At 43.5% G+C, this 72,089-nt stretch overlaps 2 pseudogenes; one reads left to right on the top strand and one right to left on the bottom strand.

Moving 5' to 3' along the window:
• The first annotated feature begins 17,917 nt into the window (after positions 1-17,917).
• LOC148147691 (uncharacterized) lies at positions 17,918-29,602 on the top strand (annotated as a pseudogene).
• A 371-nt stretch (positions 29,603-29,973) lies between these two features.
• Positions 29,974-59,520, bottom strand: LOC148147690 (uncharacterized; annotated as a pseudogene).
• Positions 59,521-72,089: the final 12,569 nt, after the last annotated feature.

The following is a 72,089-nucleotide window of genomic DNA, read 5'->3' as shown; positions in this document are numbered from 1 at the left end:
CTGGCCCAGTCAGTGATACCATGTCCCATTTGTGAATATAAGGAGATCAGCACACTCTGGGAAGAGAGGCAGAGGGGACATAACTCAGTTTAAACAGTGACTTGGAATGATTTTCAAGAGTATGGGAAAAGGCAGAAAATAAATAAGATTATGCCACATTTTATTTCCATCCCAGCCGATCAACAATCCCTTTGTTTGCTTCTTTTTCTCTCCGTCTCTTTCTCTTTCTCCTTCTGTTCAATCACTTATTCTCCCCTTGAAAACAAACAATTCTGTCACTAAAATAATCACTAAATTACCCAGCTGCTTTCAGTTCTTACGTATGGTCAAAATGTGAACTCTGTTTTTCTCTTGACACAGGCAGGCAAATATCATCTTTCTCCCGAACACCAAATTTTATAAATGTAATGCATCTTCCTTTGTTTGATTTAACTCTTAATTTTTTTTGATTTCACGGGAATGTTAGCATCACTGGGAAGCATTTGATTGACCTTGACTGTGAGGCCATTCCACAAGGCAGAATAGAGTCAAGCACAAATGTTTTGGGTCTGAAGGCACACTTAACCCAAACCAAATTAGTATATTTGATTTCTTTCCCTAACGACTTCAGTGAAACAGCTTAGTTTTTAGACAAAATTCTGAGGGACTTATGGTTGTTATTAGTGAAATTCAATTTTTTTCCATATTCTTGTCATTTCAGTTTAAGATCTGTTATCAGTTGTTGTTAGATATGAATGAGTGTCTTCAGATAATTAGCTTGATGCGCTGAATTACCCTTCCAGTGATATTAATACTCAGGCATAGTGTCCCTGTCATGGAATTACAGGGAAACAAGTTTGTGATCAAAATATTTGCAACTGAAAGCATGACTAGAAGAGACTTGCACACAGTAAAATCTGAATTTTACCAAGGCTTAGATAATTGTTTATTCAGCAACAGTACTGAAATATGGGTGGAGTCTGGTGATATTATGGAGCCGGCAATGGACAGGTTTGATGATGGACACAATACCAAGACACAAATTGGTTCAGGGCAAAAAGGGGCCTCAACATTGTGAGCAGTCTCAGTATCAGATGCTTGTGAGGGAGGGGTCTGAAATTTGTGGATAATGAATGGAGTATTTAATTGAAACTGAAGTTAATAGTTTCTGTCCTTGTCAAATATAGACAACAGAAATAGCAATGGAGTTCAACATGGTTTAGGGAATGAATGAATGGAGAGAGACAAAATGAGACTTACCAGGAGCACCAACAATAGCGAGGATGGGATAGTAACCCGTCTGAATAATCAGCAGTGCACCTTCTATCCGATAAGATAATAAAGACCAGGAAAGGAAGTTAAGACCCAAGGATAAACTCCTGACTATTGTTGTAACGTTCGAGTGTATTGTTCTCTGATTCTGATCCATTGTTTGAACGTTCCAGTCCATTGTTCTCAGATTCTGGTCTCTCCTTTCCCTATCTCTGCAGCTGCCGTTAGTGGTGGATGTGATGCAGTTGCAGAAACAATGGGAGGATGCATTGAACAAAGCCCTTACTAATAGAAGAGGGAAAGCCTCCAGTTACACAATTAGATTCCATGGAGATTGACATTAATCACAGTCACTGAAGTGACATTTCCAGTTAACCCATTTTCAATACAGCACTTCTAGATCACAACAATAATTGAACTGGACTGGATGTTGGCATAATTGGCTATTGGTCTTATCTCCCAATACCAACTGTTCTTGTGAAGTCAATGGAGGGGGAGAATGAAGGACGTTTCCTTTTTGCTCATGATTCTGTCATGTTGTTCATATACAGTGCTACATCCAACAGCCTCCCTCAAAAAAAGCAGTCAAGAGGTTGTTCCTGCGCTGATCACTCGGATCAACCACCAACGAAAAGACTGTCACTGGGCATAATCACCCTGACCATGTCAGAGTACTGTCAAGTATTTGGTGATTGACAGTAAATGAGAAATTACTCAGAGTCCATCTTAAACGTCCCGATATCGATGATGTGTTGCTTTTTTATAACTTGTCATGAAAATGTTGAACTAAGTGGCATTGACATCGCATGATCAATCCTCTGATTGTGTGAAAACAAATAAGATTGTTACCTCAATGTCGTGTCATGCTCCTGATGTCACTAGTGTCACACTCGTACAACAAGGTCTTCCGTTTCTGAGACTTCAGAACAAACCGCGAAAACATAAAATATCTTGGTATTTTAACATATTTGTTTATGGGTTTTGGAAGGCACCAGCAAGGGCAGAGTTTATTAGTTATTCCCAACAGCTCTGGACAAGGTAACAGAGAGCTGCCGCCTAGAACCTCTTCTATCCAAGTGGCGCAGTCGAATGCACAGAGCTGTTTGTAAGGGAATTCCAAGATTTCGAACAAATGATCGTGAAGGAATGATAAATTAGATATAAGCAAGCCTCAAACATACCTGAGGGAGCATAACTTGCAAGGTCGGAATGAGAATGCACAGGATGCATAGAAAGATCCCAAGGCTTGGACATTACAATGTCCGCTAAACACCATGAGATCATGGGAACCTGGGGCTGTGCATACGAATGCCCATTACTGAGTTGGTTTCCCATGGATTTGGGTCTGGTTCATTAATGTCCATTAGGGAAAGAAACTGCCATCTTTATATGGTCTGGCCTCCATGTGACTCCAGACCTACAGCAATATTGTTGCCTCTTAACTGCACTCTGGGCAATTAGGGATAGACATAGAATGCTGCCTACCCAGCGGCACTCTCATCCTGTGAATGAATAAAACAGAATATGGTCAATGTAATAATTGTTCAATGCCAATCGACAATAGACAAGAGGTGCAGGAGTAGGCCATTCAGCCCTTCAAGCCTGCACCGCCATTCAATATAATCATGGCTGATCATTCCTAATCAGTATCCTGTTCCTGCCTTATCTCCATAACCCTTGATTCCACTATCTTTGAGAGCTCTATCCAACTCTTTCTTAAATGAATCCAGAGAGTGGGCCTCCACTGCCCTCTGGGGCAGAGCATTCCACACAGCCACCACTCTCTGGGTGAAGAAGTTTCTCCTGAGCTCTGTCCTAAATGGTCTACCCCGTATTTTTAAGCTGTGTCCTCTGGTTCGGCACTCACCCATCAGTGGAAATATGTTTCCTACTGCCAGAGTGTCCAATCCTTTAATAATCTTATACGTCTCAATCAGATCCCCTCTCAATCTTCGAAACTCAAGGGTATGCAAGCCCAGTCGCTTCAGTCTTTCAGTGTAAGGTAATCCTGCCATTCCAGGAATTGACCTCATGAACTTACGCTGCACTCCCTCAATAGCCAGAATGTCTTTTCTCAAATTTGGAGACCAGAACTGCACACAGTACTCCAGGTGTGGTCTCACCAGGGCCCTGTACAGCTGCAGAAGCACCTCTTTGCTTCTATACTCAATCCCTCTTGTTATGAAGGCCAGCATGCTATTAGCCTTCTTCACTACCTGCTGTACCTGCATGCTTACCTTCATTGACTGGTGTACAAGAACACCCAGATCTCTCTGTACTGCCCCTTTACATAAATTGATTCCAGTGAGGTAGTAGTCTGCTTTCCTGTTCTTGCTACCAAAGTGGATAACCATACATTTATCCACATTAAACTGCATCTGCCATGCATCTGCCCACTCACCTAACTTGTCCAGGTCACCCTGTAATCTCCTAACATCCTCATCACATTTCACCCTGCCACCCAGCTTTGTATCATCAGCAAATTTGCTAATGTTATTGCTGATACCGTCTTCTATATCATTAACATATATTGTAAAAAGCTGTGGTCCCAGCACGGATCTCTGCGGTACCCCACTGGTCACTGCCTGCCATTCCGAAATGGAGCTGTTTATCACTACCCTTTGTTTCCTATTAGCCAACCAATTTTCAATCCAAACTAGTACTTTGCCCCCAATACCATGCGCCTCCTGTGTGGGACTTTATCAAAAGCTTTATGAAAGTCCAGGTACACTACATCTACTGGATTTCCCTCGTCCAACTTCATAGTTACATCCTCAAAAAATTCAAGAAGATTAGTCAAGCATGATTTCCCCTTCATAAATCCATGCTGACTCTGTCCTATCCTGTTACTACTATCCAGATGTGCAGTAATTTCATCCTTTATAATAGACTCCAGCATCTTTCCCACCACTGAGGTCCGACTAACTGGTCTATAATTTCCTGCTTTCTCTTGCCCACCTTTCTTAAAAAGTGGTATAACATTAGCCACCCTCCAATCCTCAGGAACCGACCCCGAATCGATTGAACTCTGGAAAATAATCACCAACGCATCCATGATTTCCCGAGCCACCTCCTTCAGTACCCTGGGATGCAGACCATCAGGCCCCGGAGACTTACCAACCTTCAGACCTAACAGTCTCTCCAACACCAAATCCTGGCAAATATAAATTCCCTTAAGTTCAGGTCCTTCAGCTACTGTTACCTCAGAGAGATTGCTTGTGTCTTCCCCAGTGAGCACAGATCTGAAGTACCCATTTAATTCCTCTGCCATTTCTTTGTTCCTAGTAATATATTGCCCTGTTTCTGTCTTCAAGGGCCCAATGTTTTTCCTAACCATTTTTTTGCCTTGCACATACCTAAAAAAGCTTTTACTATCCTCCTTAATATTCTTGGCCAGTTTACCTCATTTTTCCTGTGCGTATTTCCTTCTTTGTAATCCTCTGTTGCTCTTTAAAAGCTTCCCAGTCCTCAGTTTTCCCACTTATCTTAGCTATGTTATACTTTTTCTCTTTTAACTTTATATGTTTCTTTACTTCCCTCGTCAGCCACGGCCGCCCATGCCTCCTCCTGGGATCTTTCTTCCTGTTAGGAATGAACTGATCCTGCAACTTCTGCATTATACACAGAAATATCCTCCATTGTTCCTCCACGGTCATCCCTGCTAAGGTATTGCACCATTGAACTTTGGCCAGCTCCTCCCTCATAGCTCCATAGTTCCCTTTATTCAACAGAAGTAATGCCACCTCCGACTGTACCCTCTCCCTCAATGCCAACGTTATTCCAGCTGTTTCCCACTATAACTTTAACAACACCGATACCATGGATACAGCTTTTCATTCCTTATAATGCATTCTTCCAGCTATAAGAGTTTTATTTCTCAAAGAAAAATAAACTTCTTCTTTCCATACACTCACTGAACTTGTTGACTGTCTCCATGATCGGGTTTCATGCTCTTGTGACTCAAAGAATATAGAACATAGAATGTTAGAGTGTAGTACAGGCCCTTCGGCCCTCGATGCTGTGCTGATCCATGAAAATAATCTGATGCCCATCTAACCTACACCATTCCATTATTATCAGTGTCTGTCTAATGTCCATTTAATGCCCTTGAGTCTACTCCTGTTGCAGGCAGGCCATTCCAAACCCCTACTACTCTCTGAGTAAAGAAACTGCCCTGATATCTGTCCTAAATTTATCCCCCCCTCAACTTAAAGCTATATCCCCTCTTGTTAGCCTTCACCATCCAAGCAAAAAGGCTCTCACTGTCCATCCTATCTAACCCCCTGATTATCTAATAAATCTCAATTCAATCGCCTCTGAATCTTCTCCGCTGTAACGAAAACAGCCTCAGTTCCCTCAGCGTTTCCTCATAAGACATTTCTTCCATACCAGGCAACAGCCTAGTAAATCCATTCTGAATCCTTTCCAAAGCTTCCACATATATTCCAGGTGTGGCCTTACCAGCGTCTTATCTCGCTGAAGCATGACTTCTTGGTTCTGAAACTGTACTGTACCTTTAAGGGAGCTGAAACTTCTGGCTGTCACAGAGTGTGCTGAAACATTTAAAAATGTAACATTTGGTTGTGTGACAAATAGCTGGAGCTACGTTGCCATTGTACACAATAGATTCAAATTTGACCAATCAGTTTAAATTATGCCCCAGATACCAAAATACATTTGAATTTGTATTTTACCGTTACGAATGACATAAAACCAATGAGCTGGTCTGATGTTTTCGAGTAAATAAAATTGTTTTTTTGCCTTTGGTCTGAGATCAGCAGCTCCTCTCAGAATCAAATGCAGCACCAAGTTGTGAACAAACTGGCTGAATTACAATGAGTTACAGGAGAGAGGGATCGAGAAGGTAGCTCAGGAATGAAAATTGGAGCAGGGACTGGAAACAGCGGCTTCATTCTTCTTGGTGTGGAACTGGAGTTAGTTTATCAGCATGAAGAGACTCGGGCACCAGAATGGACCATGAAACTGTTCTGGGGTTAATTTAGTTTCAGCTGAACAGAAGGAGCAGAAGGAATACTGGGGGGTTTGGGGAAACCGCCTTCACATGAATGGCTCCAGCAGTAAGAAATTTCAGTCAGAAAGTTAGATTGGAGAAGGCTGGCAGAAGATTTGAAAGAAGTTTTCAAGATCATGTACAGCCTACCTACAGTAGATAATGTGATGCCATGCTGACTAGTATGTCATGGTGCCATAGTCTTACCAGACCATAGCGGCTGCTTCCTCATTCAAGAGAGAAGCAACTGGTGATGATTTAATCTGCGGGTCAGCAAACCTCAGGCAAGGGAAGAGGTTGTGAAGGAAAGCCCTTCATGGGAACCTGAAACTGGCAAAGGGTATTAAACCTACTGTTGACATCACACTGCTCTGCAAACCATTGACCCAGACAACTGGGCTCAACCAAATCCCTCCCAATAGTAGAAGCATTGAGAATAAGAGGGTTGATTTCAAATACATTGCAAGAGAAGGAACTGGATGTGAGAAAGAAACTTCACTCAATGAGTAAATAGATCTGGAAGACATTGCATGAAACAGTGGTTTCGGCAGGTTCAATCAAGGGCATTAAATGATTATTTGATGATAAACAATGTAAGAAAATGGCACATGGTCGGAAAGATCATTTAGAGAACCGCATGGACACAACGGGCTGACTGGCCTGTTTTGGTGCTTTTAGAACATAGAACGTAGAAAAGTACAGCAGAGAACACGCCCTTTGGCCCATGATGTTGTGCCGAGGGTTAATCCTAATGTAAAATAAAATAACTTAACCGATGCACCCCACAACTCAGTGCTATTCATGTGCATGTCCAGCAGTGGCTTAAATGTCCCTAATGACTCCGCTTTCACCACCACCACTGGCAACGCATTCCATACATTCACTGTATAAAGAACCTTCCTCTGATGTCCCCTCTATACCTTTCTCCTAATATCATAAAACTATGACCCCTCACCCTGGTCATTCCTGCCCTGGGGAAAAGTCTCTGGTTATTGACTCTATCTATTCCTCTCATTATTTTGTACACCTCGATCAGGTCTTCTCTCTTCCTCCTTCTCTCCAGAGAGAAAAGTCCAAGCTTATTCAACCTTTCTTCATAAGGCTAGCCCTCCAGTCCAGGCAGCATCCTGGTAAACCTTCTTTGCACCCTCTCCAAAGCCTCTGTATCTTTCCTCTCGTAGGGCGACCAGAACTGGACACAATATTCCAAGTGTGGTCTCACCAGGGACTTGTAGAGCTGTAGCCAAACATCGCAGCTCTTAAACACGATCCCCCTTGTTAATGAAAGGCAAAACACCATATGTGTTCATCACAATCCTATCCACTTCGATGGCAAATTTGAAGGATCTATGTACTTACACACCAAGATCCCTCTGTTCCTCCACACTGCCAAGAATCCTGTCTTTAATCCTAGATTCAGCATTTGGGTTCGACCTTCCAAAATGCATCACTTCGCATTTATCCAGGTTGAACTCCATCTGCCATTTCTCAGCCTAACTCTGCATCCAGTCTGTCATGCTGCAGACTGCAATAGCCCTCGATACTATCAATGGCAATTCCAACCTTTGTGTCATCTGCAAATTTACTCACCCACCCCTCAAACTCCTCATCCAAGTCATTTATAAAAACTACAAAGAGCAGAAGCCCAAGAATAGAGCCCTGCGGGATCCTCCAGGCAGAATATTTTCCACCTACAATCACTCTCTGCCTTCTATCGGCCAGCTAATTCTGAATCCAGATAACCAAATCTCCCTGTATCCCATACTTCCTGACTTTATGAATGAGCCTACCATGGGAAACCTTATTAAATGCCTTGCTGAAGTCATATACACCACATCCACTGCTCGATTTTTGTTGTCACCTCCTCAAATAACTCAAAAAGATTTGTGAGGCATAACCTGCCCCTCACAAAACCATGCTGACTGCCTTTCATCACATTATGTTTTGCCAAATCTATCTCTCAGAATTCGTTCCAAACCTTTGTTGACCACAGACTAAGACTGACTGAAACAGGCCATTCGGCCCAACAAGTCCACATCGACCCACCCAGAACTATTCAGCTATTGTATATTTACCCCTCACTAATAACCAATCCAATGGGCAATTTAAGCCAATTCACCTCGGTTGCACATTTTTGGATTGAAAGTTCCAGAATCAAACCAGTTCACTTCATGGTCCACATCAGCACAGTCCTCTCCCTGGTGTGACAGGTTCTGCTGAAGCAGGCGACACAGCTCTGTGACCTCCTCATTGTCTAAATATACTGGCTTCACACATTGCACCTGGAATAGGTACAACATTGGAAAATATTGCTGGAAATCCCAGAGAGGAGATTGTAGTGCCCTGCTCCCCACTGTTTACAGAGCTTCCCTTCTATGCAGTCTCTGCTCCATTTGTTAGTCGTGTTGAAGACCCTGATATACTGTGAATGCCCTGCCCACACCTTGTACAAAGTGGGTTCACCAGACCCTCAGCTCTCCCTGAATGAATGCAGCAGCTGATACACAAACCTGAGGAAACCATTTACAGAACCTTCACTGATGTATACATGGCACACCCACTCTGTGTAGAAAATGCCTTCATTCTCAGATTCTTGTCAGTTGCTGATGAACTGTTACATCTCTGCACAGTCCCAGTGACCCGAAATATTAGCAGTTCCACTTGCCATAGAGTTAGTTGACAATCGCACCATTTTCTGTCCCCCAGTCACGATGACAGCAACACCACTAATGCATGGGGAGGTGATTAGAGAAGACGGGGAGGCGATGGTCCAGCCTGTGGTCTATTAATCCAGGGACCCAGGTAATAACCGAGACCCCAGGTTTGATCCCACCATGGCAGATAAAGGAATTTGAATTCAATCAAATATCTGGAATTATGACTCAAATGAAACTATGAAACCATCGTTTGTTGTCAGGAAAACCCACCTGGCTCCCTAATGTCCTTCAGGGAAGGAAATTTACCACCTTCACCTGGTCTGGTCTACATGTGACTCCAGACGCTCAGCAACAGGGTTGTCTCTCAGCTGCCCTTTGAAATGGCCAAGTCAGCCACTCAACTGGATCAATCACTACAAAGTCTCAGAGAAATGAAACTGAATGGGCCTAAGCACCCACAGTTGGTCAAGAAGGCAGCTCAGCAGCATCTTCTAGAACATAGAACATAGAAGAATACAGCGCAGTACAGGCCCTTCGGCCCTCGATGTTGCGCCGATCCAAGCCCACCTAACCTACACTAGCCCACTATCCTCCATATGCCTATCCAATGCCCGCTTAAATGCCCATAATGAGGGAGAGTCCACCACTGCTACTGGAAGGGCATTCCATGAACTCACGACTCGCTGAGTAAAGAACCTACCCCTAACATCTGTCCTATACCTACCCCCCCTTAATTTAAAGCTATGCCCCCTTGTAATAGCTGACTCCATACGAGGAAAAAGATTCTCACTGTCAACCCTATCTAAACCCCTAATCATCTTATACACCTCTATCAAGTCACCCCTAAACCTTCTTTTCTCCAATGAAAACAACCCCAAGTGCCTCAGCCTTTCCTCATACGATCTTTCTACCATACCAGGCAACATCCTGGTAAACCTCCTCTGCACCCGTTCCAGTGCCTCCACATCCTTCCTATAGTATGGCGACCAAAACTGCACACAATACTCCAGATGCGGCCGCACCAGAGTCTTATACAACTGCAACATGACCTCAGTACTCCGGAACTCAATTCCTCTACCAATAAAAGCCAGTACGCCATATGCCTTCTTCACCGCACTATTTACCTGGGTGGCAACTTTCAAAGATTTGTGTACATGGACACCAAGATCCCTCTGCTCATCCACACTACCAAGTATCCGACCGTTAGCCCAGTACCCCATCTTTTTATTACTCTTACCAAAGTGAATCACCTCACACCTAGCTACATTGAACTCCATTTGCCACCTTTCTGCCCAGTTCTGCAGCTTATCTATATCCCGCTGTAACCTGACACATCCTTCCTCACTGTCTACAACTCCTCCGACTTTCGTATCTCAAGGGCAATTGGCAGGGGAAATAAATGCTGTCCCATTAGTGAATATAAGGAGATGAGCACACTCTGGGAAGAGAGGCAGAGGGGATATAACTCAGTTTAAACAGCGACTTGGAATGATTTTCAAGAGTATGGGAAAAGGCAGAAAATAAATGAGATTCATGGTGCATTTTATTTCCATCCCAGCCGATCAACAACCCCTTTGTTTGCTTCAGTTTCTCTATCTCTCCCTCTCTCTTTCTCCTTCTGTTCAACTCACTCCTTCTCCTCTTCATAACAGGAGAAAGTGAGGTCTGCAGATGCTGGAGATCAAAGTTGAAACTTTATTGCTGGAACAGCACAGCAGGTCAGGCAGCATCCAGGGAACAGGAGATTCGACGTTTCGGGCACAGGCCCTTCCTGAAGAAGGGCCTGTGCCCGAAACGTCGAATCTCCTGTTCCCTGGATGCTGCCTGACCTGCTGTGCTGTTCCAGCAATAAAGTTTCAACCCTCTTCATAACAAACAATTCTGTCACTAAAATAATCACAATATTTCCCAGCTGCTTTCAGTTCTCACGTATGGTCAGTGGACTCGAAATGTGAACTCTGTTTTTCTCTCGACACAGGCGGGCAAACATCTTCATTTTCCCCAACACTTTTTTTTTGTTTCAAAACGGCAGCATATTCCTTTGTTTGATTTAACCTTTAATGTTTTTGATTCCATGGGAATGTCAGGATCAATGGTATGGACAGCGTTTGATGATCAACACTGATTGACCTTGACCTGAGAGGCCATTCCACAAGGCAGAATAGAGCTGAGCACATTACACAGCAGCACAGAAGCAGACCCTTCAGTCCAACCAGTCCATGCTGAACATAATCCCAAACTAAACTTTTCCTACCTCCCTGCTCCTTGTTCAAAACCCTCCTAATCTTCCCTATTCATGTACTTATCCAAATCTCTTTGGAATATTGTAATTGTACCCACATCCACCACTTCCTCAGGGAATTCATTCCACATGTGAACCACCTTCTGTGTAAAAGCTTTGCCCCTCATGTCTTTAACATCTCTCTCCTCTCACCAGAAAAAGGTGCCCTCAGTCTTGAAACCCCCCATCATAGAGAAAAGACAACGATCTATACCTCTCATCATTTTATAAACTTCTATCAGGTTGCCTCTCCACCTCCTGCACTCCTGTGAAAAAGGTCCCAGACTATCTTCTACTATTTGGCCCCAGATTATAAGTTTAATGACATGTCTTGGATCTGAAGTCACACTTAACCCAAACCAGATAAGAATGTTAGATTTCTTTCCCAAACAACATCAGTGAAACAGCTCGGATTTCAGACAAAATCGTGAGGGTCTTATGGTTGTTATTAGTGAAACTCACTTTTTCTCCAATTCTTGTCATTTGAACTTACAGTCTGTTTTCAGTTGTGATAGGATATGAAACAGTGTCTTTAGCATATTAGCTTGTGTCTCTGAATTATCCTTCCAGTGACATTAATACTCTGACATGGTGTTTCTGTCATGGAATTACTTTCGATCCAAGAACAAGTTTGCAATTGAAATATTTACAACTGAAAGTGTGACCAGGAGAAAGTTTGAACTGTAAAGTCTGAATTTTGTCAAGGCTTAGATAATTGTTTATTCATCAACAGTACTGAAATGTAGGTGGAATCTGGTGGTATTATGGAGCCGGCAATGGACAGGTTTGATGATGGACACAATACCGAGGCATAAATCGGTTCAGGGCAAAAAGGGGTCTCGACATTGTGAGCAGTCTCGTTATCAGATGCTTGTGAGGCAGGGGTCTGAAATTTGTGTATAATGAATGGAGTGTTTAATTGAAACTGAAGTTCATAGTTTCTGTCCTTGTCAAACATAGACAACAGAAATAGCAATGGAGTTCAACATGGTTTAGGGAATGAATGAATGGAGATAGACATAAAGAGACTTACCAGGAACACCAACAATAGCGAGGATGGGATAGTAACCTGCCTTAATAATCAGCAGTGCACCTTCTATCCGAAAAGATAATAAAGACCAGGAAGCCCTTACTAATAGGAGAGGGAAAGCCTCCAGTTACACAATTAGATTCCATGGAGATCGACGTTAATCACAGTCACTGAATAAACATTTCTAGTTAACCCCTTTTCAATACAACACTTTCAGTACACATTGATAACGGGACTGGATTTGATATCACTGGCTATTGTTCTTATCTCCCATTGCCAATTGTTCTAGTGAAGTCAGTGGGGAGGGAGAATGATGGATGTTTCTTTTTCGCAGGCTGGATGATCCTGTTGTGTTTTCCCTGCACAATGCTGCATCCAACAGAGCTCCTCAAAAAAAGCAGTCAAGACGTTGTTACTGTGCTGATCACTCGATCAACCGCCAACCACCAGATTATCACCATAATTACTCTGACCATTTGCAGGAAGTATGGATTTGCCTGAATGTTCCTTTCACAGACCTAATAAGGCAACTTTGTAACTTCAGCACAAAGTGCTCTTTTGCATTTTTTTAAAATAGCAAATATCTTATTGCAGTTTATTTGGTTTAAATCAGCAATATTTACATTCTTTGACTTTAGACCAAAATGTGATATGTACAACAGTTTATTAAAACATTGCTTATTAAGGGATCAGGGACAGAATGAATTTGACATTGCCATGGCGATAGAGGGGATTGGGGGCTTTGGCTGTGGAGATTGGAGAGGAGTACAATGATATCCTCCAGTCACCAGTATTCAAACATCACGCTTTCAAACAGGTGGAATGAAATATAATGCAGAGCAAGGAGACAGATTACATTTGGGAGATGGAATGTCAATCGATAATCTGAAAAGAACAGGAGAATTATAAATGTGATTCAGGCAATATATTTTACAGACACACTTTTTCACCGCAGGGTTACAGGTTGAAAAGATTGTTCATATCTGCACAGGATATTCAGAATTAAAACAGGCAGAGACAACAAAATGTGCAGGGGTACAGGGAAATTACATGATAATAACAGGAGATATATAACTCAGTCCCTGGGTCAGTGCAGAGATGGTGGGCTTTGCTGTAATTAGTCTCTGATATGTATTAAAATCTTTTGGAGTCTGAGGAGACAAACTTGTTCAATTAAGGCCACAGAGTGTGGCATCATCAATAATCTATTCCTGTTGTTTCGTGAAATGCACTTTCCGCAAAATGCCTTTTCAAATAAAACCGATTTCCTGAGATTTGCATCTTTGGATGGATATGAGCAAAAAGAGGTTGTTTGGAACATGAAGAAGAAACAAACTCCAGTGTAACACAAGTGTCACTGGCACAACAGTAATGGACCATATTGGGCAAATATAACCAAGTTCAACCTCGAGACCCATCAGAAAAAGCAATGGAAGCCTGAAATACAAACAGAAAACGGTAGAGACATGCAGCAGATGAGATTACATCTGAATAGAGAAACAGAGTAAACATATTGACTCTGACATAAAGCTGTTGTGAGTAAGTTTTATTGGCCTCAAAATGTTAATTCTGTTTCTGTCTTTTCACCTGCTGAGTTTCTCTCCAGCAGTTTAATTTTTGTTTCTTCTTTCTGAACTCTGACACATTGTCTGATGTGAACAGGAACAGCAAAGCTACCATGTCAGAGGACTCTCAAGTATTTGGTGATGGACAGTAAATGAGAAATTACTCAGTTGCCATATTAAATGTAACATATCAATGATGTGTTGCATTTTTATAACTTGCGATGAAAATGTTTATCTCAATGGCATTGACATCACACGATCAATCCTCTGACTGTTTGAAAACAAAGGGAATTGTTACCTCAATTCTGGACATTGCCAGTGCAGAATTTTCTCCAATTCACATTGATCATAGTCTTGCTCAAGGTCCTTGATGTCACACTCAGTCAACTCAGATGAGGAGGAGGCATGATGGACACTTGACAGTGCTCAAGGATGCCCTCATAAGAACAGGGTACAATGCTCAACTCATCGACTGCCAGTTCTGTTGTGCCATAGTGAGAAAACGTAGTGACCTCCTCAGGAGACAGCTACAGTCTGCAACAGACAGTGTACACTTCATTGTCCAGTCCTTCCCGGGAGCCAAATGACTACGGCACGTTTTTTGCAGCCTGCAACACATTATCGATGAGGATGAGCACCTCGTCAACACCTTTCCTGTGCCTCCACTGGGAAAATAAACGCCCCTCATCAAACATTCCAGTACATTCCAGGTGTGCACATGTTTAAATACAATGTACATCTCTCTCTACACTAGGCCCTTTCAAATCCCCAGGCTGTGTTCAACATGGAATTAGATATTCATTACATCACGCCACATACTGTCTCCTGATTCCTGTTGAAGGGCTTATGCCCGAAACTTTGATTCTCCTGTCCCTTGGATGCTGCCTGACCTGCTGTGTTTTTCCAGCAGCACACTCTCGACTCTGATCTCCAGTATCTGCAGTCCTCACTTTGTCCTCATACTGTCTCCATCAGACACCTTGGAATAGGTTTGGCACGGGGTAGATAGAAATTAAATCCGACTCTACTCTTTTAAAATAAAAGTACAGCTGCCTCATCATTGTCATTAAATAGTCCAACGACAGAGACAACAACGGCTTCGACTCAATGTGGGGTTCCCTCTACTGCTTTGAACCGAAAGAAGAATTAAAATAAAAGTCTCTCCTTATTGGGTCCATCGAAAATATCCCCACGACAGGGACATACAGTCATGGAGTCAGAGAGTCCTACAGGCTCTTTGGCCCAAAACTGGTCCATGCCGATCAAAATGTCAACCTCTGCTAACACCATTTCCCTGCGCTTAACCCATATCCTTCTTAACCTTTCCAATCCATATATTTGTCCAAATGCCTTTTTAATGATGTTAATGTACCTGCCTCAACAATCTCCGCCAGCAGCTCATTCCAGATGCGTACCACCCTTTGTGTAAAATTGTTGCCCCTCAGGTCCCCTTTATTCTTTCCCCTCTCATCTGAAACTGGTGTCCTTGTGTCGTTGAGTCCCCTGGAAAAACACTGAGTGTATTCACCCTATCCATGCGTCTCATCCACTTATATGCTTCTATAAATTCCCCGCTCCGTCTCCTGTGCTGTAAAGGAAACTATCCTAGCTTGTCCTACCCCTCTCCCTATAACTCAAACTGTTGAGTCCTGGCTATATCCTTGTAACTTCTTCTACACTCGTTCTTGTTTAATCATATCTTCCTGTCGGAAGGTGACCAAAACTGAATACAATACTCCAAGTGCGACCTCACCAAAATCCTGTACAACTGCAACATAACCTCCTAACTTCTGTACTCAGTGCCCTGACTGATGAAGGCCAGTGAGCCAAATGCCTTCTTCACTGCCCTGTCTACTGTGACTCCACTTTCTGAACACCTCATCTCCAAAGTCTGTCTATTCCACTGCAATCCCTAAGGTGCTACCATTCACCATGAAACTCCTAACTTGATTTGACTTTCCAAAATGCAAGACTTCACACTTATCTATATTAAACTCTATTTGTCATTTCTCAGCCCACTTCCCCAGCAGATCAAGGTCCTGCTGTAATTTCTGATAACCTTTCCCACTGTCCAGAATGCCATCTGTTTTAGTATCATCTGAAATCTGAATCATGTCTCGTACATTCTCATTCAAATCATTGATACAGATAATAAACAGCAATGGGTCCAGCACGACCCTTCAGGCAGTCCACGAGTCACAGGCCTCCGAGTCCTCCAGGCATCGTTCCACTATTATCTTCTGCTTCCTCCCATCAATCCATGATAGTGTTAGATACAGAATAGAGCTCCTGCCACTCTTTTAAGCAGAAAGTTATCTCCCTCTGCGATGTTTTCATCAAACACTTCCATGACAGCTGCAGCTTTTTGTTCAATACAGAATAAAGGTTTTCTGCATTGTCCCAGGATCGGTACAGCACAGTATTATTTACCAAATAAAGGTCACTTTGATTTAAAAAAGGAGAGAACTGCACGTGCTCAAAATTGGGAATTGCTGGAAAATCTCAGCAGGTCTGGCAGCATCTGAGGAGGGAAAACAGAGTTCATGTTTCAATTTCGGTGACGCTTCTACAGAGTCCTTCGTCAACTCCACTTTCCCTCCACAGATACTGAAAGATCACTCTGGGCTGTTCCCATCAAACACTCCAGGATAGACACCACACAAGGTTATGAATAGAGTAAAGATCTTCCTATGCTGGCATTTGACAAACATATGGACCATGTTCAGTGTGGGGTTCAATAATGAATATACCTCTGCCCACACTGTTTCCATCAAATTCTCCCAGGACAGGAACAGTATAGGTTAGACATGAAGTAAACATTCTCCGTCACCAGTCCTTATCATTTACCCAGGCCATATTGAGCATGGTAGATTTTTATTAAATCAAGCCCAGAACTGTCCTCATCCAGTAATCTCTGGATAGCTACAGTACACTGTTAGGTATAAATTCTGCACTCCCACATCAAATACTGAAGGACAGTACAGCATGGGATTAGATACAGAGTAAAGGTCATTCTGCACAGTCCCCATCAAACACTTCTGAACAGGTGAAACATGGATTTAGACAGATAGTGGAGCAAACCCAACCCTCACTCTTTTCAAATAAGCAGGCCGTGTTCAACCTCTTCTTTTTTAACCTGAAAGTAAAATTGCTTTCCCACTTTTAAATCATCAGCACTCTCTCCCATCAAACCCTCCCAGGACAGATCCAGCATAGCGTTTGATATAAAGTAAAGCTTCCTACACATTATCACCATCAAATATGCCCAGGACAGATACCATAAGGTTTGGGTCAAGAGTGTGGTGCTGGAAAAGCACAGCAGGTCAAGCAGCATCTGAGAAGCAGGAGAGTCAATGTTTTGGTCATAACGCCCGAAATCCTTGTGCACAAAACATTGATTCTCCTGGTTCCTGATGAAGGCATTATGCCCAAAACATCGATTCTCGTGCTCCTCAGATGCTGCCTGAGCTGCTGTGCTTTTCCAGCACCACACTCTCGACTCTGATCTCCAGCATCTGCAGTCTTCATTTTCTCCACAATAAGGATTGGGTACAATTTAAGTCTCTATCTGCACTGTCACCCATCAAGTAGTCAGAGGACTCACCCACACCCTGTTCACATCAAAAACTCAGGAGAGTCTGATACAATGTTAGACGTGGAATAATATCTCCCATAACACTGTCCTGATCAAACAATCTCAGGACAGTTTCAACACGGAGTTAGATAGAAATTAAAGCTTTATCTCTGCTGTCCCTATCAAACATTCAGAGGACAGGAACAGCACTTCGATACAAGCTCGAATCTAATCGAGGGGATGAGGGGTGGCTTTTCAATAGAATTACAGGTAGAACATAGAAAATAACAGCGAATACAGGCCCTCGCTGTTGCGCCGACCTGTGAAAGTAATCTGATGCCCATCTAACCTATACCATTCCATTATTATCCATATGCATGTCCAATGGGTCTGGGTCCCTGTCCAGGTGGTGGTGAAAGTGGGGTTTTGCCTGCTCCTGTTGAGGATGTGAAGGTTCAGTATCCTGCCCTCTGCTGTGGACTGACTTGCTGTGGGGTGAGGAGTAAGGAGTTGGCGCACCGGCTCCAGCCAGCATTCCATCCGGATGGATGGCTGCTTTTGAGGCAGATCAATCCGATGGGTGCGCCCTGTCCGAGAATGTCTGTGAGGAGAAGGGCCGGGGGTTCATGGGGAAGATTGTATGAGGTTCCAGTCATCCAGAGGCAGGATGATCAGGGGGAGTATAAAGATGGTGATGGCTGTGGCGGTTAGCTGGAGCTTTCCTTGGGGTGTGGAGCTGTCGTTTGCTGTGCTTCCTGGTTGTTGTCTTTTGGGGGCTGAGCTCACTTGCAGCAGGTCCCGTGTGTCCAATCAGGTTTTCCCTTCAGTTGGACAGCTGTCGGGTTGTCAGAGGCACCAAGTATGGGCCTTTCCACCGAGGAGAGAGAGAATCTTTTCCCAGTGATTTGATCATTACATAGTCCCCAGGTTGGAACGGATGAGGTGGCTCCTGGTGGGGTGTGGGCACCGCTGCCTTTATCAAATCATGGTGAAGGTTAATGACCCTACTGAGGGCTTGGCCCTAATCCAGCAGAGCCTCCTGTGTCAGGGGTAGTGCTGTATCTAGAACATAGAACATAGAACATAGAAGAATACAGCGCAGTACAGGCCCTTTGGCCCTCGATGTTGCGCCGATCCAAGCCCACCTAACCTACACTAGCCCACTATCCTCCATATGCCTATCCAATGCCCGCTTAAATGCCCATAAAGAGGGAGAGTCCACCACTGCTACTGGCAGGGCATTCCATGAACTCACGACTCCCTGAGTAAAGAACCTACCCCTAACATCTGTCCTATACCTACCACCCCTTAATTTAAAGCTATGCCCCCTCGTAATAGCTGACTCCATACGTGGAAAAAGGTTCTTATGGTTAACGCTATCTAAACCCCTAATCATCTTGTACACCTCTATCAAGTCACCACTAAACCTTCTTTTCTCCAATGAAAACAGCCCCAAGTGCCTCAGCCTTTCCTCATACGATCTTCCTACCATACCAGGCAACATCCTGGTAAACCTCCTCTGCACCCGTTCCAGTGCCTCCACATCCTTCCTATAGTATGGCGACCAAAACTGCACACAATACTCCAGATGCGGCCGCACCAGAGTCTTATACAACTTCAACATGATCTCAGGACTCCGAAACTCAATTCCTCTACCAATAAAAGCCAGTACGCCATATGCCTTCTTCACCGCACTATTTACCTGGGTGGCAACTTTCAAAGATCTGTGGAGAGGTTTGGGGGGCCTGGTCACTAAGGGCATGGGTCCAAAACTGAGATGGAGGGGAAATTTGGGGATGATATTTGGGGACTACAGAATTGATGGGAACGCTACATTTGACGAGACAATATTTGGCAGATGGTGGGCAAAATATTTGTGCGAGGGAATGCTACATCTGAGGGTGATATTCTTCTGGGATGACTCAAGATTTTGGAAAGGGGCAAATTACTGTGAGGGTGGGGCAAAGTTGTGGGGTAAAGACAAGGGCAAATGTGGGAAATAGTGAAATATGTTGAGGGAATATCTGCCAGGGCAAAAAAGAAAAGGCGAGGGTGTGAAATGGGGGGTGTATGGGATCTCAAAATTGGATGACACAAAGTTCGAGAGGTAACATTTGGCAGGGAGTCACATTCAGCAATTTTGGATCGAGAAAAACATTTGGGGGAGGGACAGGAAAAATGCAGAGAGAGGGAGAGGCAGAAAGGTGGAGATAGGGGATAGAAAAAATGCAGACAGAGAGGGAGGGGGCACACATCTGGAGGGAATTGACAGACAGAGGGAGAATGAAATAAAGAGTTGAGAGTGTGGCAGACAGAGATGCAGGAGGGGAAGACAGAAAGACCAAAAGAGAGAAAGGAGGAGAGACTTTGAGAGAAAGATACAGGGACACAAAGTGAGAAACAAAGAGACATAAAGTGACAATGTGGGAAAGTGATGGGAAATCGGCCAAGAGGCAGGAGTTCAGGAAAGACACAGTCTGAAAAGGTGATACTCACCATTACTCTCTCTCTCTTGCTGATTTCTCACACTCACTTGCTTCCATGAGGGATAGACACTGCTCCTGGAGTTCACTTCAGATAGGGCCTGTTTCGGGGATGGGTTGGTAAAGGTTCAAAAGTGGAACTGAGCTTCCAGCAGTACCCGCAATCCCTCTCTTTCTCTCTCTCACACACACCAACTGGCCTGAGACCTGAAATCCACACAGAAACACAGCTGCAGTTTGTTGGACACATTCACCCCCTCCCTGACAACAGCTGAGGGACACCACAGCACTGTCTCACTCTCTCAATGGTTCAACACAGGCAAATGTCATTTACTGCACACTACAGTCTGTTTGTGTATAGGTTTCTGTGCGCCTGTATGGATGTGTGAGTCTGTGTGTCTGTGTGTACATGTTTCATGTGTGCATTTATGTGTGTCGTTTTGTGTGTTTCTGTGTATCTGTTTGTATGTCTGTGTCAGAGCATCTGGATGTGACAATGCTGTCACTTTAACAAGCTTATTTTGTTCTTCGTTCTTTTTTAATCTATAAGACATAAAAGCAAAAATTAGGCCATTCATCCCATCGAGCCTGCTCCACTATTCAATCATGGCTGCTACGTTTCTCATCCCTATTCTCCCTGTCACACTTGATCCCCTTGACAGTTAAGAAATTATCTCTCTCCGTCTTAAATATATTCAAAGTCCTGGCCCCCACAGCCTTCTGAGGCAGTGAATTCCATAGATGCATCACTATTTGGCTGAAGACATTTCTCCTGGACTCCATTTAAAAAGGTCTTCTCTTTACTCTACTGAAGTTCCCTCGGTCCGAGTCTTTCCTACCAATGGAAGCATCATCCCAACATCCATTCTGTCCAGGACATTCAGTATTCCAGGTTTCAATTAGATTTCCCCTCATTCTTCTGAACCCCATCGAGTGCAGACCCAGAGTCCTGAAACATTCCTCATATGTTAAGCTTTTCATTCCTAGGGCCATTCTCGTGAATGTTCTCTGAACAGACTCCAGGGCCAATACATCCAGGAGTGTCAGAAATAAGAGTGATGAGCTGACAGCGTGGATCAGTACTTGGGACTATGATGTTGTGGCCATAACGGAGATGTAGGTTTCACAGGGGCAGGAATGGTTGCTAAATGTTCCAAGGTTTTGAATGTTTAAAAAGAACAAGGAGGGTGGAAAAAGAGGAGGGGGTCCAGCATTGCTAATCAGAGAGTGCATCACAGCTACAGAAAGGAAGGCTGTTGAGGAAGTATTGTCTACAGAGTCAGTATGAACAGCAAGGGAGCAGTCACCTCTGTAGCAGTTTCCTACAGACACCCTAATAGCAGTAGAGAGATCAAAGAACTCATCGGCTGGCAGATGTCACAGAGTTGTTGTTGTTGTTATGGGTGACTTCAACTTTCCCAATATCGAATGGAACCTCCTTAGTTCAGATGTTTTGGATGGAGCTGTTATTGTCAGGTGTGTTCAGGAGGGTTCCCTTACTCAGTATGTAGGCAGGCCGACGAGGGGAGAGGCCATTTTGGATTTAGTACTCGGCAATGAGCCAGGACAGATGTCAGATTTCGTGGTGGGAGAACACTTTGGTGACAGTGATCACAGCTGCCTCACATTTACCGTAGCCTTGGAGAGGAAAAGGAGCAGTTACCAAGAGAAGATATTTAATTGGGGAAAAGGAATTTATGGTTCTATCAGACAGGAGTTGGGAAGTACAGATTGGGAGCAATTGTTCCACAGAAAGGGTATAACAGACATGTGGAGACTATTTAAGGAGCAGTTGTTGCAAGTGATGCACAAATTTGTCCACTGACACAGGCAAGAAGGGGTAAGATTAAGGAATCTTGGATGACGAGAACAGGGGAGCTTCTTGTCAAAAGGAAGAAGGCAGCTTCTGTGAGGTGCAGGAAGCAAAGATCTAGCACAACTTTAGAGGATTACAGCTCACTAGAAAGGAGCTCAGAAATGATCTGAGGAGAGCCAGGAGGGGGCATAAAAAAAGCTTGGCAAGAAGGATTAGGGAGAACCCAAAGGCATTTTACTCATATGTGAGGAATAAGAATGTAGGATCAGTCAGGGATAGTGTCGGGAACTTGTGTGTGGAATCTGAGGAGATAGAGGAAACCCTAAATGAGATTTTTGCTTCAGTTTTCACTAAGGAAAGGGACCTTGTTGTGAATGAGAACTTTGAGGAGCTGGGAAACAGGCTGGAACAGATCAAGATTGATGAAGTTGATGTCTTTGGTGATGGCCACCACACTGAGCTCTGTCCCTCCCCTCTCTTGATGTTTTTGGGATATTAATCATGTCTTCCACAATAACGACTGACACAGAATAATTATTTAATTTTTCAGCCATTTCCTTTTCCCTGCCACAATCTTTCTGCGTCATTTGCCAGTGGCCCAATGTCCACGTCTTCCTCTCTTTTACCCTTTATCTGTCGAAAGAAACTCTTACGGTATTGCGTGATATGTCTGGCTAGCTTACCGTCATTTTTCATCGTGACCCTCCTTTTTTCTTTTGTCGTTGCTCTCCATTGGTCTTTGCATGTACTTAATACTTTGGTTTCCCACTGACCTTCCCCAAATTATCTGCTTTCTCATCAAGTCTGCTTCATACCACATCACTAAATCCAGCTATGCCTGTTCCCTACTGGGCTCCACCACAAGTTGGTCCAAAAAGCCATCTCATAGATATTCCATAAATTCACTTTCTTGCGAACTGTTCCCAACCTGATTTTCCCAGTCCACCTGCATATTGAAATCCTCAATGATCACTGTAACTTTGCATTTCCTACAAATCTTTTGCATCTTCGGTTGTATCTTGCGCCCCATCTCCTGACGACTGTTTGGAGGCCTGTACATGAGTCCAACTATGATTTTGTTAATACCTGTGCAGTTCCTCAATTGCACGACATGGATAAGAGAGGTTGTAAAGGCAGAGGTGCCAAAGGGGCTAGAAAGAGCCGAGGTTAACAATGGCAGGGGATTGGCCAGTTCTCTCAGTACAGGGTTTTTCTTTCCAGTTTGGTTTAGCTGTGGCAGTCACAAGATGCTGGAGTCCAGAAAAGCTTCCAAGCATCAGCAGATGAATCCTAACTTGCTGTCGCTCTCGAATTTCTTTGGATGTTGTTCCCTCCTGCCTGCAAGAATCTGTTTCAGTTTACCTATTTTGCTAAAGTGTGTGTTCTGGGATGTCTGGATTGGAACAGTCCCTTCGTTAATTTGCTGTATCTGGATAGTTAAGTTTTCTAGTAATGACGTTATTCTAAATTTGATTTTCTTTTGTTATTCTGTTGTGTTTTCATAAATTCTGTTTTGCTGAAAGCTGAGTGTTCAGACCAGCTGCATCACACCTGGAGTCTTGATTTCCTATCTGCCTTTAAAATAAGAAAAGGTTAGGGCTTAAGCTACCTTCTCAATATACTTTGAGGTAGTCTGGCCTGGTCCATAACAATATGTGTCTGTGTGTTTGAGTGTGTGAGTGCTTTTGTATGTGTATGATTCTGTGTGTTTGTCTGTGTCTGTGTAAAGGTCTGTTTGCACATCCGCACCTCAGTCTGTCTCTGTTGCTGTCTTTGTATGTGTATGAATCTATGTTGGTCTGTATGTTTGAGTGTATAGATGTGCCTCTTTGTGTCTCTTTGTATGTGATTCTCTCCCTGTAACTGTCTGTGTGTCTATCTCAATTGAACTATCTCTGCAAATTTGTAGCTATGAGTGTGTGAGCCAGTATATGTGGATGTGTGTATTACCGTCTATCGGTGTGTGTGTGTATCTGTTTGCGTGTGTGTGTGTGCATCTGTGTGTGTGTGCATGTGTATGTGTATCTGTTTGTGTATATCTGTGTGTGCGCGCGTGCGTGTGTGTCTGTGTGTGTATCTGTGTGTGGGCGCGTACGTCTGTGTCTTCTGTGTGTGTGCGTGTGTATCTGTGTGCGTGTTTGTGTGTATGTATCTATGTACGTGTGTGTGTGCCTGTGTGTGCATGCATGTATGTGTGTGTGCGTATGTATGTGTGTGTCTGTGTGTGTGCATGTATGTGTGTGAGTGTGTGTGTAAGTGTGTGTGTGTGTGTGTCTGTGTGTGTCTGAGTGTGTGTCTGTGTGTGTATGTCTGTGTGTGTCTGTGTCTGTGTGTCTGTCTGTGTGTGTGTCTGTGTGTGTTTCTGTGTGTGTGTCTGTGTCTGTGTGTCTGTGTGTGTCTGTGTGTGTCTGTGTGAGTGTGTATGTGTCTCTGCGTGTCTGTGTGCGTATGTATGTGTCTGTGTGCGTGTGTGTCAGTGTCTGTGTGCGTGTGTATGTGTCTGTGTGCGTGTGTGTCTGTGTGCGTGTGTGTCTGTATCTCTGTGTGTTTCTGTGTCTGTGTGTGTGTCTGTGTGCGTGTGTGTCTGTGTCTGTGTGTGTGTGTCTGTGTCTGTGTGTCTGTGTGCACGTTTATGTGCCTGTGTGTGTCTGTGTCTGTGTGTGTCTGTGTGCGTGTGTTTCTCTGTCTGTGTGTGTCTGTGTGAGTGTGTATGTGTCTGTGTGTCTGTGTCTGTGTCTGTGTGTGTGTCTGTGTCTGAGTGTGTCTGTGTGAGTGTGTATGTGTCTGTGTTTGGCTGTGTCTGTGTGCGTGTGTCTGTGTGCATGTATATGTGTCTGTGTCTGTTTGTGTGTGTCTGTGTGTGTCTGTGTGTGTGTGTCTGTGTCTGTGTGCGTGTGTCTGTGTGTGTGTCTGTGTGTCTGTGTCTGTGTGCATGTGTCTGTGTGTGTGTCTGTGTGTGTGTGTGTCTGTGTGCGTGTGTGTGTGCGTGTGTGCGGGAGTCAGGCCTCCATTTTGCCAGAGCGCCGAGGAGAGAAGGAGGAGTGAAGCAAGGGCTGCCGGGAAGGTATGGGCTTAATTTATATTTGGGCAGTGGCTAAACATGTGTCGTATCTCCCTCCTGCACCCCCCTCCTCTAACCAGAAGAAAAAGACCCACTCAGGTAAGGCTTTTATTTCTTATCTTTCTTTTCCATTTATTTAAGTGCATTGTTGGGTTTTAGTTAGTTCATATAAAGCTAAGCTTACAATGGCAGGGGACCTCAGACCCGTGGCATGTGCCACTTGTTTGATGTGGGAGCCTAGGATCGTGTCTGACGTTCCTGACTCTTACACTTGCAGGAAGTGTGTCCAGCTGCAGCTCTTGTTTGACCGCATGACGGCTCTGGAGCTGTGGATGGACTCACTGTGGAGCATCCGCGATGCTGAGGAGATCGTGGATAGCACGTTTAAGTGAACTGATCACACCGCAGGTTAGGATTGCTGAGGGAGACAGTGAATGGGTGACCAAAAGACAGAAAAAGAGTAGGAAGGCAGTGCAGGTGTCCCCTGCGGTCATCTCCCTCCAAAACAGGTATACCGTTTTGGATATTTTTGGGGGAGATGGCTCACCGGGGGAGGGCAGCAGTTGCCAGGATCATAGCACTGTGGTGGGCACTGCTGTTTAGAAAGGCAGGAAAAGGACTCATAGGACTATAGCCATAGAGGATTCTATTGTGAGGGGAGTAGATAGGCGGGTCTGTGGTTGAAAACGGGACTCCCGGATGGTATGTTGCCTCCCAGGTGCTCGGGTCAGGGATGTCACTGATCGGCTGCAGAGCATTCTAAAAGGGGAGGGTGAACAGCCAGTTGTCTTGGTGCATACAGGCACCAACGATATAAGTAGGAAATTAGATGAGGTCCTGAAAGAAGAATTCAGGGAGCTAGGAGAGAAGTTAAAGAGGAGGACCTTAAAAGTAGTGAACTCGGGAATACTACCAGTGCCACGTGCTAGCCAGTGTAGCAATGAAAAAATAGGCAGGATGAACACGTGGCTTGAGAGATGGTGTAGGAGGGAGGGGTTCAGATTTGTTGGACCTTGGGACTGGTTCTGGGGAAGGTGGGACTATTACAAAAGGGATGGTCTACATCTGAACCAGACCGGAACCAATGTCCTTGGGGGAGTTTTTGCTACCGCTGTTGGCGAGGTTTCAAACTAATGTGGCAGGGGCTGGGAACCAGAAGAGAAAACAAGTAGGCAGAGACTGTAAGAATTATGAAGATAGCATTAATAAAGGGAAGAATAGGCAGAGAGCAGGTGAGAGCAAAAGAACTGGTGGCCTGAAATGCATCTACTTTAATGCAAGGAGTATAGTGTTTAAGGCAGATGAACTTAGGACTTGGTTTGGTGCCTGGGAGTATGACATTATTGCAATCACAGAGACTTGGTTGAAGGAAGGGTATGATGATTGGCAACTAAGTATTCCAGCATATAGACACTTCAGACAGGACAGGGAGGGAAGTAAAAGAGGGGGTGGAGTTGGTTTGCTGATCAGGGATGATATTACGGCTGTGCTAAAGGCTGTACTATGGCGGTCTTGGATACTGAGGCATTATGGGTGGAGCTGAGAAATAAGAAGGGTGCAGTTACATTGTTGGGGCTGTATTACAGACCTCCCAACAGTGAGCGTGAGGTAGAAGAACAAATAGGTAAACAGATTATGGAAAGATGTAGAGGCAACTGGGTGGTGGTGATGGGAGATTTTAATTTTCCCAACATTGACTGGGATACGCTTAGCGTCAGAGGTCTGGATAGGGTAGAATTTGTACAAAGCGTCCAGGAGAGTTTTCTAGTGGAGTTTGTCAATAGTCCGACGAGGGAAGGGACCATATTGGACCTGGTACTGGGGAACGAGCCAGGACAGGTGGTAGAAGTTGCGGTGGGGGATTTCTTTGGGAACAGTGATCACAATTCTGTAAGTTTTAGAATCCTCGTAGATAAAAAAGAGAGCGGTCCTAAGGGAAGAGTACTAAATTGGGCCAAGGCCAATTATATCAAAATTAGGCAGGAGCTGGGAAATGTGGATTTGACACAGCTATTTGAAGGGAAGTCCGCATTTGAGATGTGGGAGGCTTTCAAAGATAGGTTAAGGATAGCGCAGGATGGGCATGTCCCGTTGAAGGCAAGGGATAGGAAAGGCAAGATTCGTGAACAGTGGATGACAGGAGAAATCGTACGACTAGCCAAGAGGAAAAGGGAAGCGTACATAAGGTCGAGGCTGCTAAGAACAGAACGGGCCCTGGAGGAATATTGGAAGAGTAGGACCAGTCTTAATTGAGGAATCAAACAGGCTAAAAGAGGTCATGAAATAGTTTTAGCAAGCAGAATTAAGAAAAACCCCAAAGCATTTTATTCTTATATAAGAAGCAAGCAGGTAACTAGGGAAAGGATCAGTCCACAGAAAGATATTGAAAGAAGGCTATGTGCCGAACCTGAGAGAATGGGTGAGATTCTGAATGATTACTTTGCATCAGTGTTCACTGAGGAGAGGAACATGATGAATCTTGAGATTCGAGACAGACGTTTGAGTAGTCTGGATCACGTTGGCATCAGTAGGGAAGATGTGTTGGGTGTGTTAGAGGTTATTAAGGTGGACAAATTCCCAGGACTGGATGGGATCTATCCCAGGTTACTGAGGGAGGCGAGAGAGGAAATAGCTGGGGCCCTGACAAATATCTTTGTGGCATCCTTAAGTACAGGTGATGTGCCAGAGGACTGGAAGTTTGCTCATGTTGTCCCCCTGTATAAGAAGGGTAGTAGGGATGTTCCGGGTAACTACAGACCAGTGAGCCTGACATCGGTGGTGAAGAAGGTACTGAGGGATATGATCTATTTATATTCAGAAAAGAATGGGCTTATCAGTGATAGGCAACATGGTTTTGTGCGGGGTAGATCATGCCTAACCAACTTAATAGAGTTCTTCGAAGATGTGACCAAGTTGTTAGATGAAGGAAGGGCTGTTGATGTCATATACATGGACTTTAGTAAGGTGTTTGATAAGGTTCCCCATTGTAGACTAATGGAGAAAATGAAGTCACATGGTATGCAGGGTGTTCTCGCTAGGTGGATAATGAACTGGTTGAGCAACAGCAGACAGAGAGTAGTAGTTGAAGGGAGTTTCTCGAAGTGGAGAAAGGTGACCAGTGGTGTTCCACAGGGGTCAGTATTGGGGCCACTGTTGTTTGTAATATACATAAATGATCTGGAAGAGGGCACTGTTGGTATGATCAGCAAATTTGCAGATGACACAAAGATTGGTGGAGTAGCAGAAAGCATAAGGGACTGTCAGAGAATACAGGAGGATATAGATAAACTGGAGATTTGGGCGGAAAAGTGGCAGATGGCTTTCAATCTAGACAAATGTGAGGTGATGCAAGTCTAATTCTAGAGCGAATTATACAATGAATGGAAGAGCCTTGGGAAAAGTTGACGGGCAGAGAGATCTGGGACTGCAGGTCCATTGTTCCCTGAAAGTTACTGCACAGGTGGATAGAGTGGTCAAGAAGGCACATAGACTTGGTTTCACTGGATGGGGCATTGAGTATAAGAGCTGGCAAGTTATGTTAAAATTGTACAAGACATTGGTTCGGCTGCATTTAGAATACTGTGTACAGTTCTAAACACATTACCAAAAGGATGTGGACGCTTTGGAGAGGGTTCAGAGAAGGTTTACGAGGATGTTGCCTGGTATGGAAGGCGTTAGCTATGAAGAGAGGGTGAGTAGGTTAGGTTTATTGTCATTAGAAAAAAGGAGATTGGAGGGGACCTCATTGAGGTTTACAAAATCATGAAGGGTATAGACAGGGTAGATAGAGACAAGCTTTTTCCCAGGGTAAAGGGGATTCAATAACGAGAGGTCATGCTTTCAAAGTGAGAGGTGAAAAGTTTAAGGGGGATACTTCACACAGACGTTGGTGGGCATTTGGAAAGCGTTGCCAGCAGAGGTGGTAGAGGCAGGCACGGTGGATTCATTTAAGATGTTTCTTTGTTCTTTGTGTGTGTGTATTTGTACTGAACTGTCTCTGCTGATCTATCTTTGCTCTGTTGCTGTGTGCACATCAGCTGCTGTAGATGAGTGTATGTATTAGTTTGCGTCTCTCTGTCTCAGTGTGTCTCTAAGTCTGTGTCACTGTGCAGTGGGATCTCTGTTGTTCTCGGGGTGAATCCATTGAAATGGTGTATACCCACCTCTCCCCTTTCTGTCTGTCTGTCTGTCTTGTGTGTAAAGTGATACAATTGTCATATATATTGGTGTGTATCTCTAAATGTGTGTCTCTATATGTTTGTGCCTGTGGATCTGTCTCTCGGTGCAATGGGATTGGAGCCACCTTAGAATAAATGAATGAATGAAAAAGTGATAAATCAAAGACTGAGTCTCTTTTGCTCCCCTCCCCCTCCCCGCCCAAACAGATTGTGTTTAATGCGATACAATGCTGGTCTCGACGTGCTACTACATGAGTGGATGATCTTTTCTGTGGTGAGAGCATCACAGCTTGTGAATCTCTCATGTTGCACAGTTGTGTTATTCTTCAAACAATTTCTTTGGTGACACAGCAGTTTTGGCTGACCGATGTTGCATCTGAGATATGAGCAACAGGAAACAAAAATGGGAGGACGAGAGAAAGAGGGAAACATTGTGAGAATGAGAGCTGAATATGAAGAGAGAGATGAAATCTGCTGAGGCCAGGTCAGAGTCAGTGATCCTGAGGTGAAAGTAAAGGTCGGAGTGACTTAAACCCAACTCCTGAGCTGGGCTCTGGTTCCCTCTCCTTCCCTAACAACCAGGACTTGGGGCTGAGTCTGTCTCTCTCCAGCTCAGCTGCTTCAACATAAACAACAAAATAGTTTGTTCTGCAGCTTGGTATTTCTAAATGAATAATTTCATTTTTACAGATTGAAGTGAGAGATACATTCAGTGAAATGGTGCCTTTTTTCACCGATCACCAAGTTGAGAAACATTGACATGTGTCCCTGTTCAATAAGGTTGGAAAAGCCAGCACTGCCCTCAGTCTGTTACCATAGCGCAAGGCTGTTTTGTTGCTGAAACATTGAACTGAAATGAAAAAATCCTGGATGGATTGATTAATGAGTAAATTTGATCGATTGATGAATTTGGGTAAAGGGATATTTCAGCACATTTTTCAGCTGCTGTCTGAACTTAGTCTGGGTCACAGCGTAAATCGCGGTGTTTGTGCAGCAACTGAGGAGCTGCAGCATGAAGCCCAATTCACACACAAAGCGATGCAGATACACAGGGGTATATGCCAAATTAAACATCCGATTCGATATCGAATACAGCATTAATGTTGACCATAACAGGATGAAATTGGCTGAGATCATAAACAATAAAATGATAGATGTTTTTCGATTTTGCATTTCTGTATCATGGTGAATATCCCCATTGGTGTGAATCTGGAGTCTCCTGCGGGCACTGCTGGTCACTAAAATGTGTCTGACGGTGAAAACATTGAGCAGCAGAATCAGAAGGAATGGGAGAGCTGGTGTTAGAATGTGGTGGAGGAACTTGATTGTGACCCAGACACGAGAAGATAGAACACCGTTCATTGTGTAACAAAACCAGGGGGAGTTCGCCAACCGATAAAGACCCGTGAGCATGAAATACCAGAAAATGTTCTTTAAACAGCTCAGCACTGTCACTGCTCCCAGAACCACAGCCGCCGTTTTCTCACTGCAATATTTATTTTTCAGCTTCTGGCAACAAATGGCCACAAACCGATCAAAGGTGAAAGTGACGGTGAACCAGACAGAACAGTCAGTGGCTGCATACGGCAGGATGACGTTGATATTGCACACGGGGACGGAGTACAGGAAATAAAACCGATCCCAATAAACAATGGGAATGTGTCTCAATATCATATCGAGGATAATAACCAGTAGATCCGTCATTGCCATTGCCCCCAGGTAACGTCTGACACATGGAGACAATCCACAATCTTTATAAAGCAGGACGAAGATCGTCATGATGTTAACTGTGAGGAAGGAAAACCAACAATTTAGATATGAACCTGAAGGACATTTTACAATTCATTGAGACCAGAGTGAGATTTTCAAAATGAAACATTCAGAGATTTATTGATGTATTTGTAGCTGGAATAACACATGGTAAATTCTGAATTACTGACAGAAATGTGATTTAATACAGATGAAACCCTCCCTCCCTAAACACACAGACATGCATCTAAAAGAACCGATGGTTTCTAGAACATTCCCACACACTCAATCACTCAAAAGCAGACAGGTCACTGCTTTACAGTTCCAAAGACAGAGTAAACATTGCCGTCCTGAATGATTCTGTCCCAGTTCCTTGAAGACAAACGGACATTAGAAACTTTGATCTTTTAGTCTAAATTGTGGTTGATCGATTATCTGAGTTGAAGAAATGTAATGGAAGGGAAAGCCCTTTAACTGCCTGAGGGACTTCGAAACAGTGTTTCCTTCTCCATGGAACAGGATCTTTGCCCTCAGGATTTTATGTTCTTTCAATTAAATGTCATCCAGCTGTTCACAAATAATGTCAGTTTTAGAATGATTTGGAGAATGTTGCTTATAGAATGATCAAGAGAATGTTGGATATAGATTGTTCAGGGGAATGTCAGTTTCAGAATGTTCCGGGGAATGTAGGCTGTAGACTTTTCCTGGAAATGTTGGTAAAATAATGTTCTGAAGAATGTTGGTTATAGAATGTTCCAGGGAAGGTGGGTCAGAGAATGTTCTGGAGAATGCTGTTTCTAGAATGTTCCAGAGAATGTTGGTTATAGAATGTGTTAAGAGAATGTCAATAATAGAATATTCTGGGAATGTTGGTGATGGAATGTTCAGAGAATGTGACTTGTAGAATGTTCCGGAGAATGCCATTTATAGAATGTTCCGGAGAATGTCAGTTATAGAACGTGTTGGAGAATGTCAGTAATAGACTGTTCCGGAGGAATGTTGGTTACAGAATGTTCAGGAGAATATCCGTTTGAGAATATGATAGTGTCATAAAAAGCCACATCACGAAGGCCCCTTCTTAGTGATGCCCCTTCTGTCCATTAGGTTTGGTGAAATCCACTCAGCGTCAGGGTGAAAATCTCTCTCCAAACTCAACTCAACTGGCACTTTGTGTACAGAAACAATAAGATTAAGCCAAAAACGTGAAGATTTGATGTAAGATTCCCTGGTTACAATCGTACAGATATCAACTTTTACTTGGAGATCTACTCCACCTCTTTTTATGTTTTACATTACGTCCCCAAATATAAAAGGTCCTGGATGTACAGTTCCAAATATCAGACACCCTGGAGTAAGGACTCTCTGATGTCATTAAATTGTATCCATTTACCTCAATGTTTGCATTGAGTTCCTCAATCATTTTTAAAGATACAATGTGTAATCAGATGGCATGTCTTTCATTCAGCTTTTTAAGCCATTATTCCCTGCTCCATTGTCACCTTTATTGCTCATTTTGATTGATCAGGAAACAGTCTGACATTGTCATTACACACAGAATCAAACCTGATGGGTAATGTTTCACGAAGCCCCATCACTAATCCTGGGTATATCCCGTCCCAAAGGCTGGACAGACCCACCAATGGTGATGGAACCATGCTGTAAGGTCAAGAAAGGAGTTACCTTGTAATTCCCCAACATTGATTCCAGAACCCAAGAATTCTCATGGTGACGGGTCAATGATGTTCAAGGAAAGTGCCTGATGATGGACATCTACTGCCTCCACAACAGCCGGCACACACTCCTGGTGGAGGGAAAGGCTCAGCCTCATATTGAAGATACCATCCACTGAGATAATCAGTCTTTATCAGTTTAACAGAAAATAATGACTGCACAGACACCTGCTGGGTCCTCATCTATTTGCAAATTATATCAACGGTTTAGATAAATGGAACAAATGCATTCACACTAAATTCAGCAATGATGCTGAGATATGAAGGAAACAAATTTATCAAGAGGAGGTGCAGGATCTGTAAATGGATAAGCAGTAAATAACCATTTGGCAGATGGAATGTAGCGTGGCTAACTGTGAACCTGTGAATTTTTCAGAAAGGATACATAAATGGAGGGAGATTGCAGGACCTAGTTCCAACATCGGAAGTGTTGCTCCATCTCCCTGATGGTCTGATCCCTGATTATCCCAGTGGTCCCATTGCTTTCAGTTTAGATGGGATATTTTGATGTGGTTGGTTGGCGGTGGGGGTGGTGAGGGGCAGGGTGTGTTGAACCGTGTCCAAAGGGGGTGGCCTCATCTGAGACGCCATCCTTTCTTTCGATGTTGGGACCTGAAGATGATGGGAATGGCTGACTGCTTCTGAATGAAGAGGCTGTGGCTGCTGCCAGGACAGTGGGTATTCACCAACATGATGTACTGTGCATGGTCACACTGCATCATTAATGGAGTGAGAGGTCCTTCAGTTCCTCTAACTCTCCCCATTGACATGGGGACCCTGCAGAGCCATGTACACCATCGGGAATCCCACTATACTGGGGAAACAAGGGTAGCCCTGGCAGCTTTCTGCTGAGGGAGGAAACATTGTATTCACCTCATCCGCCATATATATCCTCCGTCACCGAATGGCGGGAGATCCATACTGGGAGATGATGGATATGTCCCCCACGTCTGCCTGGAAAGTTCCGGATCCTAGAAGCTGAATGAAGCTGTGACCCTAATAGCCACTGGCAGCACCACGCCCCTGGTGTGAAGCTGCAGGTCGTGTTGAAGGAGGTTACACTGCTCAGTGACCAGCTCCTTGTTCAATCAGGGTCCCCTCACACGCTGCTCCTGGGTTAAGTGTCGCTTGGGAAGCTGTTCTTGGAAAACCCGGAGTGGATACGGCAGATCCCTTTCCCCACCCACACTCACTCCGTGGTTTCAGAGCTGCCCCTCTCTCCAGCCCCTGCTCCATTTGTTGTTCATGTTACAGACTCAGATGCTGTAACTACAGTCCCCAGACTCCATCCAGAGTTGGGTCACCAAATCCTCAGGTCTCCCTGAATGTCTGAGGCAGCTCACAGCACAACCTCCAGCAAACCATCCCCAGCAAACCATCCGCAGCACCTCCACGAACGTTTCAATAACAGGAGTTAGTCAGAAGCCCCTCAGCTGCAAGTCAGACACCTGCCCCTTTACAATAATACTCTAGGGGTTTGTACCACAAGGGGGTAGGCTCTGGTGGATAGAGGGGGTATGGGAATTCAGATAGGCAAAAGGGAGCTGCTGCACAGTCTGATCCCACAGATTTCACTGTCTCCCTCCCTCTCAGCCTCCATATTCCCAGCTGCCTGTCCATCCCACAGCTTTCTATAAATTCCCCTCTCTCCAATATCCTTCACTTCTACCCCAGCCCACTCTTTCACCCTCTCCCCAGGTTTTTCAGGAACTGATCTGCCATTCAGTGTTTCTGATCTTTGGCCTTTCCCGCCAACCTCTCTCTGCCCTCTGTGATCTTGCTGTTGCTCCCTGAGGGTCATTTGAGCCACATCCCCCTCATTCTCTGTCCCTCTCCATCGCTCATGCTCAATGATATTTCTGTTTACCTTTCTCCCTACAGACTTCTTTCTCTCCTTGGGTTTCCATAAATTCCCCACAGGATGGAAGCAGGCCATTCAGCCCATTGATTCCACACCAACCCTCTGAAGGACTGCCTCCCCAAACCCTTCCCATCTCTGTAACCCTACATTTCCCATGGCTCATCCACTTAACCTGTTCATCCTTGAACTGTGGGAGGAACAAAAGCACCCAGAGGAAACCCAGGCAAACACAAGGAGAATGTACCAACTCCCACACAGACTGGATTCGAAACTGGGTGTTTCTCTCTCTCTCTCTCTCTCTCTCTTTCTCCCTCTATCTCCCTCTTTTCTTCTGTCTCTGTATCTCTGGGTTTATTTTACTCTCTTTCTCCTTCTCACTCTCTACATTTTCCCCTATTCTCAATGAGATTTCTCACTCCCGCTTCCTGTCTGTCCTTTTTGCTTTGTCTCTCTGAGTAGTACGGTGGCACAGTGGTTAGCACTGCTGCCTCACAGTGCCAGAGACATGGGTTCAGTTCTCTGCCTCAGGCAACTGTCTGTGTGGAGTTTGCACATTCTCGCTGTGTCTGTGTGGGTTTCCTCTGGGTGCTCCGGTTTCCTCCCACAGTCCAAAAATGTGCAGGTTAGGTGAATTTGCCATGATAAATTGCCCATAGTGTTAGGTGTAGGGAAATGGGTCTGGATGGGTTGCTCTTCGGAGGGGTCGGTGTGGACTTGTTGGCCCAAAGGCCCTGTTTCCACACTGTAAGTAATCTAATCTCTTTCTCCGTGTGTCTCTCTCACTCACTATTTCTCTCTCTGTATTACTCCATTTTCACCTTTTCTGTCCCAGTTTCTTTCTCTCCTGTCTGTCCTTGTATCTCTCTCTCTCTGGGGTCTTTCTGCCCCCCTCAATTCGTCCCTATATTTCTCTTCCTCTGCCTCTGCATCTCTGTCTCTGTCCTGCACAGTTTCTCTCCCGAGGATCTTTCTCTGTCTCTCCCAAGATTTCTCTCTCTCTCTCAATCTGTCTACCCTTCTGACTCTCCAGATGGAGCTTTCCCTCTGTTTACCTATGTCTCCCTGTTCCCCATCTCTCTCCCTGGGGTTTCACTCTCCATTTGCCTGTGGCTGTCTATCCCTGTCCTATCCCCGGGGGCAAATTTCGGGTGGAACGGTGGCGGGATTGAATACTTATTGGAGTGGGATTCTCCCTCTGTTTCCTTCTCTCTCCCTGTCGGTCCACCTCTCCCTATAGCTTTTCTCACCTCTATGCCTCTTTTCTCGTCTTGAATTATTTCTGTCTCCCTCCTTCCCTCTGTCCGTCCCTCTTCTTCACTCTTTCCTTCCAACTGTCTCTGTCAGGCACAAAACTTTGTTGGGGGTTAAATAGTTTAGCGGACACAGGGAGTGCAGACTATAAAATTGGGATGGGGGGCAAAATATTTGACAATATTAAGGGGGAACAGAAATGGAGGGAACACAATATTTGATGACAATATTTGTCAGGTTGTAGGCAACATATTTTTGCGGGGGAGTGCAATATGTGATGGAGAGCAATATTCTTTTGGTGTGACTCAACATTCGGGGATGGGGCAAATAGCTGTGTGGGTGGGGTGAAATTGTGGGGTAAAGACAGGGCAAAAGTGGGAAGTAGTGAAACATGTTGAGGGAATATCGGGGGGGGTCAGAAAGTGGAAGAAGGGGAGGGTGTGAAATGGGGGTACATGGGGTCTCAAAATTGGATGACACAAAATTCAAGAGGCCACATTTGTCAGGGAGTCACATTCGGCAATTTGTTTTGGGAGAAAAAAGTTTGGAGGGAGTGCAGGAAAACTGCAGAGAGACAGAGGGGAGGAAAGGTGGAGGGAGGGGACAGACAGAGGGAGAATGAAATAAAGAGTTGGGTATGTGAGAGATAGAGACGCAGGAGGGAAAGAGAGAAAGACCAAAAGAGAGAAAAGTAGAGAGACTTTGAGAGAAAGATACAAGGACACAAAGTGAGAAACAAAGAGACATAAAGTGACAATGTAAGAAAGAGACGGGAAATCAGTCAGTGACAGGCAGGAGTTCAGGAAAGACACAGTCTGAAAAGGTGATACCATTACTGAGTCCCAGCTCTCCCGCTTGCTCGTTTCCCACACTCCCTCGCTCCCATGAGGACTAGACTCTCTGTGTGGAGTTTGCACATTCTCCCCGTGTCTGCGTGGGTTTCCTCCGGGTGCTCCGGTTTCCTCTGACAATCCAAAAATGTACAGGTTAGGTGAATTGGCCATGCTAAATTGCCCGTAGTGTTAGGTGAAGGGGTAAATGTAGGAGTATGGGTCTGGGTGGTATACTCTTCGGCGGGTCGGTGTGGACTTGTTGGGCTGAAGGGCTTGTTTCCACACTGGAAGTAATCTAATCTAATCTAGACACTTCTCCTGGGGGTCACTTCAGACAGGGTCTGTTTCAGGGACGGGTTGGTAAAGTTTCAAAACTGGAACTGAGCTTCCAGCAGTACCCACACTCATTCTCTCTCACACACACACACACAAACTGGCCTCAGATCTGAAATCCACACAGAGACAAAGCTGCAGTTTCAAACCAGCTACAAAATGCTTTTATTCAGACAAGGGAACAGTCTTCTACAGGCAAGGAACACAGATTTATCCCACAGGGTAACCTCGTATTTCCACACAGACAAACACAACATGTGAGTGGGATGAACTTAACCAGTAAAGTTAGTGAGTTTCTGAACATCAAACTATTTCACACAAGGACATGAAGCGACTATATGGATCTGTTGTACCAGTGGATGTTTGTTCATTTTACAAATGATCATGAATTTATTAAACACATTCACCTCCTCCCTGACAACAACTGGGGGACATCACAGCACTGTCTCACTTCCTCATTGAGATATTTTTTTACAATTCTGACACTGTGTGAACAGGCCCTTCAGCCCAACATGTCCACACTGACCCTCCGAAGAGTAACCCATCCAGACCCATTTCCCCATCCTATATTTACCCCTGACTAATGCACCTAACATACACATTCCTGAACACTGAGGGCAATTTAGCACAACCAATTCACCTAACTTGCACAACTTTAGACTGCGGATAGAAATCGGAGCATGTCGACAGAGGGAGAATGTGCAAACTCACACAGTCGTCCGAGGCTGGGATCGAACCCTGGTTCCTGGCATTTGAGGCAGCAGTGCGAACCACTGAGCCACCTCTGATTGACTCAAACTGTGTTCAAGATGGTTAATCTCAGGGAAGTGTCATTTACTGCTGACTTTGCCTATTTTACCATACACTTCCAAGTATTCAGAAATCTCATCCTTCACAATGGATTCCAGGATCTTACCCAGGACCGAGGTTAGGGTAATCAGACTGTAATTTTCTGTTTTGTGCATTACTTCCATTTAAAACAAGTATGTGTGCATGTTTCTGTGTATCTATATGTATGTGAGTCAGTGTGTCTGTGTGTGTGCATGTTTCTGTGTGTGTTCATGTGTGTCAGTGTGCATGTTTCTGTGTATCTGTATGTATGTCTGTGCCAGTGCGCCTGGATGTGACAATGCTGTCACTTTAACCAGGTTATTTTGTTCTTTTTTTAAGACTATAAGACACAAAAACAGAAATTAGGCCAGTAAGTCCATCAAGCCTGCTCTGCCATTCAATTAAGCTTTTCATTTCTGGGGCCATTCTCTTGAACTGTCTCTGAACACACTCCAGGGCCTTCCTAAGATATGGGGCCCAAAACTGCACACAATTCTCCAAATGTTGTCTGACCAGAACCTTCTAGAGCCTCAGAAGTGCATGAATTCATATTTCTCACATTGTACTTCACCTGCCACTTCTTTGCTCACTTTTCTAACCTGTCCAAATCCTTCTGCAGACTCCCTACCTTTTCACTGTTACCTGTCCCTCGACCTATCTTTGTATCATCTGCAAACTTAGCCAGAATGCCCTCAGTTCCTTCATCTCGTTAATGTATAAAGTGAAATGTTGAGCTCCCAACACTGAGCCTTGCAGAACACCACTCGTCACTGGCTGCTATCATGAGAAGGACCCTTTTACCCCCACTCTCTGCTTTTGACCAAGCAGCCAATATTCTATCCATGCTAGCACCTTGTGTCTAACACTATGGGTCCCTCATTTACTTCGCAGCTTCCTGTCAGTCACCTTGTCAAAGGTCTTCTTGAAGTCCAGATAGATAACACCCATTGGCTCTCCTTGGTCTAACATGCTTGTTATTTAGAGTCATAGCTAATAGAGATATACAACACAGAAACAGACCCTTCGGTCCAACTTGTCCATGCTGATCGTTGATGCTAAGTCTTTCTAATCTCTCAAGTATTTCTAGCTAATTTGTCAAGCATGACCTCCCCTTGATGAAACCATGCTGACTTTGCCTATTTTATCGTACACTTCCAAATATTCAGAGATCACATCCTTCACAATGGATTCCAGGATCTTACCCATGACTGAGGTTAGGGTAATCGGACTATAATTTTCTGTTTTGTGTGTTAGTCGCTTATTAAACAAGTGTCCCGTTAGCGAATTTCCAGTTCTCTGGGAACCTCTTTGACTCGAGCAATTTCTGAAAGATCGCCACTCATGCTTCTACTCTCTCTTCAGCTAACTGCCTGAGAACTCTGGGGTGTAGTCCATCTGGTCCAGGTGATGTATCCACCTTCTGGCCATTTGGTTTTTCCAGAACCTCCTGTTTTGGCGATGGCCATCATACTCAGCTCTTCCCGAGACTCTCTTGAATATATTTGATATTACTTGTACTTTCCACCATGAAGTCAGACACAGAATAATTTTTCAATTCCTCAGCCATTTTCTTTTCCCCACAACTATATTTCCAGCGTCATTTTCCAGCAGCCCAACTTTTGCCTCTCTTTTGGCACTTTATGTATCTGAAGAAACTCTTGCAGTATTCCTTGATATGTCTGGCTAGCTTACCCTCATATTTCATTGTGACACTCCTTATATATTTTGTTGTTCCCCTCTATTGGTCTTTGCAAGTTCCCAATCCTTTGGTCTCCCACTGCCCTTTGCTAAATTATCTGCTTTTTCTTTTACATTCATGCTATCTCTGCCTTCCCTCGTCAGCCATGGTTGCCTCATCCTCCCTGTACCATGCTTCTTTTCCCTTGGGATGAATCTCTGCTGTGTCTCCTGAGTTACTCCCAGAACCTCCTGCCATTGCTGTTCCACTGTCTTTCCTGGTACACTCCTCTCCCAGTCAATTCTACCCACCTCCTCTCTCATGCCTCTGTAGTTGCCTTTATTCAGCTGTAATACCATTACCTTTGATTTTGTCTTCTCCCTCTCAAATTGAAGAGTAATATCAGTCATATTATGATCACTGTCTGCTGAGGATTCCTTTACCTTAAGCTCCCTAATCAAGTCTGCCTCTTGCCTGGAAGCATTGTGTTACCGTTTATCTTTTTTTTTTGCCAAGGGGTATGCTGTAGAACATAGAACATTACAGCGCAGTACAGCCCTCAATGTTTCGCCCATGAATGAAGCCCATCTGAAGCCCATCTAACCTACACTATTCCATTTTCATCCATTTGTCTATCCAATGACCAATAAAATGTCCTTAAAGTTGACGACTCTACAACTGTTGTAGGTAGTGCATTCCATGTCCCTACTACTCTCGTGAGTGAAAAAGCTACCTCTGACATCTGTCCTATATCCATCACCTTTCAATTTAAAGTATGTCCCCTTGTGCGAGCCATCACCATTCGAGGAAAATGTTCACACTGTCCACCCTATGTAACCCTTTAATTATTTTATATGTCTCAATTAAGTCACCTCTCAACCTTCTTCTCTCTAATGAAAACAGCCTCAGGTCCATCAGCCTTTCCTGGTAACACCCTCCCTCCATACTAGGCAACATCTTCGTGAGTCTCCTCTGAACCGTTTCCAAAGCTTCCACATCCTTCCTATAATGCGACGACCTGAATATTATACAAGTGCGGCTGCACCAGAGTTGTGTACAGCGGCAGCATGATGTCATGGTTCTGAAACTCAGTCCCTCTACTAATAAAAGCTAACACACCAAATGCCTTCTTAACAACCCTATCAACCTGGGTGACAACTTTCAGGGATCTATGTGCATGGACACCAAGATCTCTCTGCTCATCGACACTACCAAGAATTTTACCATGAGCCCAGTGCTCTGTATTCCTGTTGCTCCTTCCACAGTTAATCACCTCACACTTTTCCGCATTAACTCCATTTGCCAACTCTCAGCCCAGCTCTGTAGCTTACCTGTACCCCTTTGTAACCTACAACATCCTTCGGCACTATCCACAACTCTACCGACCTTAGTGTCATCTACAAATTTACTAACCCATCTTTTGACGACCTCATCCAGATCATTAATAAAAATGACAAACAGCAGTGGACCCAAAACAGATCCCTGCAGTACACCACTAGTAACTGCCCGGTGCGCCACTTCTGCCCCCAGAGCTGCAGTCACCGCAGCAACTTCTGCCCCCAGTGATGTCACTCACCTGCTCAAGGACCACACCATACGCTACACCACTCCCACGTCGTTCTCCGCCCCACGTCGATCTCCGCTCCCACATCGATCCCCGCCCCACGTAGATCTCCGTCCCCACGTTAATCTCCGCCCCCACGTTTATCTCCGCCCCAACGACCAACTCCACCTGCACAACTAACTCGCCCCCATGACTAACTCCACTCCCATGCCTAACTCTGCCCCCACTCGCAGCTCCAGCCCCACACCAGGTCCTAGCTCCCAGCCCTACCATATTTTCACCATCCCTCCAGACCTCCCCCTCTCTGAGGATGAATGATCAATCCTCAGCAGAGGCCTCACCTTCATCCCCCGACGCTCCCGGATCAATGAGTTCGACACGCAGCTAAGACATCGAGCATTTCTTCCACCGCCTTCGCCTCCGCGCCTACTTCTTTAACCAGGACTCTCGCCCACCCTCTGACAACCCCTTCTCCCGCCTCCAACCCACCCCATCCACCTGGACACCCCGTGCTGGCCTCTTATCCACCCTCGATCTCTTCATATCCAACAGCCGCTGCGACATTGACCGCCTCAACCTGTCCACACCTCTCACCCACTCCAACCTCTCACCCTCACAATGCGCAGCCCTCCACTCCCTCCACTCCAACCCCAACCTCACCATCAAACCGGCAGACAAGGGAGGCGCAGTGTTAGTTTGGTGCACCGATCTTTACACCGCTGAAGCTAGACGCCAACTCGCGGACACCTCCTCCTACTGCCCCCTTGACCATGACTCCAACTCCCACCACCAAACCATCATCTCCTAGACCATCCATAACCTCATCACAACAGGAGTTCTCCCATCCACTGCCTCCAACCTCATAGTCCCACAATCCCGCACCGCCCATTTCTACTTTCTGCCCAAAATCCACAAACCTGACTGCCCCGGACGACCCATTGTCTCAGCCTGATCCTGCCCCACCGAACTCATCTCTGCATAACTCGACACGGTCCTGTCCCCCTTAGTCCGATAACTCCCCGCCAACGTTCGGGACACCACCCACGCCCTCCACCTCCTCCATGATTTTCGTTACCCCAGCCCCCAACGAATTATCTTCACGATGGACATCCAGTCCCTATACACTTCCATCCGCCATCACACAGGCCTCCAAGCCCTCTGCTTCTTCCTCTCCCGCCAACTCAACCAGTGCCCTTCCACTGACACCCTGCTTCAACTGACTGAACTGGTCCTCACTCTTGACAACTTCTCCTTCCAATCCTCCCAATTCCTCAAAACCAAAGGAGTAGCCATGGGCAGCCGCATGGGCCCCAGCTATGCCTGCCTCTTCATCGGATATGTGGAACAGTCCATCTTCCACAGCTACACTGGCACCAACCCCCACCTTTTCCTCTGCTACATCGATTATTGTATTGGCGCTACCTCATGCTCCCACAAGGAGGTTGAACAGTTCATCCACTTTACTAACACCTTCCACCCCGACCTCAAATTTACCTAGACCATCTCAGACTCCTCCCTCGACCTCTCCATTTCTATCTCGGGCGATCGACTCAACACAGACATTTACTACAAACTGACCGACTCCCACAGCTATCTAGATTACACCTCCTCCCACCCTGCCCCCTGTAAAAACACTATCCCATATTCCCAATTCCTTCGCCTCCGCCGCATCTGGTCCCAGGAGGACCAATTCCACTACCGAACAGCCTAAATGGCCTCCTTCTTCACAGACCGCAATTTCCCCTCCCGACGTGGTCGACGATGCTCTCCACCGCATCTCCTCCACTTCCCGCACCTCTGCCCTTGAACCCCGCCCCTCCAATCGCCACTAAGACAGAACCATCACCCTTCCACCCCACCAACCTCCAGATATATCATATCAGCCTCTGTCATTTCCGCCACCTCCAAACAGACCCCACCACCCCTCCCCATCCCTATCAGCATTCTGGAGAGACCACTCCCCCCACGACTCCCTCGTCAGGTCCACACCCCCACCAACCCAACCTCCACTCCCAGCACCTTCCTCTACAACCGCAAGAAGTGCAAAACCTGCGCCCACACCTCCCCCCTCACTTCCCTCCAAGGCCCCAATGGATCTTTCCATATCTGTTGCAAATTCACCTGCACCTCCACATACCATTTACTGTATCTGCTGCACCCGATGTAATCTCCTTTACATTGGGGAGACAGGGCGCCTACTTGCCGAACGTTTCAGGGAACACCTCTGGGACACCCGCACCAACCAACCCAACCGCCCCGTGGCTGAACACTTTATCTCCCCCTCCCACTCCGCCAAGGACATGCAGGTCCTTGGCCTCCTCCATCGCCAGACCCTGGTCACACGACGCCTGGAGGAAGAGCGCCTCATCTTCCGCCTAGGAACCCTCCAACCACACGGGATGAATGTAGATTTCTCCAGCTTCCTCATTTCCCCTCCCGCCCACCTTATCTCAGTCCCAACCCCCGGATTCAGCACCGCCCTCTTGACCTGCAATCTTCTTCCTGACCTCTCCACCCCCACCCCCTCTCCGGCCTATCACCCTCACCCAATGTTTTGTTTCGACCTTGATTTTTTTTTTAAAAAAGAAAAGTGCAATATTTCTTGCTCCCTGTAATCTCAAATACAGACAGATAGACAGGACAGTAGGCAGGGGTCAGAGATGGGCAGGTACTGGTATAGTATTGTAACGTTAGTAGTATTAACTGTTCAAGGAGGTGGGAAAAAAGCACTTCACTTCACTATGCCAAAATTATGCTGAACAAAAGGGACTTGCCGACTGTTGGGTCTGTGCAGAGGTCCCACACCATGGCCAATCTGGGCTCCCCACCTCGGTAATACCGCTCACCAAAAGAGAAGTGTACGATGTACAACAATTTGACTCGGATCAAATGATACAAAGTGGAGATCTGACAGGGGTCAGATAGTTCCCTAGACCAGCCCCGAAAACCCAGGGTGCTATTGATGGCCTTAGAGTTTCCCCACCGAAAGGAGCAGTAAATACCACCTGTTTCTGTAATCAGAATGACGCCGCACCCTTCCGATTAGGAAAATCATCTTGTGTCTACACCAGCCAAACCACTGCCACGACCGTTCCCCTTATATTAAACGGAAAATATTGAAATATGCGGCCTGAAGGCCTATCCATTTATTCCCGGGGAAAAATACATTAGTGTAACATAATGTATAGGAATGCATGCATGTTATGATGTTAATGAAACACTGCCTCAAAGTCAGAAAGGCTGGAGTGAATGCTGTTACCTCACTTATATAGTTCCTCACCTCCGATTAGAAAAACATGAGCACAACCTGAGAAAGGAGGGGAGAATAAGACGTGTTAAGACGCACCCGGAGGGTCCCGTCTTTGCGTGTTCTTTTGGAAGGAGAGACTCACACTGGCAACTATGATTAGACGCAGACAGCAGTTTATTCACAGAATCCTAACTGATACAACGAATCTACAGGCATGCATTCGTTGGAGAAGGCGTTCTGCCTTCCCGTTCAAAGTTGACACAATTATACTTCGCGCTGCCTGGAGTCCCCGGTCAGTTCGCCTTCCCCATTGGTCCATTCATCTGCACGCGCTGGGGATCCGTCCTCATATTGGCCGCATCGAAGTGCCTGTCCAGCTCCTGCTGTGCTTGACAATGGCTCAGCCATCCCTGGGAGCGGTTCCGATCCCGTATTCAATAGTCCATTGTGTCAAGGAATTACTATGCGTCTGACAGGCTAGCCATTTTCAATAGTTTTAGTTTAACTAAATTGTCAATTACACTTATCAACTTTAGACTTAAATAGAGCCATTCACACTCACTAGTTACAGGTTCCGATAGAGCAATTCACACTTGTCTAACAGTTACAGATTCCGATCAGTTTCTTTATTAATCCCGAGTTTCGATGGGGCAATTGATACTGGCTGGTATTTACAGGCTCCAAGATTTAATTAACATTATGCATATCCCTTACAAGCTCCAGCAGTCATGCAATCGCCTGCAGCAGCTCACTTGGCTGTTGTTAACCATTTCAGGGCTGGAAGTGTCACCCTCCCTAGCCCTACATTAAACACCGCAGTGAAATCTCCCCAACAGACGTAAGGCCCGAGAGGTCTCTGAAGGAGACCGTCTGTTGTGGACACTATTCCCAAACTACGGCGCTGCAAGGGCAGGGGTAGAAATACAGAAACTGGCGGCTGCCCTTGAGAAGTTAATTAATGAAACCGGGAGAAACTTAGTCCCAAATATTGGCCATAACCACCGAAATGATTGCCACAAGACTAACAGCTTTACAGAATCGAATGGCTTTAGACTATCTCTTGGCTGAAAAAAAGGGAACTGTGCTCTGATTGGTAAGTAATGTTGCACCTTCATCCCAGACACCTCTTCCACAGTGGAAGATAAGGAAGAAATAGTAAAGAAAAAGATAAATAATATAAGAGAAATTGGGCATGAACTTCGAAAAGATGAGGGATGGGGATGGGGCGACTGGGGACTGACTGATTGGGGAAAGTGGCTAGTTAATTTAGGCATTTATGTATTACTGATAATAGTAGGTCTAATGATAGGATTTAACATGTTAAAGTGGATAATGAGTAAGTTGGTAATGTCTTTAGGAGGACAACAATCAATGTTGGTCATGACAAGTATGCGCACAAGAAAGAGAGAGTAGCAGATTACTCCTAGAATTTGAAAAAAGGCAGACTTAGGAGGGCAAAAATGGCAAGATTGTGAACCTCTAAACTTTAGTGTGAAAAGAGGGCAGAAAATAAAATTGGCAAAACAACAAATGGTAAAAGAAAAGCAATAGGGGAGTTGTAAGAAATGGGGAAGTGTGTTGTTTTCGCAAAAAGGTAGTGACAATAAGCTGAAGTATAGTGCTGATAAATCAAGTGTAAAGGGCAGCTGCAGACAATGATTAAATCAGCAAGCACTAGGAAAATGTATAATTGGGTACTAACTTTAGTGCATAATTATCCTAGTAAATAATCTATTTTATCATGATAGTTTAAATAATTTAGTCTCAGCAAAACAGCTGAGATAGCTGAAACACATAAAGTAGGCAAGGAAAGACACATTGTTAAAATGTATATTCAGGAATGGAATGTACCTATGAACAATGGAAGATGTTACAAGCAAAAAGATAAAGTGAAAGGAACATCAAGATCCAAGTTTAGCAAAATCTTCCTTATGTCAGCACTTACAGAGGGAAGGGTTGCCAACTTGGAGAAGGGGGAAATAATAAGAGCAGATCGCAAGTTAGTCAGAGAATAAAGTTGATTGGGTAATGTAGGAGTCAAAAGAGGTGACCTCACGCAGCTCAAAGGTATAACTGTGTACTAGTTTGAATGTTCATTGCTCATCTGCTTCTGCACTTGATGCTCTTTCTTGCAAGATCGTAGAATAAATTGTCTTGTTTCTAGTTTTGGTGGTCTCGTCTAAATTTTATTAAATTTGTTTCTAACATCCAGCATGCTCCATCTGCAGCCCTATCTCCGCAGTCCTCGAAATTCATGACTCATTTGGTGCAGCAACTTACCACACTTCAATGCATGAGTTTTTCAAGTAATTCCTCTTTAATAATTCAAATTTCCTGCACTTCTTCATCTTCACTGATCATCCTTTCACTGTGGAGACAGAAACAACATATTCACCTCATGGGACAGAGATAGCCTATGTCACCTCATGAATACCTCAGAAATGGCACTATGGCACCTGAGGGATATGACACCTATTCTTTTAGAGTTAGAATCCCTACACTGTGGAAATAGGCCCTTCGGCCCAACAAGTCCACACTGACCGTCCAAAGAGTAACCCACCCAGAACCTTCAGCTATCGTGTATTTACCTCTCACTAATAACCAATCCAATGGGCAATTTAGCAAGGCCAATTCACCTATGTTGCACATTTTTGGATTGAAAGTTCCAGAATCAAACCAGTTCACTTCATGGTCCGTATCAGCACAATCCTCTCCCTGGTGTGAAACCACAAGCGACAAGCTCTGTGACCTCTTCATTGTCTAATCAAACTAGCTTCACACATTGCAACTGGAATAGGTACAATATTGGAAAACATTCCTGGAAATCCCAGAGAGGAGATTGTAGTGCCTTGCTCCCCACTGTTTACAGAGCTTTCCTTCCATGCAGTCTCTGCTCCATTTGTTAGCCGTGTTGAAGACACCAATACACTGTGAATGCCCTGCCCACACCTTGTTCAGAGTGGGGTCACCAGACCCTCAGCTCTCCCTGAATGAAAGCAGTAGCTGATACACAAACCTGAGGAAACCATTTACAGAACCTTCACTGATGCTCCAGTGACTGTATACATGGCACACCCACTCTGTGTTGAAAATGCCTTCGTTCTCAGATTCTTGTCAGTTGCTGATGAACTGTTACATCGCTAGGTAAAAACAATGACTGCAGATGCTGGAAACCAGACTCTAGATTAGAGTGGTGCTCGAAAAGCACAACAATTCAGGCAGCTACCGAGGAGCAGTAAAATCGACGTTTCGGGCAAAAGCCCTTCATCAGGAATACAGGCAGAGTGCGTGAAGGGTGGAGAGATAAATGAGAGGAGGGTGGGAGTGGGGAGAAAGTAGCATAGAGTACAATAGGTGAGTGAGGAGGGGATGAAGATGATAGGTCGGGGGCGGTTGGAGGGAGGAATGGTTAGGTGGAAAAGAAGATAGGCACGTAGGACAAGTCATGGGGACAGTGCTGAGCTGGAAGTCTGGAACTGGGGTGAGGTGGGGGAAGGGGAAATGAGGAAACTGTTGAAGTCCACATTGATGCCCTGGGGTTGAAGTGTTCCGAGGCGGAAGATGAGGAATGTCCTGATCACTGGTAAGGACAGCATTTGATGACCAACACTGATTGACCTTGACCTGAGAGGCCATTCCACAAGGCAGAATAGAGTCAAGCACATTGCATAGCAGCACAGAAGCAGACCTTTCAGTCCAACTAGTCCATGCTGAACATAATCCCAAACTAAACTTTTCCTACCTCCTTGCTCCTTGCCCAAAACATAAGAATGTTAGATTTCTTTCCCAAACAACATCAGTGAAACAGCTCGGATTTCAGACAAAATCATGGGGGTCTTATGGTTGCTATTAGTGAAACCCTCTTTTTCTCCAATTCTTGTCATTTGAATTTAAGGTCTGTTTTCAGTTGTGATTGGATATGAAACAGTGTCTTTCGCATATTAGCTTGTGTCTCTGAATTATCCTTCCAGTGACATTAATACTCTGACATGGTGTTTCTGTCATGGAATTACTTTCGAGCCAAGAACAAGTTTGCAATTGAAATATTTACAACTGAAAGTGTGACCAGGAGAAAGTTTGAACTGTAAAGTCTGAATTTTGTCAAGGCTTAGATAATTGTTTATTCAGCAACAGTACTGAAATGTAGGTGGAATCTGGTGGTATTATGGAGCTGGCAATGGACAGGTTTGATGATGGACACAATACCGAGGCATAAATCGGTCCAGGATAAAAAGGGGCCTCAACATTGTGAGCAGTCTCGGTATCAGATGCTTGTGAGGGAGGGGTCTGAAATTTGTGGATAATGAATGGAGTGTTTAATTGAAACTGAAGGTAATAGTTTCTGTCTTTGTCAAATATAGACAACAGAAATAGCAATGGAGTTCAACATGGTTTAGGGAATGAATGAATGGAGATAGACATAAAGAGACTTACCAGGAGCACCAACAATAGCGAGGATGGGATAGTAACCCGCCTGAATAATCAGCAGTACACATTCTATCCGATAAGATAATAAAGACCAGGAAAGAAAATTAAGAGTCTGTCCATTGTTCGAACATTCCAGTCCATTGTCCTCAGATTCTGATCTCTCCTTTCCCTGTCTCTGCAGCTGCCGTTCGTGGTGGATGTGATGCAGTTGCAGAAACAAGGGGATGATGCATTGAAAGAAGCCCTTACTAATAGGAGAGGGAAAGCCTCTAGTGACACAATTAGATTCCATGGAGATTGACATTAATCACAGTCACTGAACAAACATTTATAGTTAACCCCTTTTCAATACAACACTTTCAGTAGACATTGATAACTGGACTGGACTGGATGTTGATATCACTGGCTATTGTTCTTATCTCCCATTGCCAATTGTTCTAGTGAAGTCAGTGAGGGGGGAGAATGATGGACGTTTCGTTTTCGCAGGCTGGATGAATCTGTTTTGTTTTCCATGCACAATGCTGCATTCAACAGCCCTCCTCAAACAAAGCAGTCAAGGGGTTGTTACTGTGCTGATCACTCGATCAACCGCCAACCAACAGATTGTCACCATAATTACCCTGGCTATGCACCTGGGCGTTCCTTTCACTGATGTAAAGAGGCAACTTTGTAACTTCACCACAAAATGCTCTTCAGCACTTTTTTTAAAATAGCAAATATCTTATTGCATTTTATTTGCCTTAAATCAGCAATATTTACATTCTTTGATTTTAGATCAAAGCTAAATGTGACATATTTAATAATTTTGTTTATTAAAGCATTGCTTATTAAGGCATCAGGGACAGAATGGGGCTTTGGCTGTGGAGATTGGAGGGGAGTGCAATAATATCCTCCAGTCACCAGTATTCAAACATCCCTCTTTCTGACAGATGGAATGAAATATAATGCAGAGCAAGGAGGCAGATTACATTTGGGAGATATAATGTCAATCGATAATATGAACAGGAGAATTGTAAATTTGATTCAGGCAATTGATTTTACAGACACATTTTTTCATCGCAGGTTGATAAGATTGTTCACATCTGCACAGGATATTCAGTAGTAAAACAGGCAGAGATAACAAAATGTGCAGGGGTACAGGGAGATTACATGATAATAACAGAAGATATGTAACTCAGTCTGTGTCGGTGCAGAGATGGTGGGCTGAATGACCATTGTGCTTTGCTGTAATTAGTTTTGATACGTCTTAAAAGCTTTCAGAGTCTGAGGAGACAAACTTGTTCAATGAAGGCCATAGAGTGCGGCATCATCAATAATCTATTCCTGTTGATTCATGAAGTGCAGCTTTCGCAAAATGCCTTTTCAAATAAAACCGATTTCCTGAGATTTGCATATTTGGATGGATATGAGCAAAAAGTGTTTTTTTGGAACATGAAGAAGAAACAGACTCCAGTGTAACACAAGTGTCACTGGCACGACAGCTCAAGGAGTGGACCATATTGGGCAAATATAACCAAGTTCAACCTCGAGACCCATCAGAAAAAGCAATGGAAACCTGAAATACAAACAGAAAACGGTAGAGACATGCAGCAGATGAGCTTACATCTGAATAGAGAAACAGAGTAAACATATTGACTCTGACATAAAGCTGTTGTGAGTAAGTTATATTGGCCTCAAAACATTAATTCTGTTTCTGTCTTTTCACCTGCTGAGTTTCTCTCCAGCAGTTTAATTTTTGTTTCTTCTTTCTGAACTGTGACAAATTGTCTGATGTGAACAGGAACAGCAAAGCTACCATGTCAGAGGACTCTCAAGTATTTGGTGATGGACAGTAAATGAGAACTTACTCAGTTTCCATCTTCAACGTTCCTATATCGATGATATGTTGCATTTTTATAACTTGCGATGTAAATGTTGATCTCAGTGGCATTGACGTCACACGATCAATCCTCTGACTTTGAAAATGAAGGGAATTGTTACGTCAATGTCATGCTGTGCTCCTGATGTTACTGGTGTCGCACTCATACAGCAAGGTCTTCCCTTTCTGAGACTTCAGAACAAACTGTGAAACCATAAAATATCTTGGTATTTTAACATATTTGTTCATGGGTTTTGGAAGGCACTATCAAGGGCTATTCCCAACAGCTCTGGAGAAGGTAACAGGGCTGCCTTCTTGAACCTATCAATTCAAGTGGTGCAGTCAGAAACACAGGGCTTTTGTAAGAGGATTCCAAGATTTTTAACAAATGATAGTGAAGGAGCAGTAAATTAGTCCCTAGTTAAGTGACTTGGAAGACAGCTTGCAGAGATTGGATTTCCCATTTAGAATTGAGGACATTGCCAGTGCAGAATTGTCTCCGGTTCCCATTGATCACAGTTTTGCTCAGGGTCCGAGATGTCACACTGAGTCAACTCAGATGAGGAGGAGCATGATGGACATTGGGTGATGAGGAATGGCCATGAGGTGGCTCAAAAGTTGTGCAGTTGGTTAAATCGGCTCAGCAATTGATCTGGCAACGTAACATGAAAAGCAGAGGTAATAAAGACAAAACTAAAAGGAGAAGAAAACCGGAATGGTGGCGGGCAGCATGTTGAAAATAAAGGGAGGAGAAGGGATGAGGACGAGATATTTCCACCAAATTGGGGATTGGATTAACTGCAAATGGTGCTTTGGAATCTGTTGAAGTTTTTAAAAATGAATGTGCTCGAGCAAAACCATTACAGAAACAGAATGAGAACTCACAAGTGACTGGTAAACAAACAGAACCGTGCGATTACAGTTGTTAAAATGTTTTAGTTACTTGTTGCATTTCCATCCTGAATTATGTAATATATATAATTAATAACTAATATTTATAATAAATCAATTGTGTTAGCCTGAATCAATATTAATTGGCAGGATTCCTTCACACATTCTCAGTGACCTGTAATATTGGTTCATAGCTAATTTAAAACATGACTGCATTAATTCATTGTTAATTAAATAATGAAAAGCTACACAATCATTTGTTAGAAATCTTGGAATCCCCTTCCAAACAGCTCTTTGTGTATGACAATGCCATTTGGATTGAAGAGGTTCAAGTCGGGCAGCTCTCTGTTACCTTGTCCAAAGCTGTTGGGGATGCCAAATAAACTCTGCCCTTGCTGGTGCCTTCCAAAATCCATGAATGAATATGTTAAAGTACCAAGATATTTTATGTTTTCACGGTTTGTTCTAGAGTCTCAGTACGGGAAGACCTTGCTGTATGAGTGCGACCCCAGTGACATCAGGAACATGACAAGACATTGAGGTAACAATCCCATTTGTTTTCAAACAATCAGAGGATTGATCATGCGATGTCAATGCCACTGAGGTCAACATATTCATGGCAAGTTATAAAAATGCAACTGATTATTGATATAGGGACGTTTAATAAGGAAACGTCCTGATTTCTCATTTACTGTCCATCACCAAATACTTGAGAGTCCTCTGACATGGTAGCTTTGCTGTTTCTGTTCACATCAGACAATTTGTCACAGTTCAGAAAGAAGACACAAAAATTAAACTGCTTGAGAGAAACTCAGTAGGTCTGGCAGCATCTGAATAGACAGAAACCGAGTTAACGTCTTGACTCCAATATAGGTTTTTCACAACAGCATCATATCAGAGTCAATATGTTTGCTCTGTTTCTCTATTCAGATGTAACCTCAGCTGCTGCATTTCTCTCCCATTTCCTGTTTGTATTTCAGGTTTCCATTGTGCCAACTGTTTTGTTTTATTTTGACGAGTCTCGAGGTTGAACTTAGTTATATTTGCCCAATATGGTCCATTACTTGAGCTGTTGTGCCAGTGACACTTGAGTTACATCGGAGTCTGTTTCTTTTTCATGTTCCAGAAAAAAACGTTATGCAAAAATCCATCTAAATATGCGAATCTCAGGAAATCGGTTTTATTTGAAAAGGCATTTTGCAGGCAGCTGCACTGCTTGAAACAACAGGAATAAATTATTGATGATGCCACACTCTATGGCCTTCATTGAACGTGTTTGTCTCCTCAGCTTTTAATACATATCAGAGAATAATTGTGGCAAAGCACATTGGTCATTCGGCCCACCATCTCTGCACCGGCACAGATTGAGAAATGCTTCTCCTGTTGGAGCTTCATCCAGAGGCTCACTGAAGATGTTACGCAGTATGGTGACGAAACGTCTACAAATGAATCTAACAGCTCAGCCAGCAAACTTACATCCAGAACCTCAACCTGAGCTACAAATCTTCTCAAAACTCGCTAACATCTACTGTTATTATCCTGGAATCTCTCTGTACCCTTGCACATTTTGATGTCTGTGCCTGTTTAAATTCTGAATACCCTGCGTAGATATGAACAATCTTATCAACCTGTTACCCTGTGTTTAGACAGTGTGTACAAAAAATATGTTCCCTCCCTCACATTTACAACTCTCCCATTCTGTTCAGATTGTTGATTGACAGTCCATCTCCCAAACATAATCTGTCTTCTTGCTCTGTATTATATTTCATTCTATATGTCAGAAAGAGTAATGTTTGAATACTGGTGGCTGGAGGATATTATTGTACTCCACCCACCCCCCCCAACCCCCCGCAATCTCCACAGCCAAAGCCCCCATTCCTCTGTATCTCTGAGCCAATGTCGAATTCATTCCATCCTTAGCTCTTTATTAAACAAATTGATTGTACATGCCACTAGCTTTGGTCTGAGGTCAAAAAAATGTAAATATTGCTGCTTTAAAACAAATAAACTGCAAGAAGAAGTTCATAGAATCTGTACAGTGTGGAAACAGGTCCTTCAGCCTAACAAGTCCACACCGACTCCCAGGCCCATTACCCAAAACTAATGCACCTAACCTACATATTCCTGAACACGATGAGTAATTTAGCATGCCCAATGAACTGGAGCACCCAGAGGAAACTCAGGCAGACACTGAGAGAATGTGCAAACTCCACACAGACAGTCAGCTGAGGCTGGAATCAAACCCATGTCACTAGACCTGTGAGCAACAGTGCTAACCACTGAGCCACTATGCTGCAGTAAACTTTATTTAAAAAAATTTGAAGCTTGTTTTGTAGTGAAGTTACAAAGTTGCTCATTAAATCAGTGAAAGAAACATTCAGGCAAATCCATATTTCTTGCATATGCTCAGGGTAAATATGCCCAGTGACAATCTGTTAGTTAGTGGTTGATCGAGGGATCAGCATAGTAACAACCTCTTGACTGCTTTTTTTGAGGGAGGCTGTTGGATGTAGCATTGTACATGAACAACATGACAGAGTCATGAGCAAAAAGGAAACGTCCGTCATTCTTCCTCCCCACTGACTTCACAAGAACAGTTGGTATTGGGGGATAAGACCAATAGCCAGCGATGCCAACATCCAGTCCAGTCCAGTTATGATTGTGAAATGGAAGTGCTGGATTGAAAAGGGGTTAACTGGAAATGTTTATTCAGTGACTGTGATTAGTGTCAATCTCCATGGAATCTAATTGTGTAACTGGAGGCTTTCCCTCTCCTATTAGTAAGGGTTTCTTTCAATGCATTATCCCATTGTTTCTGCAACTGCATCACATCCACCACTAATGGCAGCTGCAGAGACAGGGAAAAGAGAGATCAGAATCTGAGGACAATGGACTGGAATGTTCGAACAATGGACAGGAGTTTATCCTTGGCTCTTAATTTTCTTTCCTGGTCTTTATTATCTTTTCGGATAGAAGGTGCACTGCTGATTATTCAGGCAGGTTACTATCCCATCCTCGCTATTGTTGGTGCTCCTGATAAGTCTCTTTATGTCTATCTCCATTCATTCATTCCCTAAACCATGTTGAACTCCATTGCTATTTCTGTTGTCTATGTTTGACAAGGACAGAAACTATTATCTTCAGTTTCAATTAAACACTCCATTCATTATCCACAAATTTCAGACCCCTCCCTCACAAGCATCTGATACTGAGACTGCTCACAATGTCGAGGCCCCTTTTTGCCCTGAACCAATTTGTGTCTTGGTATTGTGTCCATCTTCAAACCTGTTCATTGCCGGCTCCATAATATCACCAGACTCCACCCATATTTCAGTACATTTGCTGAATCACCAATTCTCTAAGCCTTGACAAAATTCAGATTTTACTATTGCAACTCTCTTCTCGTCACGCTTTTAGTTGCAAATATTTTGATCACAAACTTGTTTTTGTCACTAAAATAATTCCAAGATAGGGACACTGTGCCAGAGTATTAATGTCACTGGAAGGTTGATTCAGAGCCACAAGCTAATTATCTGAAGACACTGATTCATATCCCACAACAACTGATAACAGCCCTTAAATTCAAATCACAAGAATTGGAACAAAAGTAAATTTCATTGATAATATCCTTAAGTCCCTCAGGATTTTGTCTAAAAACCGAACTGTTTCGCTGATGTCGTTTGGAAAAGAAATCGAACATTCTTATCTGGTTTGGGTTATGTGTGACTTCAGACCCAAAACATTGTGCTTGGCTCTATTCTGCCTTGTGGAATGACCTCACAGTCAAGGTCAATTAGTGATGGTCATCAAATGCTGTCCTTCCCAGTGATGTCGACATTCCCATGAAATCAAAGAAATTAGGAGTTAAATCAAACAATGGAAGATGCTGCCATTTTGAAACCAAAAAAAAAGTGTTGGGGAAAATGAACATGTTTGCCTGCCTCTGTTGAGAGAAAGACAGAGTTCACATTTCGAGTCCACAGACCATACGTGAGAACTGAAAGCAGCTGGGAATTATTGTGATTATTTTAGTGACAGAATTGTTTGTTATGAAGAGGAGAAGGAGTGAGTTGAACAGAAGGAGAAAGAGAGAGAGGGAGAGAATAAGAAGCAAACAAAGGGATTGCTGATTGGCTGGGATGGAAATAAAATGCACCATGAATCTCATTTATTTTCTGCCATTTCCCATACACTTGAAAATCATTCCAAGTCGCTGTTTAAACTGAGTTATGTCCCCTCTGCCTCTCTTCCCAGAGTGTGCTCATCTCCTTATATTCACTAATGGGACATGGGTATCACAGACTGAGGCAGCATTTATTTCCCCTGCCAATTGCCCTTGAGAAGATGCTGCTGAGCTGCCTTCTTGACCAACTGAAGGTGCCTAGGCCCATTCAGTTTCATTTCTCTGAGACATTGTAGTGATTGATACAGCTGAGTGGCTGACTTGGCCATTTCAAAGGGCAGCTGAGAGACAACCCTATTGCTGAGAGTCTGGAGTCACATGTAGGCCAGACCAGGTGAAGGTGGTAAACTTCCTTTCCTGAAGGACATTAGGGAGCCAGGTGGGTTTTCCTGACAACAAACGATGGTTTCATAGTTTCATTTCATTCATAATTCCAGGTGTTTTATTGAATTCAATTTCCACCATTTACCGTAGTGGGATCAAATCCGGGGTCTCGGTTATTACCTGGATCCCTCGATTAATAGACCACAAGCTGGACCATCACCTCCCCGTCTTCTCTCATCAAATCCCATGCAATAGTGGTGTTGCTTGTCATCATGACTGAGGTACAGAAAATGGTGCGATTGTCAACTAACTCTATGGCGGGTGGAACTGCAAATATTTCAGGACACTGGGGCTGTGCAGAGATGTAACAGTTCATCAGTAACTGACAAGAATCTGAGAACGAAGGCATTTTCAACACAGAGTGGTTGTGCCATGTATACATGGATTTGACCTGCTCCTGTCACTGGAACAACAGTGAAGGTTCTGTAAATGGTTTCCTCAGGTTTGTGTACCAGCTGCAGCATTCATTCAGGGAGGGTGAGCCCACTCTGAACAAGGTGTGGGCAGGGCATTCACAGTGTATCGGGGTCTTCAATACAGCTAACAAATGGAGCAGAGACTGCATAGAAGGGAAGCTCTGTAAACAGTGAGGAGCAAGGCACTACAATCTCCTCTCTGGGATTTCCAGGAATATTTTCCAATGTTGTACCTATTCCAGTTGCAATGTGTGAAGCCAGTTTGATTAGACAATATGGAGGTCACAGAGTTGTGTCACCTGCTTCAGCATGACCCGTGGTCTCACACCAGGGAGAGGACCATGAAGCGAACTGGTTTGATTCTGGAACTTTCCATGCAAGAATGGTTGTCATATCCACCATGTGCCACAGTGCCATCCTCTGAGGTACTCACGACGTGACATAGATGATCCCTGTCCCCTGAGGTGACTACGTTGGTTCTGTCTCCACAGAGGAAGGAACAGAAAATCTTCCAGAAATATTAGGGAACAGGGTGACTAGTGAAGATGAGGAAGTGCAGGAAATTTGAATTATTAAAGAGCAATTACTTGAAAAACTGATTGGATTGAAGTGTGGTAAGTTGCTGCACCAAATGACTGATGAATTTAGAACACTGTAGAGATGGGGCTGCAGACTGAGCATGCTGGACAGCTCTTTTGGGAGCCAGTCTGGACATGATGGGTCAATAGCCTCTTTTCATCCTTTAAATTCCTTAATTGTATGCAGCATTTCTATGACTAATGAGGGAAGTTAAAGTTCTTCAAAGCCCTTTGGATTCTGGGAAAGATCCAAGACAGTGGTGAGTCGGTGCTATGGCTGCAAATATTTAAAACATGATGAAGAGGGAATTATTAACCAAACAGTTAGTAATTTGATGCCAGTTGGTTAAAGATATGAGCACGTTTTGTGAGGAAGGAGGTAACTGGATAATTGGAGAATTATGATATGATTTTGCAGAGCCAGCCGACATTCAGAAATTATCTTTAATAAATGCGCTGGGGTTTGTGGAGGATGTTGTTTGTGACATTGTCTAATGAGAACAGTGGGACTGGAGTATTTCAATGTTCAGATGAATTTTGTAACGCTTGCACACTGGTGAGTGAAGAAGGTTAGAGTCCAGGGGTAAGAGGAGAATATATTACACGGATGGATTTACAAAGTCGAAAGACTGCACTGTCTGTTTAAGAAAGACGATGCAGGAACCATGGTATCGATGTCTGGCTGAAGGAGCAGCGGGTGTGTAGCTGGCAGTACTGCCAGTTCCACAAGTGCCTCCTGGTCACCGAGTGGCAGCGTATCATGGCAGTGCAGAAAGGGCTCCACAAACAGCAGCAGCGGGAGGAGGAAATGGGAATAACCGGCCCTTATCTAGGGGCAGATGCCAGAAACACCAGCCTCCTGCCATGGGGCAAGCAACAGTCCAGTTTCCCAGCCCAGTGTTTACCCATTAATGTAACTTAATCTCTCAAAGTCCAAACAGACCCTTATGCTGTCTTCCTTCTATCCTTCCAAATCTGCCGTCATCTCCCTGGGCTGTCTTCTTACACTTTTTCCTGTTTTCACTGGAAAAGGTATGTTTGATAGATAGTGCCTTCTGAGAGATTTCTTTGAGAGGGTGAAGAGCCCCTTCAGATGATATGTGCTCTGACTAATTTTCAAAATTCACTTGCTTTTAAATGTCCAAGTGTCATTTGGTCAGATGTTGTCAATACTATTAAATTCAAATTCAATTGGTTTTTGGTATCCTGGGCATAATTTATTTTCATTGGTTAAATTCAAATCTGATTGACTTAACATCAAAACACAACCCCCAAGCTAACGGTTACATTTTCTCAATTTTCAGCAATCTCTGCACTCACAGACACATGGGCTGTCACAATTAGAAACACACCTTCTCTTTTAAAGTAACCATACACTCCTTTGACTTTGTAACTATTGAGAATTGGTTCATGGAGAGAATACAGAGAGTTGGGTTCTGCTCTGGACTGAAAGTCATCACTCATGGGGTATCATCTGAATCAGTGCTTGGAGCATCGGGATTCACAAGGCAAAGGAATGATTTGGGTGTAGGCAACAAATACCATCCTTCTGATTTTATATTGATGAGAATGTGGGTGGTTGGGAAGTGCTGTTGGTGAAAAGGATCTGAATGAGTCACTAGGGATTCATATGGGGCAGCAAGCAATCAGGACTGTTAATAGTATGTTTTCCTTCATCGCAGAATGTTCATTGTAGGAGTAAAGACAGCTTCCTGCTGTTGTCGAGTGTTGGTAAGACAATATTTGGGGCACTGTGTACAGATTTTCTCTCCTTTATGAGGAATGATTTCCTAACCACATAGACAGTGTTACGGAGGTCCACCAGAATAATCCCTGGGAAGATGGTACCATGAGAAGAGTGTGAAGGAAACGAGTGGTTAATCTCTCGTGTTGGGAGGCAATAAGAGGTGATCGCATTGAAACCGGAGGGTAATGGGCTAACATTCATTGTGTCGAAAATAATGATACTGACAGCGTAAAAAATTGCATATTAATTTTCTCCATGATACATGTTTCCCAATAGTTTTTCTCTGCGAAGCTCCCATGTTGGTTGAATGAACTCTCACCACCTCAGTGTGTGCTGCTGTGTGACCCTGCACTGAAACTCACTTTGTTCACAAATCTGTCAGCAGCCACGATGCCTTACTCCTGAAAGAGTTAGCCATTCCCACCAGCTTCTGACCTCCATCGAGAATGCCAGTCTGTCTTCTCGGAGATAGAAGCTGCATCCTTGAGATTTGGCACAAACCATCCCCTTTCCCTCCTCACCCTAAGCAAATCTTGGTGAAGTAACACATGTATACCATTATCAATGGAGCCAGGAGGGACAACATGGAGAAGTTTGTCTGTGCAGTCTCTGCTTCATTGGTTTGTCATGTTGGAGCATCAATGATATCCTCCTATCAGAGGCTTGAGGGGCTGAATGGCCTCTTGTTGTTGCTGTGTCAGGGACGCAAGCAGTGATTTGGAGATCGAGAGTGTGGTGCTGGAAAAACACAGCAGGTCAGGCTGGTCCGAAGTGCAGGAGAACCAAGGTATTCGGAATAAGTCTTCACTTTCTCCTGAAGAGGTGAGTTGTCCTGGTCCCATGGAAGAGGCTCAGTGAGCTGATTGTGTGATCGCTGGTTCCTGTTTTCCAGCTCGATGTGCAGTACAGACGACTTTTTCTGGGCCTCTTCTTCTCCAATAGTTTCAATGTTATTTTTCTGTGAAACCAGCTTGAGGTGCTGGTTCTTCCTCTTCACTGTGGAAATGGGCAGTGCCCAACAGTGCTGTTGCATGAATGTTACAGGCATTTTAACAGCACAAGCTGAAATGTTGTCCAGCCCTTGCTACACATGGCCACAGGAGCTGAGGACTAACAAATTGTTTTGGACATTGTGTAATCTTCAGTGAATATCCTTACTTCTGATCTTATGATGGAGAAAGACATTGATGAAACAGCTGAAGATGTTTGGTTCAGTGAGGAAGCTATCCTAAGGAACTCCTGCACAAATGTACCGGGATTGAGAGGATTGATGTCCAGGGATCACAAACACGTTCATTTATGCTCTGAATGAACCCCTTCCAAGTTGTACTATTTACATACTGCTCTAAAAAAAACCTCTTGGATGCTCCTTACAAATTCTGCTCCAAGCTCTAACACGAAGTGAATCCGAGTCAATGTTGGGAAAATTAAAATCTCCCATCACCACTACCCTGTTGCTCCTCCATCTTCCCATGATCCTTTTGCATATTTGGACCTCTACCTCCCACTTGCTGTTGGGAGGCCTGTAGTACAGCCCGAACATTGTTACTGCACCCTTCCTGTCTCTGAGCCCTGCCCATATCGCCTCACTGCTCGAGTCTTCCATAGTATCCTCCTTCAGCCCAGCTGTGACATTCTCTCTGACCAGGAATGCAACTTCTTCACCCATTTTACCTCCCTCTCTATCCTGCCTGAAGCATCGATATCCTGGGATATTTCACTGCCAATCATGCCCTTCCATTAACCAAGTCTCAGTGATACCAATAGTGTCATACTCCCAGCTACTAATCCAAGCCCTAAATTCATCTGCCTTATCTATGACACTTCTTGCATTAAAACAAATGCACCTCAGACCACCAGCCCCTTTGTGTTCATCATCTCCTACCTGTCTCCTCTTCCCCTTCGTCATGCTGACTTCATTATCTAGTTTATTACAGGCTTTAGTTACTACCTCCTCATTGTCAGTTTAAACCCTCCCCAACAGCATTTGCAAAATGACCCTCAAGGACATTGGTTCCAGTCCAGCCCAGGTGGAGACTGTCCAATTTGTCCCACCTCCCCCAGAACCGGTCCCAAAGTCCCAAAAATCTAAACCCCTCCCTCTTTCACAATCTGTCAAGCCACTCATTCATCCTGTTTATTATATCCCTCTGACGAGCACGTGACTCTATTAGCAATCCTGAGATTATTACCTCAGAGGTCCGAATTTTTAACTTGGCTCCAGACTCCCTGAATTCTGTTTGTAGGCCCTCATCCCATTTTCTTTACCTATATTGTTTGTGCCTTTATACACCACGACAACCGGCTGTTCACCCTCCCCCTTGAGAATCTTCTGCAACTGATCTGAGACATCCCTGACCTGTGCACATGGGAGGCAACACACCATTCGGGAGTCTCGTTTTCAACCACAGATTTGCAATACCTACTCCTCTACAATTGAACACCCTGTGACTAAAGCCCTTCCACACTTTTTCCTGCCCTTCTTTACAGCAGAGCCAGCCACGGTGCCATGAACCTGGCTACTGCTGCCATCCCCTGGTGAGCTCTCCCCGCTCCCACTCAGTTCCTCACTCTCCCCCCTCCCACACAGCTCCTCACTCTCCCCGCTCCCACTCAGCTCCTCTCTCTCCCCACTCCCACTCAGTTCCTCCCTCACCCTGCTCCCACTCAGCTCCTCACTCTCCCCACTCACACTCAGCTCCTCTGTCTCCCTACTCCCATTCAGCTCCTCATTCTCCCCGCTCTCACTCAGGTCCTCACTCTCCCCGTTCCCACTCAGCTCCTCGCTCTCCATACTCCCACTCAGTTCCTCGCTCTCTGCACTCCCACTCAGCTCCTCACTCTCCCCACTCCCACTCAGCTCCTTCACCTGCCTCTCTTCCAACCGAGCTTGCTGCATCAGGTTTTCCCACTGTCACCTTCTCTACATCGGAGAGACCGAATGTAAACTTAGGCTCACGAGCATCACAGCCGGGTCAGCAGGGGCCGACCAGATCTCCCAGTCACTGCCCATTTCAATTCCCCTCACCACTCCCTTTCCAAAATCTCCATCCTCCAAGGCATCGCCCATTTCAATTCCCCCAATCACTCCCTTTCCAACATGACCATCCTCCAAGTGCTTTGGTTTCCTCCCACAATCCAAAGATGTGCAGATTGGATGAATTGGCCATGCTAAATTGCCCATATTGTTCAGGGATGTGAGGTATGGAGCATTAGTCAGGGGTAAATGTCAAGTAATAAGGGAGGGGAATAGGTTTGTGTGAGATCCTCATCGGAGTGTTGGTGTGGACTTGTTGGGCCAAAGGGTCTGTTCCCATACTGGAGGGATTCTGTAACTATAATGATCATCTCATCTTCCGCCTGGGCAGCCGAGAGCACGATGGACTCACAACTGAGTTCTCCAATTTAAAAAGCCTTCCTTCCCATCGCCCGACTACCTTCCCAGCCCTCCCCATCCCTTCCACTGCTCCCTGCCACCAACCAGATTCAGTCCTCCCATTGACCAATTAGGTTGTACCTTTGACCTGCCTTCACCTATCCCCACTTCATCACCCTGCCTCTGCCACCCCCATTATCTGCAGCTTCCCCTACATCTGGTTAAGGGAAATCCTAAAGCTTTTTATTCCTATATAAGGAGCAAGAGGATAACTAGAGAAAGGGTTGGATCGCTCACGGACAAAGCAGGAAAGATATGCGTGGAGTGGGAGAAAATCAGTAAGATTCTTAATGAGTACTTTGCATCAGCATTCACCGAGGACAGGGACATGACGGACATTGAGACGAGGGATAGAAGTTTGATTACTCGAGGTCAAGTCAGCATAAGGAGGGAGGAAGGCATTAAGGTGGACAAGACCCCAGGACTGGATGGGGTCTATCCCATGTTACTGAGGGAAGTGAATGAGGAAATAGCTAAGCATTAACTAAGCATCTTTGCAACGTCCTTGAACACGGGTGAGGTACTGAGGACTGGAGAGTTGGTAATGTCCCCATTTTAAAGAAGGGTAACAAGGATAATCTAGGTAATTACAGACCAGTGAGCCTGACATCAGTGGTAGGGAAGCTCCTGGAGAAGTTACTAAGGGATGGTATCTATTTACATTTGAAAGAAAATAGGTTTATCAATGATAGGCAACATGGTTTTATGCAGGAAAGGTCATGTCTTACCGGTTGAAAAGAATTCTTTGTGGAAGTGACAAATTTGATTGATGCGACTGTAGATGTCAAAGACATGGACTGCAGTAAGGAGTTTGATAAGGTTCCCCACGGTAGACTGATGGAGAAAGTGAAGTCACATGGGTCCAGGGTCTACTAGGAGATGGATAGAGAGTAGTAGTTGAAGGGTATTTCTCAAAATGGAGAACTGTGAGAAGTGGTTTTCCACAAGGCTCCGTTGAGAGACACTGTTGTTTGTGATATCCATAAATAGTCTGGAGGAAGCTGTAGATGGTCTGAATAGCAAGTTTGCAGATGACACTACTTTTGGTGGCGTAGCAGATTGTGAATGGAACTGTCAGAGATGGCGGCAGAATGTAGATAGATTGGAGAACTGAGCAGAGCAATGGCAGATGGAGTTCAATCTGGAAAAATGTAAGGTGATGTATTTTGGAAGATGCAGTTCAAGGAACTATAGAGCAAATGGAAAAGTCCTGGGGAAAATTGATTTACAGAGAGATCTGGGTGTTCAGGTTCATTGTACCCTGAAGGTGGCAATGCAGGTCAATGGAGTGGTCTAGAAGGCACATGGCAAGCTTCTAGATGCGGTATTGAGTACAAGAGTTGGCAGGTCATGTTACCATTGCTGTAGAAGCCATTGCTTCAGTCACATTTGGAGTACTGCGTACAGTTCTGTTTGCCACATTATCAGAAGGATGTGCTTTGGAGAGGGTACAGAGGAGATTGATTGGTATGTTGCCCGGTATGGAGGACACTGGCTATAAAGAGAGGTTGAGTAGATTAGGATTATTTTCATTAGAAAGGCAAAAGTTGAGGGGGCACCTGGTTGAGGTCTACAAAATCATGAAAAGTATGGACTGGGTAGATAGCAAGATACTTTTTCCCAGAGTAGGGGATTCAATTCCTAGGGGTCACAAGTTCAAGGGGAGAGTGAAAACCTTTAAATGAAATATGCGTGGGAAGTTCTTTACACAGAGGGTGGTGGGTTCCTGGAACACATTGCCAGCAGAGATAGTAGAGTTAGGCATGATAGTGTCATTTAAGATGTATCTAGACAGACACATGAATAGGCAGGGGGCAGGGGGATATAGACGCTTGGAAAATAGGCGACACTTTTAGTTAGAAGATCTGGATCGGTGCAGGCTTGGAGGGCCGAAGGACCTGTTCCTGTGCCGTATTTTTCTTTGTTCTTTTTGCTTGGTCTGAGATCAGCAGCTCCTCTCAGAATCAAATGCAGCACCAAGTTGTGAACAAACTGGCTGAATCACAATGAGTTACAGGAGACAGGAATCGAGGAGGTAGCTCAGGAATGAAAATTGGAGCAGGGAAAATTGGAAACCGCGGCTTCATTCTTCTTGGTGTTTAACTGGAGTTAGTTTATCAGCATGAAGAGACTCAGGCACCAGGATGGACCATGAGACTGTTCTTGGGCGAATTTAGTTTGACCAGAAGAGAAGATTAGATTAGATTAGATTAGATTCCCTACAGTGTGGAAACAGACCCTTCGGTCCAACAGGTCCACACTGACCCTCCGAAGAGTAACTTATCCATTCCCATGTCCCTCTGCCTAATGCCCCTAACACTACGGGCAATTTAGCTTGGCCAATTCACCTGACCTGCACATCTTTGGACTACGGGAGGAAACCGGAGGACCAGGAGGAAACCCACGCAGACACAGGGAGAATGTGCAAACCCCATACAGACAGTAGACCGAGGAGGTGAAGGAGCAGAAGGAAAGCTTGTGGCTTTGAACGAATGAGAGAGCCTCTACTCATTGAATTATCATGTGCAGTCTGTTTCATTGAATGAATGAGTGCAGTAAGATTCACTAAATAAGTGAGTTACCTTTGTTCCATTGAAACAACGAATAATCGTAGTTAGATTCAACGGTTCAATGAATGCACTTTGTATAATTGAATGGAAGCGTTGAGCTTGATACGTTGAATGAATGAGAGAAGCTCAACACATTGAATTAACATGTGCAGTTTGGTTAATGGAGTGAATGTGTGCAGTCTGATTGAGACAATGTGTGAAGCTTGTGACATTGAATGAATGAATAGCTGTATTCATTGAATTGACAAATGCAGTTTGCTTCATGAAGTAAATGTGTGCAATTTGTTTGATGGAATCAATGCGTTAAGCTTGTGGCATTGAACGATTGAGAGTACCACTATTCATTGAATTATCATGTGCAGTCTGTGTCATTGAGTGTAGTAGGATTCACGAAGTAAGTCAGATATGTTTGTTCGATTGAACCAAGGAATACGGTTTGATTCACTGAATCAATGACTGGAGTTTGATTCAATGATTCAATGAATGCAGTTTGTTTCATGAAATGAAAACGGTGAGCTTGACCCATTGAAAGAATGAGAAATGCTCTACTCATTGAAATAAGACGTAGTCTGCATCTTTGAATAAATGATTGCAGTTTGCTCCATTGAATAAATGCGTTTTGCTCGTGGCATTGAATGAATGGCCGGATCTCTACCTTTTTATTAAAGTGCATTTCATTGAATGAATGGGTGCAGTTTGATTCACGGAGTAAATGATTTAAGTTTGTTTGATTAAATCCATTAATACTGTTTGACTCATTGACTCATTGATTGCAGTTTGATTCAATGGTTGTAGAAATGCAGTTGGTTTCATTGAGTGAAAGTGCTAAGCTCGAGACATGGAATAAACATTGAATAATTCACTCAATGAAACAGACTGCACATGATAATTCAATGAATAGTGGTACTCTCATTCGTTCAATGCCACAAGCTTGACGCATTGATTCCATCAAACAAATTGCACACATTTACTTCATGAAGCAAACTGCATTTGTCAATTCATTGAATACAGCTACTCATTCATTCAATGTCACAATAAACAAGAAAAGCTTTACTTATTGAATTTACATGTTCAGTCTGTTTCATTAAATGAATGCATGCAGTTTGTATCATTGAATGAACGCGTGTAGTTTCTTTCATTGAATGAATGGCAAAAGCTAGATTCATTGCAATAGGATTTGCAGTGTTCCTCATTGAATGAATGTTTGCAGTTTGATTCATTCATTGCTTGAATGCAGTGAAATCCACAAAAGAGTGAAGTTTGTACAATTCAACCACTGAATTACATTTGATTCTTTGAATCAGTGATTGAAATATGAATCAATGAATGAATGAATGTTGGTTGTTTCATTAAGTAAAGCGTTGAATGATAGAGAAGAACTCTACTCATTGAATTATCATGTGCAGTCTGTTTCATTGAATGAATGAGTGCAGTAGGATTCACTGTGAGCTACGTTTGTTCCATTGAAACAGCGAATAATCTTAGTTAGATTCAATGAATGCACTTTGTATAATTGAATGGAAGCGTTGATCTTGATACGTTGAATGAATGAGAGAAGGTCTCTCATTGAATTAACAAGTACAGTTCATGGAGTTAATGTGTGCAGTTTGATTGAGACAATGTGTGAAGCTTGTGAGATTGAGAGAATGAGAGTAGCTGTATTAATTAAATTGACAAATGCAGTTTGCTTCATGTACTAAATGTGGATCAATGCCTTAAGCTTGTGGCATTGAACGAATGAATGAATGAAGGAATGAACGAATTATCAAGTGTAGTCTGTTTCATTGAATGAAAACGAGAATGGTAAGATACACTAAATAAGCGAGTTACGTTTGTTGGATTGAAACAAGGAATACGTTTTGATTCATTGAATCAATTATTATAGTTTGATTCAATGATTCAATGAAGGCAGTTTGGTTTCTGTGGTTGAAAGCGTTAAGCTTGACTCATTGACAGAATGAGAGTAGCTCTACTCATTGAATTGACAAGTGCAGCCTCTTGCATTGAATGAACGTGTGCAGTATCTTTCACTAAATAAGCCTGTTGTTTGTTCCATTGAAACAATGAATAACGTTTGATTCACTGCATCAATTATTGTAGTTTATTCAATGATTCAATGAATGCAGTTTGTTTCAGTGCATGAAACCGTTTAAGCTTGACCCATTGACAGAATGAGAGTAGCTCTAGTCATTGACTTGACAAGTGCAGCCTATTGCATTGAATGAAGGTGTGCAGTTTCATTCAATAGATAAGGGTGATAAGTTTGTTTCAATGAAACTTTGAATAACGTTTGATTCAGTGAATCAATTATTAATGATTACTTCAATGAATCAAGAGTGCAGTTTGTTTCAGTGAATGGAAGCATTAAGCTTGACACATTGAATGAATGAGAAAAGCTCTACACACTGAATTAACACGTGCAGTTTGGTTAATGGAGTGAATGTGTGCAGTCTGATTGAGACAATGTGTGAAGCTTGTGACATTGAATGAATGAGTAGCTGCATTCAATGAATTGACAAATGAATTTGCTTCATGAAGTAAATGTGTGCAATTTGTTTGATGGAATCAATGCCTTAAACTCGTGGCTGGAGATTGATTCAATGAATGCAGTTTGTTCCATTAAATGAAAACGGTGAGCTTGACACATTGAATGAATGAGAGAAGCTCTACTCATTGAATTAAGACGGGCAGTTTGGTTGATGTAGTGAACGTTCGCAGTTTGATAGAGACACTGCGTGAAACTTGTGCCATTGAATGAATAAGAGTAGCTCTTCTCAATGAATTGACAAGTGCAGCCTCTTTCATTGAATGAACTTATGCAGTTTGGTTCACTAAATAAGGGAGATATGTTTGTTCGATTGGAACAAGGAATAAGGATTCATTCATTGATTCAATGATTGTAGTTTGATTCATGATTCAATGAATGCAGTTTGTTTCATTGAATGAAAGTGTTAAGCTTGACCCATTCAAAGAATGAGAAAAGCTCTACTCTTAAGACGTCATCTGCATCTTTGAATAATTGAGTGCAGTTTGCTCCATTGAATGAATGCGTTTTGCTCGTGAAATTAAATGAATGGCCGGAGCTCTACTCTTTTAATAAAGATATTGAATGAATGGGTGCAGTTTGATACACGAAGTAAATGAGTTAAGTTTGTTTGATTGAATCCATTAATACTGTTTGATTCATTGACTCAATGATTGCAGTTGGATCAATGGTTGAAGGAATGCAGTTGGTTTCATTGAATGAAAGTGGTAAGCTCGAGACATTGAATAAATAAGGAAAGCTTTACTTATTGAATGTACACGTGCAGTCTGTTTCATTTAATGAATACTCATTGAATGAAGAGGTGCAGTTTGTTTCATGGACTAAATGTGTGCAGTTTGTTTGATTGAATCAATGCGTTAAGCTTGTGGCTTTGAACGAATGAGAGAGCCTCTACTCATTGAATTATCATGTGCAGTCTGTTTCATTGAATGAATGAGTGCAGTAAGATTCACTAAATAAGTGAGTTACCTTTGTTCCATTGAAACAACGAATAATCGTAGTTAGATTCAACGGTTCAATGAATGCACTTTGTATAATTGAATGGAAGCGTTGAGCTTGATACGTTGAATGAATGAGAGAAGCTCAACACATTGAATTAGCATGTGCAGTTTGGTTAATGGAGTGAATGTGTGCAGTCTGATTGAGACAATGTGTGAAGCTTGTGACATTGAATGAATAAATAGCTGTATTCATTGAATTGACAAATGCAGTTTGCTTCATGAAGTAAATGTGTGCAATTTGTTTGATGGAATCAATGCGTTAAGCTTGTGGCATTGAACGATTGAGAGTACCACTATTCATTGAATTATCATGTGCAGTCTGTGTCATTGAGTGTAGTAGGATTCACGAAGTAAGTCAGATATGTTTGTTCGATTGAACCAAGGAATACGGTTTGATTCACTGAATCAATGACTGGAGTTTGATTCAATGATTCAATGAATGCAGTTTGTTTCATGAAATGAAAACGGTGAGCTTGACCCATTGAAAGAATGAGAAATGCTCTACTCATTGAAATAAGACGTAGTCTGCATCTTTGAATAAATGATTGCAGTTTGCTCCATTGAATAAATGCGTTTTGCTCGTGGCATTGAATGAATGGCCGGATCTCTACCTTTTTATTAAAGTGCATTTCATTGAATGAATGGGTGCAGTTTGATTCACGGAGTAAATGATTTAAGTTTGTTTGATTAAATCCATGAATACTGTTTGACTCATTGACTCATTGATTGCAGTTTGATTCAATGGTTGTAGAAATGCAGTTGGTTTCATTGAGTGAAAGTGCTAAGCTCGAGACATGGAATAAACATTGAATAATTCACTCAATGAAACAGACTGCACATGATAATTCAATGAATAGTGGTACTCTCATTCGTTCAATGCCACAAGCTTGACGCATTGATTCCATCAAACAAATTGCACACATTTACTTCATGAAGCAAACTGCATTTGTCAATTCATTGAATACAGCTACTCATTCATTCAATGTCACAATAAACAAGAAAAGCTTTACTTATTGAATTTACATGTTCAGTCTGTTTCATTAAATGAATGCATGCAGTTTGTATCATTGAATGAACGCGTGTAGTTTCTTTCATTGAATGAATGGCAAAAGCTAGATTCATTGGAATAGGATTTGCAGTGTTCCTCATTGAATGAATGTTTGCAGTTTGATTCATTCATTGCTTGAATGCAGTGAAATCCACAAAAGAGTGAAGTTTGTACAATTCAACCACTGAATTACATTTGATTCTTTGAATCAGTGATTGAAATATGAATCAATGAATGAATGAATGTTGGTTGTTTCATTAAGTAAAGCGTTGAATGATAGACAAGAACTCTACTCATTGAATTATCATGTGCAGTCTGTTTCATTGAATGAATGAGTGCAGTAGGATTCACTGTGAGCTACGTTTGTTCCATTGAAACAGCGAATAATCTTAGTTAGATTCAATGAATGCACTTTGTATAATTGAATGGAAGCGTTGATCTTGATACGTTGAATGAATGAGAGAAGGTCTCTCATTGAATTAACAAGTACAGTTCATGGAGTTAATGTGTGCAGTTTGATTGAGACAATGTGTGAAGCTTGTGAGATTGAGAGAATGAGAGTAGCTGTATTAATTAAATTGACAAATGCAGTTTGCTTCATGCACTAAATGTGGATCAATGCCTTAAGCTTGTGGCATTGAACGAATGAATGAATGAAGGAATGAACGAATTATCAAGTGTAGTCTGTTTCATTGAATGAAAACGAGAATGGTAAGATACACTAAATAAGCGAGTTACGTTTGTTGGATTGAAACAAGGAATACGTTTTGATTCATTGAATCAATTATTATAGTTTGATTCAATGATTCAATGAAGGCAGTTTGGTTTCTGTGGTTGAAAGCGTTAAGCTTCACTCATTGACAGAATGAGAGTAGCTCTACTCATTGAATTGACAAGTGCAGCCTCTTGCATTGAATGAACGTGTGCAGTATCTTTCACTAAATAAGCCTGTTGTTTGTTCCATTGAAACAATGAATAACGTTTGATTCACTGCATCAATTATTGTAGTTAATCCAATGATTCAATGAATGCAGTTTGTTTCAGTGCATGAAACCGTTTAAGCTTGACCCATTGACAGAATGAGAATAGCTCTAGTCATTGACTTGACAAGTGCAGCCTATTGCATTGAATGAAGGTGTGCAGTTTCATTCAATAGATAAGGGTGATAAGTTTGTTTCAATGAAACTTTGAATAACGTTTGATTCAGTGAATCAATTATTAATGATTACTTCAATGAATCAAGAGTGCAGTTTGTTTCAGTGAATGGAAGCATTAAGCTTGACACATTGAATGAATGAGAAAAGCTCTACACACTGAATTAACACGTGCAGTTTGGTTAATGGCGTGAATGTGTGCAGTCTGATTGAGACAATGTGTGAAGCTTGTGACATTGAATGAATGAGTAGCTGCATTCAATGAATTGACAAATGAATTTGCTTCATGAAGTAAATGTGTGCAATTTGTTTGATGGAATCAATGCCTTAAACTCGTGGCTGGAGATTGATTCAATGAATGCAGTTTGTTCCATTAAATGAAAACGGTGAGCTTGACACATTGAATGAATGAGAGAAGCTCTACTCATTGAATTAAGACGGGCAGTTTGGTTGATGTAGTGAACGTTCGCAGTTTGATAGAGACACTGCGTGAAACTTGTGCCATTGAATGAATAAGAGTAGCTCTTCTCAATGAATTGACAAGTGCAGCCTCTTTCATTGAATGAACTTATGCAGTTTGGTTCACTAAATAAGGGAGATATGTTTGTTCGATTGGAACAAGGAATAAGGATTCATTCATTGATTCAATGATTGTAGTTTGATTCATGATTCAATGAATGCAGTTTGTTTCATTGAATGAAAGTGTTAAGCTTGACCCATTCAAAGAATGAGAAAAGCTCTACTCTTAAGACGTCATCTGCATCTTTGAATAATTGAGTGCAGTTTGCTCCATTGAATGAATGCGTTTTGCTCGTGAAATTAAATGAATGGCCGGAGCTCTACTCTTTTAATAAAGATATTGAATGAATGGGTGCAGTTTGATACACGAAGTAAATGAGTTAAGTTTGTTTGATTGAATCCATTAATACTGTTTGATTCATTGACTCAATTATTGCAGATGGATCAATGGTTGAAGGAATGCAGTTGGTTTCATTGAATGAAAGTGGTAAGCTCGAGACATTGAATAAATAAGGAAAGCTTTACTTATTGAATGTACACGTGCAGTCTGTTTCATTTAATGAATACTCATTGAATGAAGAGGTGCAGTTTGTTTCATGGACTAAATGTGTGCAGTTTGTTTGATTGAATCAATGCGTTAAGCTTGTGGCTTTGAACGAATGAGAGAGCCTCTACTCATTGAATTATCATGTGCAGTCTGTTTCATTGAATGAATGAGTGCAGTAAGATTCACTAAATAAGTGAGTTACCTTTGTTCCATTGAAACAACGAATAATCGTAGTTAGATTCAACGGTTCAATGAATGCACTTTGTATAATTGAATGGAAGCGTTGAGCTTGATACGTTGAATGAATGAGAGAAGCTCAACACATTGAATTAACATGTGCAGTTTGGTTAATGGAGTGAATGTGTGCAGTCTGATTGAGACAATGTGTGAAGCTTGTAACATTGAATGAATGAATAGCTGTATTCATTGAATTGACAAATGCAGTTTGCTTCATGAAGTAAATGTGTGCAATTTGTTTGATGGAATCAATGCGTTAAGCTTGTGGCATTGAACGATTGAGAGTACCACTATTCATTGAATTATCATGTGCAGTCTGTGTCATTGAGTGTAGTAGGATTCACGAAGTAAGTCAGATATGTTTGTTCGATTGAACCAAGGAATACGGTTTGATTCACTGAATCAATGACTGGAGTTTGATTCAATGATTCAATGAATGCAGTTTGTTTCATGAAATGAAAACGGTGAGCTTGACCCATTGAAAGAATGAGAAATGCTCTACTCATTGAAATAAGACGTAGTCTGCATCTTTGAATAAATGATTGCAGTTTGCTCCATTG

This window comes from Chiloscyllium plagiosum, unplaced genomic scaffold, assembly GCF_037043375.1.
Source record: "Chiloscyllium plagiosum isolate Xiang-an unplaced genomic scaffold, Cpla_swu_hap1 HiC_scaffold_15, whole genome shotgun sequence".
NCBI lineage: Eukaryota > Metazoa > Chordata > Chondrichthyes > Orectolobiformes > Hemiscylliidae > Chiloscyllium > Chiloscyllium plagiosum.
The sequence above is the reverse complement of the archived record's forward strand: the minus strand, read 5'-3'. Positions and strand labels throughout refer to the sequence as shown.